The sequence below is a fragment of the Panthera pardus genome, unplaced genomic scaffold (assembly GCF_024362965.1).
Source record: "Panthera pardus isolate Hobbes unplaced genomic scaffold, ASM2436296v1 HiC_scaffold_20, whole genome shotgun sequence".
Taxonomy (NCBI): Eukaryota; Metazoa; Chordata; class Mammalia; order Carnivora; family Felidae; genus Panthera; species Panthera pardus.
In genome coordinates, this window is record NW_026526766.1 from 92,956,385 (window position 1) to 93,017,332 (window position 60,948).

The window sequence follows — 60,948 nt, forward strand, 5'->3', positions numbered from 1 at the left end:
AATTTGGTCCAGATGTGCACAGAAATCCTTTATACCTTTTCCCCGGTGCCCTAGATGGGCATTTCATTTATTTGTGTTTTGGGTTTTTCTTAAAAGATTCATTTATTCATTTTGAGAGAGAATGTGCAGAAGGGGCAGAGAGAGAGGGAGAGAGAGAGAATCCCAAGCAGGCTGTGCACCATCAGCACCAAGCCCAATGTGGGGCTTGAACACATGAGCCGTGAGATCATGACCTGAGCTGGAAGCGGGACACTTACCACCTGAGCCACCCAGGCGCCCCCATGTCCCCCCCGCTTTACATGCACTTACGTGTCTGTGCGTGTGCACACGTGTGGCTCTCTGTAGTCTTATCACACTCGCAGCCGTGTGTACCACCAACCAAGAAACTCAACCGACCTTCACGAGACGCTCCCGTGCTACCCCTTTCTAGCCACACCCACATGAGTTCTCAGCCTTTGTAATTGTGTTACTTCACAACTGTTGTGTAAACGGATCATGTACAACCTCTCCTTCTGAGATTGGCTTTTACCACTCAGCAACTTCCTTGAAGTTCACCCACATGGTTGAGCGCAGCGATGGCTCCTTCCTTTTATGGCTGAATCGTATTCCAGGGTGTGGGTGAATCTACTCTGTTCGGTTAATCACCTAGAGAAAGACACTTTTGTGTAGTTTCTAGTTTGGGGCTATTACCAGTAAGGCTGTTATGGACACATGTTCCTGCATGAAAACGTCTTCGCTGTCCTGGGATAAATGCCCAAGAAAGCAATCGCTGGCAAGTGTGAAGTCTGCAGGGCAGGGTAGCTGGCTGGAGACTCAAGGGAGGGTCAGTGTTGCAGTCTTGAGTCCAAAGAGCGTCTCCAGATGCAGAATCTTTTCCTCTTTGCGGGGTCGAAGGCCTTAAACTGATTAGATGTGGCCCACCCACATTATGCAGGGCGATCTGCTTTATGTAAATCCTAAACATATCTAATGCATACCTTCACAGCCACATGTAAATAGGTGTTTGACCAACGGGTGGGCATCATACCCCAGCCAAGTGGACACATAAAATTAACAAACCATCGTATATGGTATTCTATATTATTATTATTATTTGAAAATGAGAGAGGAAGCATGAGTGGGGGAGAGGCAGATGGTGAGGGAGACAGAGACAATCCCAAGCAGGCTCTGTGCTCAGCACAGAGCCCAACGCTGAACTTCACAGCCCTGGGATCACGACCTGAGCTGAAATCAAGAGTCAGACACTCAACCCACTGAGCCAGCCAGGTGCCGCATGTTAATTTTAGTTTTTAAAGGAACTACCAAAGTCTCTTCCGGAGCGGCTATGTCACTTGGCACTCCCACCAATAACATACGAGCGATTATTTCTCCACGTCTTCACCAGCATATGGTGTTATCACTAGTTTTCGTTTGAGCTATTCTGATTGGGGTGTAACAGCTCAGCTCACTGTAGTTGTTTTCTTACTTTATTGTTTAATGTTTAGGAGAGAGAGACAGCAAGACGAAGCATGAGCAGGGGAGGGGCAGAGAGAGGGAGACACAGAATCCGAAGCAGGCTCCGGGCTCCGAGCTGTCAGCACAGAGCCCGACGCGGGGCTCGAACTCCCGGACCTCGTGATCGTGACCTGAGACAAAGTCAGACGCCCGACCGACTGAGCCACCCAGACGCCCTCACTGTAGTTGTTTTAATCTGCATGCGTCTCATGGCTATTTGCAGTGAACATCTTCTTATGTACTTACATGCCATCTGCAGATCTTGAATGAGATGTCTGAATCTTTTGTAGTTCACATGGTTTGAAGCCGTCACTGAGTGACTGTAAGTGTAGGATTGTTCTATTTCCCTGGTGATTTAAGCTTTTTATTATTTTTAATTTTTTAACGTGTATTTATTTTTTTGAGACAGAGAGAGACAGAGCATGAACGGGGGAGGGTCAGAGAGAGGGCGACACAGAATCCGAAACAGGCTCCGGGCTCTGAGCTGTCGGCACAGGGCCCGACGTGGGGCTCGAACTCACGGACCGCGAGATCGTGACCTGAGCTAAAGTCAGACGCTCAACCGACTGAGCCACCCAGGTGCCCCAAGCTTTTTATCATTAGTTACTCTCTTCATCACTAGCAATGTCTTTTGCTTTAAAATATGTTTTGTTTTATATTAACACAACCACTCAAGCTTTTCTTTTTTCTTTTTTTTTTTTACACCATATTTTAGGTCTGTCTCTTAAAACAGCTATCCGAGTTCGTAAAAGTGCAATCTGACAATTAGAGTTTAATCCATCCACCTATGTTGTAATTACCGATGTAGCTCTATCGCCTTATTGTGTTTTGGGGTTTTTTGCTTTTTCTTAAAGATCGAACTTTTGTTTCCTCTTCTCACCCTGTCCGCCTGCGCCTCCCTTCTTGGGAAGGTGTCGTCCCTGGCTCTCCCAGTTATTTCAAGACACGCTAAATAAAATTTAGAGCGGTGTCTTGTCCCTTCTTACGAACAACTCAAGCACTGTCGAATGCGCACAGATTATCTGATTCTCTTTCCTTGAAAAGGTGGTGCCTGATTCCCCTCCCGCCCCTTTGAGAAAGGACCGGACTGAGGACGGGCTTCTAGCGAACAAAGTGAAGTGAAGCGAGGGTGTGACTCAGGACTCCGGAGCCCAGGTCCTCACGGGCACGTGGCTCCCTCACTGTTGCTTCTCTTGGGTCTCCGCTCCGGTGCAGCTGCAGCGATGTGAGGGCGCTGGAGGCGACGAGCCCGGAGGTGCGCCGCCAACAGCCCACGAGGGCGCCTTCTTGGAAGCGGGCCCGTCGGAGACGGCGGCCCAGAAGGCTCCAAGCCAGAACTGGCCAGTGCAACTGCTCCTGAGCCCCTCACCCACAGAAACGGCAAGAAAGGAACTATAGATTTGGGGGCGTCAGTTAAGAGTCCGACTCGTGGTTTCAGCTCAGGTCACGATCTCACGGTTCATCGTGAGTTCAAGCCCCGCGTCGGGCTGTGCGCTGGCAGTGCGGGGCCTGCTTGGGCTTCTCTCTCTCTCTCCCCCCTTCTCCTCTCCTGCTAAGCAAACATTTAGAAAATGACAATAACTATTGCTTTAAACCACTGAGCTTGAAGCTAATTTGTTCTGCGGCAGGAGAGAACTCATCCTTATTTAGGGTTCCTTCTTGACTTCTGCCTTTTTTCTGAAGTCCTTCCTCCAGATTGCCCTTTAGTGAAGTCCTATCGGTGGTAAACTTTCAACTATTCCTGAAGTGTTTTTATTTTGCCCTCATCCTTGAGTTTCTCTGGGTCTGGCCTTGGAGGGCAGCGAGTCTACGTCTTGGCCATCAAAGCCGCCACCCTCCAACTCTGATGGCACTTCCCCTGGAGGCCACTGGTTTCGTCTCGGCTCCTTCGTGATCCTGTAAGAGGAAATGTGCGTTTCTTCCCATCAGCCTGGCTGGCAGTTGTTGGGATTTCTGGACCTGAGGATTGAGGTTTTCAGACAACTCTGGGAAACTTTAAGCTAGTATATCTTCATATACGTGCCTCCTTCCTCGTCCTCTCTTAGGAAACGCAACCAGATGGGTGACCCTCTCCCTCTGCCCTCCAGGACGCCCCCTCTCATTTGTGCTTCCGGTCTGAGTCTCTGGGCTGCGTTCTGGATCATTTCCTAAGCTCGTTTTTCACTAGCATTTTCATCTCAAGTTTAGTCCACTTGAGTTTTAAATTTCAATTTTTATTTCTTTTTTTAGGCTTTACTGCTCACCTTTATAGACTATACTTTCACAGAATAAGAAAGTATGAGGACTCTTTCTTGTTCATATTTTCAAGAATCCTTTTTATTTCTTTCTTTAGACGAATAAAAATTATCTTATATTCTCTGATCGCTCCACTGTCTGACCGTCTGCAGAATCGGTGGTTTCTGCTGGCTCGTCGTGGACGCTCCTCACAGTGTTTGCAAAAAAATCTAACTTGGAGATGCTCATTTTCCTTGGAACTTGACCTCCGTGAACCCCTTAAGACCAAGTGAAGTTATGGTCTCCTCTGGGACAGGATCCTCAAGCAGGGACAGCGTCTCTGCCGCCACCACGCCTTGGCACGTCTTGAGATATTTTGGTTGTCAGAACCGAGTGCGTGGACAGCAGTCGGGGCGGTCAGCGTCACACAGGAGGGGACAGCCCCTCCCCCGTCAACACTTACTTGGCCCCAAATGTCACCGGCGCTTTGCCGAGCAGGGTTTGGCTTCTGCCAGCAGACTAGGACCGCTTAAAATTCTCCCCTGAGGCCTCTAGCGCCCCACAGGTACCCTGACTTCAGACTGCAGAGAGGACACGTTTGTTCACCCCACACCGAGCCCTAAGGACGAGGGGTTTCTATCCGAGTTGCCTGCCGACTCCACATCTCCCTCAGCTGGAGGGGCACGCTCTGTGGAAGGTCTCCCAGTAGAAGACGCCTGGGGCGGACGCCGCGCCACCTCCTGCCCCCCGAGTCACGTGAAGGCAGCACAGGGAACGCAGAACCCCCGGGCGTGGCGGACGCCCCAGAGGTCACCGCTGCCGAGCCCACCCCCCCAGAGGCTGCCACCTTCACTGTTCCGGCCTCTGGGCAGTCCTTCACTCCATCCTGGAGGGCTGGGTAGGAGCAAGCCCGGTGAAGCAGGGGGAGGGTGTTCCAGGAGACAGAGGAGCATTTGCAAAGACCGGAGGTGGGAGCTGACTGTCCAGCCCCGAATCATGTGGGGTAGGTCCTGGTGGGGGCGCTTGGCCGATGAGGAACCCTGGGGCACATCCGGGAGGCCCATGCGGACATCACTCCTGGGGACAGGGCCCTCCCCGGGACAGGAGCACACCAGAGCAACCCTGGTGACCACGTCCTGCCCTGGCTGGGGTGTCTGGCGGGCCCAAGGCCCTGAGCCTGGGTCACAGGTTGCTCCGTGGGGCCTAGTTTTGGCAAGGAGGAGTGACAGCTGACCCGAGTTGTTTTAGGGTCTGGGATCTGTGAGGAGGGGCAAGCAGGCCAGCCTCGGCCCGGGCATGAACTCTGATCACTCTCCCCCAAAACCAGACACAGGCAGACCCCACTACTAGAAACCACCCCTTTTCTCCTCCACGTGCTCCCGGCTGAAGGACAGCCAGCCCCTAGACCTGGGGCTCCTGCGCCCAATCACCCGTTAGGCCCCCAGGTGTTCCAGCCCCCCTCGGGGACCCTGACTCAGACCCGGGAGGAAACCCCCAGCGGCGGCTCCGAGGCAGCTCTTGGCTACTGTGTGTGAGGCCCCTCTGCTGGCTGTGGTCGGAAGTGCAGCCCAGGGGAAACCACTATCTTTTCCCGAGACCCCGGGTCAGAGAGGACAGGCCTGCCACAAAGCCGGGCTGCCCAGGGCTGCCGGAGACCTGGGAAACACGAGGAGTCGTCCCCCGCTGACCACTGACAGCCGCTGGAACAGCTTCAGGCTGTGACAGCACAATGAAGTCCCGCCCCGGTTTAGCCCCCCAGGCCGGGACCGAGTCCGTATCTGGAGCCACAAGGCATTCCGGGGCACAGCCTGCCTGCTGGCCCCACCTGGGCTGGGGGGGGGGGGGGCGCTCTGGGGGAGCCCCGACTGGAAGAGAGGAAGAAACCCGTGTCCAGGCCAGTCAGGTGATCTTTAGCCTAAGTGGGGCTCAAGGAGGCACCTGCCCAGGCTGACTGCCGGGCCAGGTCCTAAGAGCCCCGCGCCCGCGCCCGCGCCCCTGGCCGGCTAGATGAAGGTGGAGTCCAAGGGCCCAGCATCCTGCTGGCCGAGGGCGCGCGCCTCAAACAGCTGCTTGATGAGGGCAGATTTCTCCTGCTCCAGCTGCGTGATGCGCTCACTCTTGTCGGTCACCTCCTGGACGGGCGGGAGGTCGGTCAGGGCACCCCGGGCCTCCAGCCCCCACCCTGCACCCCTCCCCGCACCTCACCTGCGTGAGGAGCCGGTTCTGCTCTTTCAGCATGAGGATGGTCTGCTGCTGCCAGCCTGGGGCTGACGGTGAGGTGGGGGCCAGGGCTGGGCACGGGGCCCCCGAGGACAATGAGGGCAGAGCCTACGGGAGGGCACAGTCAGGCAGGCCTAGCCTCCAGGACAAGGGTGAGGGGTGGCACCAAGATGGGCACGGGCCCTAGGTGGGCGCTGGGTGGTCTGGGGGGGGCGCACTCACCCTGCCAGCACAGGCTGCGGCCAACAGTTCCCCCAGGCACCGGGCTACCTCCTGGACCTTGGGCAGCAGCCGGCCCAGCGGGAGGGGGTTCCCCTCAGTCCCAAGGTCCTGAGAGGAGAGCAGAAAAGGGGAAGGTCAGAGAGCAGGACCAGCCACCGTGCCTCGAGAAGAGCCCTCACAGGTGGCACTCTTGTCTCCCCAAATTACTGCTTGAGCCGAGAGGGAGCCTACGGGTGTTGCCGGTGGGGGACATCACGGTGTGTGTGTGTGTGTGTGTGTGTGTGTGTGTGTGTGTGTGTGTGTGTCGGGGGTGGGGGTCCCAGCACCCTGGGAGGAGGGACGGCCGATGTGTCCCGGAATAGGGCATCCCGTGCCTACCTGGGGGTGCCTGGGGTTAGGTGGGTGGTTCCTGCAGGTGCAGGGGGGGTCACCCTGCCTGGGGACGGGGACAGCCCGGTCCCGGGCGGCGTTACTCACGGTGCTGGCCCTGCTCCGGCCCAGGTGGCGCTGGCGCTCCTGCACGCGCTGCAGCTGTTGCTGGTACCAGTCGCGGCCCCGGGCCATCATCTCCAGACCCTGGAGCAGCACCTCCTTTTCCTGCTCCAGCTCCTTCAGCTGCTTCAGCTGCATGTGCGCCAACGCACACGTGTGAATGGGGCGCGCGCGCAGCGCGCGCGCGCGCACACACACACACACACACACACACACACACACACACACACACACACACACGCACCGCGCGCGCCCCGCAACTCGGACGCGCGCCCCGCGCAGGCCAGCGGCGCCAGCACAGATCTGCCGGCGCACGCGCCTGTACGTGAGTCCTACGCGCCCGTGTTGGGAAGCACCGCCCCGTTTGTCCCCCTGCGGGCGGGCTGTCCTCTCCCAGCCCCTCCACGCAGGCTTCCCCCACAGGAACGCAGGCGACACCCCCGAGCTCAGCAGCTTCCTTTGGAGCAAATGGCGAGCACGCAGCGGGGGAGCCGGGCTCAGTTTTGGCAAAGGACAGCCTCGTGAAGCCGGCTGGTGCAGGGGCAGTTCTGGGGAGGGGCCGTGCCCACTGCATGGTGCACGGAGGCTGCTTTCTCCCTAAACGACTTCTTCGTGTGGTCTAGAGCCACGTCTCCAGTGGATTCAAACCCAGACACGGGGACAGATGTATGTAATTAACTCACATTCCAGCCATAGGTCCCCCAGAACCCCGGCCTGACTGCCACCTCCCAGGCAGAGGGGTGGTCCAGGAGACCAAGCGTGGGGGCCAAGTCCTATCCCAGGCAAGGTGGAGAATCCCCCAGAGCCCTCACTCACCAGGTCACAGTCCACGCCGTTGGTGATGGTGTGCCTCCGACGTTCCCCTCGGGCACGGGGGGCCCGATGGGCATCGCCCATGCCTAGCTCCCGGGCCCTGCAGGCCACTGCACCTGCCGCAGAGGGGCAAGGACCTGGGTCACTTCCAGGCCTGCCTAGTGAAGCTCAACGTCCCCCACCCCAAGCCTGGCGGTGCACAGCTGGGTGTCCAGGCCTACGTCTCTCTGGGGTCATGGGCAACTCAGAGCCTCTGCACGGGCCCTCCCCATCTCAACCCATCCTGGGGGGCATGGGCAACGGCCCAGCGCAGCACACACCTTGCCTCTGTGCCTGGCTGGCGGCTGGCTCCCCACCCCATCCCCACCAGCTCCCCTCACCCCTCCCTTGGTAAGGGCCGTGTGACCGCTGAGGCTGCATGTCTGTACACACAACACAAACGTGCGCGCCCACACACATGTCCCAGCACGAGCGCCCTGGGGCAGGGGCTTTACCCGGTTCTTCTCAGCACTCCCGCTGCCCAGGGTGCTTCGAGTACACTGCAGGGGCTCATGGGCTGCTAAGTACAGGGGGAGGGAGCAGGCCTCTGGCCGGCCCTGCTTCTCCCTCCTGGTCTGCCGGGGCCTTCAGGGGTGACGGGAGTCCGTGCGGGTGAAGTGTGTGCAGCTGAGTGTGCTTGGGGCTGAAAAGCCATCGGGGCCAGCTGCCTTCCCCGGGGGATGGGGAGCGCGTGCCGGGCAACCCGCGAGGCAGAGTAGGGTGCGGGTGTGGAGAAGGTCACCCTCCTGGCTCCCGGGCCCTATTCCCCCACACCAGGCTCAGCCTCACAGGCTCTGCCCCCTGCACTGGGGGCGGTGGTGCAAGGAGGGAACACGTCCACGGGGCTGGCACCAGGTCTCTGCAGGCCTCCAGCCGGCCCTGGCAGACAGGCTCCGAGCCAGCCCAGAGTTCACGTCCCAACCTGCCCATGTTGCATGGCTGGCACAGAAGATACAGCAGAGGGAGGCTAGAGAGCATGGAACCTCAGAACCCCCGGGCTCGGTGTGGGGGCAGCTCCCAGATTCCCAGATGACAGCACGCTGGATGTTCAGAGGGACCAGCAGGCGGACGCAGCCCTGTCTGTCCCCATCTGGGCCTGAGCTAGCGGCTTGCACCACGGGGGCCAGGGCAGGCCTGGGTGCACTGAGCTCCAGCAGGGGATAGGGAAGGGGCCCCTGGATCTCTGGAGCGGGGGGCTCTGGGAGTAGGAGGGCTTTCTCTTCCTGGAAATCTGGGGGGGCTTGGAGTGCCAAAACATGCCATGCCTCTCGTCTGGGTCCCTGCCTGGAAAAGGGGACAGTGAGAGCCTGGCCTGAGACTAAAGCTGCTCTGTGGTGTCAGGCACCAGGACAGAGCAGGACTGCAGGTCTGAGGCCTCCAAACCCCAGTCCCATGGCTGATTTTCAACTACATGCAGCCACAGGGACGGCACTAGCCCTGCACTCAGAAGTGCCCCCTGCCTGCCCACACCACAGGGACAGAGTGGCTGGGCAGTGAGGAGCAGGGGGAGCCCCCAGCCTGGGGTGGGCTTCTGGACGGCTGCACCAAGGAGGCCAGGAGCCACTGTGGCTCCAAGCACCAGTCATGGGGCTGGGGGACATGGGCAAGGCTGGGGTGGAGGTCCAATGAAGCTGGCAGAGCAGTGAAGGCATAGAAAGGGCTGGCAGCGGCCATGGGGTTGGGGGGGGGGGGCGGAAGGCCTGCACCAGGTGGTGCACAGGTGCAGGCTGAATGGGCTGAGGGGTCTGGACCCTGCCCCCAGCCATAATGCAGGTGCTATTTCCAGGGAAGACACTGGGGGGGAGGGGCGCACAGGGGAGCCATTCAGCCATCTCCCAGCACTGCCAACTGGACCGGAAGCTAGGCAAGCAGCCCGCCGTCCATCCACAGTGGCTGCGCCTGGGTCTCTCCCTGGTGTCGCCCCTGCAGGCTTGAAGATTGGGCTGGAGACTCACCCACCGCCTCGTTCTTCCTGGCAACCAGGCCAGGTCCTTCGGGGCCACCTCGGCGGACCCTGGCCTCAGTGGTGGAGGCAGCAAGGCCAGCCGTCTGAGCGGAGCTGCCGGACTGAGAACCCAAAAAGGCAGCGAGGGCCCCGCCCAGCCTGGGCCCCTCTCTCCTCTGCACTAGAGGAAAACTCTGCCTAGGCAGTTACCACGGATACGACTGAGGGTCTAAGTGTCCCCAGGTGTGGGGCAGGGGTCCTCAGTGCTCAGCTCAGGCCTGTACAGCGGCTTCCTGGTGGAGTTGGCGGCGTCCTCCACCAGCCCCCGGGCCCTACGATAGCCTCCCGCTGTGGAGGGGGAGGGGCTGGCCCCTGAGCACACCGGGAACCCAGGAGGCCGCTTTCCCTCCAGGCGCTTACCGGCCCCCGCGGTAGGAGAAGCGCCGCAGCGCCTCTGCGGCTCTGGCCTGAGGCGCCGGTCGCGGGGGTTCGGCGGGGGGCGGCTACGAGGCGGGGCTGGGGGCCGCCCCGCACTCACCAGCGTCCGCGCTCGGGCTCCGCTCCAGCGCCGCGCCCTGGGGCCGCTCGGGCTCCGCGGGACCGGGCGCTGCCTCTGCGGGTCCGCACAGCTTCTCTAGGCTCCGGGCCGCGCCGCCGGGGACGGCTGGCGGGGGCCGCGCGCCCAGGGGCAGGGGCTTCCTCTCCAGGACCGTCCGCGGCTCGTCGGCCGGCGCGAACACCAGGCGCGGCGGCGGCGGCGGCTGGCCCCCGGGCCGCGCCGGGCAGCCTCCCCGGGCCGGGGCGCGCGCCTGGCCCCGCGGGCCGCCGTCGGCGCTCAGCAGCGAGGTGCGCAGGCCGGCCACGAAGCGCTCGAAGGTCAGGTAGCCGCTGGCCGGGGCCACCTGGCGCAGGCCCTCGAGCACGCCGCGGGGCAGCTCGCGCGCGTCGGCGCCCTGCCAGCGGGACTCGATCTCGCGCAGGTGCACGCAGCCGCGCCGCCGGTCGTCCAGGATGTCGAACAGCGTGCGCAGGCTCTGCAGGAAGGCGCGCGGCAGCCCCTCAGTGCCGGGCGCGGGCGCGGCGGGCGGCCCGTGGCCCGGCTCGGCCATCGCGGCTCCGGCCATGGGCTGCCGCCGCCGGGCTCCGTCCCGGGCTCGGTCCCCGCGGCGTCCGCGCTCCGTCCCCCCGGGGCCCGACGGCGGGGCCCGGCCGGCGCGCGCAACCCGGCGCGACAATAGCTGCGACTTTTTGAATGGACCCTTCCCGTGGCGTCAGCGCTCATTAGCATTCGCGGCAGCCATTGGCCGAAGCTGGCCCGTCTGCTCCCGGATTGGCTAAGAGGCCGCCAGCCCGGTTTGATTTTTTCCGCCGAGGGCCCCGCCCCGCCCCGCGCGCTCCCGCCGCCGTGCGGGGAGGGGCCGGGGGTGCGCCGAGACACGGGTACTAGCCTGGGGGCGGGGTCCCGACTCGGCCTCCTCCGGGCCTCGCGGGTGGCGGGCGGAGCCCCGAGCGGACCCCTTTCTCCTCCCCCTCCCCCTCTCGCGGCGGCTCAGCCCTCTCGGAGGGGCGGGGCCTGGCGCCCTACGAAAACCTGTCCCCAGGTGGCCTCGTGGGGTAAGGATGGGGAGCACACCTCCTCTGGGAGTCACCTTCCCTGTCTGACTCCCCTGGGGACTCTTCGCTGAGGGTCCCCGGGCCCAGGCACCTCGACTCTGGGGCCCATTTGCCCGGAGAGTCCCAAGAGGACTGGGCTCCAGCCAGCAGGACGCTTCCCCTTACAGAGGCCTGTCTGTCCACACTGCTGCCGGCTCCTCCCCTTGTCCCTGGGGATAGCCTGCCCTTTCCTGCCTACTGCAGGACAAAGCCACTTTTTCCTGTGTCCCCAGATCCCCATCTGGTGACCAGCTCTCCTCTGCTCCAGCCTCTTCCCCTGGCTGGACCCTTCCTCCAGCGGTTCCCCAGGCGCTCCGGGCCAGGCAGCCCTGTGTCCCCAGCGGCCCCTGCTTCATTTCCAGCCAGCATCCAGTCATTCTGTCTGGTCAGTCTGGGAGGGGGCCGGGGCTTAGCCTGCGGTCTCATCCAGAAGAGAACTTCGTCTTGCTAGGGCGGTAAGGTGACTTTCTTCCTGCCCAGGACGTGCGGTCCGCTGGGACAGGTGCCCTGTTCATGAGAGCCCCCCTGTCAGGGCTTCCTGACTCCGTTGTAAATGTGGCCTTCCTTTATTACCTTTCACACGCCCCAGAGTTGAGGCTCCTTTATGGTAAGGAATTTTGGAAGCACCTAGAAAGCTGTGAGCCTGGAGTTTCCCCGTGGAGCCTAGCTCATCCCAGCCTTCCCCTTCAGGGACAGGACTAGCCAGAGTCCCAGAACAGCATTCAGGCCGCTTTTCCTGTAGTTCGCCTCTCCCTCCTCCTCTCCTTCCAGCACACCCTGCCCCATCCCCCATCCTTAGGGTGCCCAGCGTTCTCTCACCTCTGGGCCCTTGCACATGGTAGCTGTCCCGCCAGGAACATGTTTCCCTGTCTGCTCCTGGCCAATCACTGTGCATCTTTTGAAACCCCACTCAGGTACCTGACCCGCCCTTGGAAGTCTGGTTAGATGTCCTGACCTTCAAAGCATAAGTCTGCTTTCTCCTAGCTCTTGTGTTTCTCTCCCCATGGGTCCTTCCCTGTGCTTTCTGGAAGCAGGACAGGTCCACCCCAAGGCCGGGCTTCAGCCTGGCCCACAGTGGAGGCTTAGTGGGTGACCAGCACATGGGAAGCCTCATCCTGGAGGTCACAGTGGAAACGCCACCCTTGGGTGGGATGGGGAGGCCCAGGGACAGCTCCGTGGTGGTGGTGGTGGGGGGGTGTTGTGTGGGTGTGGAGGCCAGCGGCCAGCGGCAGCAAGCGATGCTGCTACACCTCAGGACAGCAGGACAGCGTGGCCAGCAGCACCCAGGCCAGGGCCACTGTGAGCCTGAGTCCACCGTGCAGAGAAAGCAAGGCCTGCTCAGCGTATCAGGAGCCATGGAGGAGGAAGTCCCCACTGGCCTTTGGCCTGCCGGCCTCCCGGTGGGCTTCTCTGGCTAGGCACTGGAGGAAGGTACAGAGAAAACTGGAGTCTGTCCCAGCTCTGGGTGTGGGACTAAGGCGTGGCCCTCGTGTACTTCCTGTCCTGAATTCTGACCGCTTCCTCCTCTCTAGCCTGGCCCGACACTTTCCTAGCTCTGTACCTTTCAGTGTTGCTATCTCCCCCGGAGGGCTTCCCAGAGCCCCGAGCCAGGCGGGTCCCCTGTGGCCCCTGTACTTTTTGAGGGGCCCATCCCCGTTGTGATTATGTTCTCACTGTGCCAGCTTGAAGCTCCTTGGAGGTGGACAGGGGGACTGGGCCCCTTTGTCCCCTGCCTAATGCAGCATGGAGTCAAGGACAGGTAGCTGCCCAGTTCTGGCGATTCTCTGGTCTCTATTCCTGCAGTAACCACCAGGGACCTCGGCCAAAAGCCTGCCTTTGGCAGGTGGTCCAGGAGGCTGTACACCCCTGCCTCGCTGGCACTCCCACCTGTCTGCCCGGGTGGGTCAGCTCTCCTTCTTCTGGCGCTTTAGGTGCCTCTGGCTACACAGCCTCAATTGTCCAAACCCTCCCGATCTCAGCCCCACCCCCACCTTGAAGTGAGATTTGGGGGTCACTCTGACTGAGATGAGCCCTGAGTTCACGTGACACTGCCTTCAAGGGCACATGTGCAGGGGGTAAGGGTTCCCCTAGACTCTGGCCTGGGGTGTGGGACCTACTCTGCTCCTTGGTTCCTTACCTCCCATGCACACCTCCAACATCTGCCCCAAACTGCCCTTCAACTGCCACAAACTATTGGAGCAGACCATTCATTCATTCATTCATTCATTCATTCATTCAGAGAGCACTCCCTGAACACTTGCTGTGGCCCAGTCACTGTGCTAGATGTGGGATTCAACACTCATTCACCCAACAAACATTTCTTGAGTTCCTCCTGTGTGCTGGGCATTCATCTAGAGTGAGGGGGCACAGCAGTGAACCAAACTACATCCAGCTGTTGTGGAGTTTCCTTTCTGAGGGGAGTCGGGCAGCAAAGAACACAGAAAGGCAGGAAGGAACAGAGATGGATGGGAAGGTGCTGTCTGAGCCAACATGAGCTGGGATGGTCTCCCCAAGGAGGTGACACAGGAGCAGAGACCTGGCAGAGTGTGGCAGGAAGTCTCTGGGAAAGAGTGGTCCAGGTAGGAGGAACAGCGAGTGCAAAGGTCCTGAGGCAGGCCTAAGGCCATCCTTGAAAAGTCCACCAGAATTTAGAGTGCACCCCCAGGGGGCTGTGAAGCTCTCCTTCCTAACCCAAGAAAGGAACATGTGGGAGTTTCTATGTACAGAACCTGCCTGCACGGAGACACAATTGCCTTGTAAGGGTTAAATTGTAGTGTAGGGCTAACTCTTAGCTTGAAAAATAACAGCCTCATACTCTTGTAAATTAGGCTTCACCAATTAAGGAAACAAAAGTTCAAAGAAAAGAGCATCAGAGGCAGGGTCAAGGAGATCCACTGGTTGCAACTTAGAGGCAGAAAGTCTAAAATAAACACCTCATTAGGCAACTGTTTCTAACTCATCTGAAAATTGTTTCTTTGTTCTGTTCCCAGGTAATGATAAAACGATGTGATAGGCTATAAAAACTCTGTACCCCCGCCGTTCCCGGCGCACTCTTATCAAGAGTGTTGGGGGGCGCCTGGGTGGCTTGGTCGGTTAAGCGTCCGACTTCAGCTCAGGTCATGATCTCATGGTCCGTGAGTTCGAGCCCCGCATCGGGCTCTGTGCTGACAGCTCAGAGCCTGGAGCCTGTTTCCAATTCTGTGTCTCCCTCTCTCTCTGCCCCTCCCCTGTTCATGCTCTGTCTCTCTCTGTCTCAAAAATAAATAAACGTTAAAAAAAAAAATTAAAAAAAAAAAAAAAAAAAGAGTGTTGGTCCAGATCCGTCGGCCTTGCCTCTCATTGTAATAAACTTTGCTGTGACTGTCACTGGTGCCCGTAGCATTCTGTTTCAGGAGTCGTGTGGATGTAACAGCCTTAACAGGGGTTAGCTGGGGCAGGTCTGGAGGAGAGGTCACTTCTCATTTCGGGTCCCCAAATGCCATTTGAATTTGTTTTACTTTAAAATTTAATAAAAACTTTTTTTCTGGAAGCTTTGTCCCCAAATGGCCCAAGCTACTCTCATTATTATTTTTCACAAGGGAGTTTATAGACATCAAGATCTCTATTTTAATAATAGGAAAATATTTTATTTTATTTATTTATTTATTTATTTATTTATTTATTTATTTATTTATTTTAATAGGAAAATATTTTAAAGTCATAGTTAAGATAATACGGCAGGGGGAAGGGCGAACCTGAGCGGTTCTGGTTACGTGGCAATGCGAAGGACGAAGGGCGTGAAGGAGGAAGCCCCCCGCGGGTGCTGGGTGGCCCTCTTGGGAGGCCTTGGCGGCATCCGGACAGCCGACCCTACAGACGATCCGACTCTATCCTCCCCAGCCCAGACGCCAGGGGTCTTGGTCAAGGCGAACACAGTCTCCACGTCGGGTGCCCTGACCCTCAGGGCTGTGGGGTCCAGAGGGGGGTACGTTAGAACTGAAGTCCGCCCTCACGCGCCGGGGATCAGGGGTTTCCCGACTCGGGGGCCCCCGGGCCCCCACGCCGCGGGCGTCGCTAGCCCTCTGACTCGGCCCCTCAGCGTCCGGCGCCGAGCGGATAGGGGCGGAGTCAGGCGGGAGAGGGAAGGCGGCCCCTGGAGGAGGGGCGGGGCCGGAGGAGGGAGGGGGCACTCGGAGGCGGGGTCGGGGGCGTGGCGCCCTGGCCCCCGCCCCTCCGGGGGTCGCCACCGCCCGCCGGGTCCCGTGACGCCGGTAGGAGCGCGCGAGTCACGAGTGCCGACGCGGCCGACCGCGGCGACATGGCTTCGGAGCGGGACGTGCGCGCCCGGCTGCAGCGCGCGGGCCAGGAACACCTGCTGCGCTTCTGCGCCGAGCTGGCTCCGGGGCCGCGCGCCGCGCTCCTGGCCGAGCTGGAGGCGCTGGAGCCCGAGGCGCTGCGCGAGCACTGCCGGCGCGCGGCTGCGGCCCGCGCGTGCCCCCCGGGCCCGGAGCCCGGCCTGGCCGCGCGCCTGCGGCCCCTGCCCCCTGAGCGCGTGGGCAGCGCGAGCCGGTGCGACCCTGAGACGCGGCGGCTCTGGGAGGAGGAAGGTAGGCGGGGCGGGGCGGGGCGGGGGTCCCCGGTCGGGGTGGGCCTGGCCGGCGCAGGGGGCCTTGCCCAAAGTGGGGTGACAGGAGAGCTTGTACTTGGAGGAGTTTGGCGCGCCTCGTTCCTTTGTGGGGTCTCCGTTCGCACACCAGCTCGCGACTCAGGTGTAGGGCTCCAAAAGCTGCGAAGGGGGCAGCCGCCCTCAGGCGGCTTCCCCCTCGAGCGAGTGCTTTGTGCAGGCGCACACCTGGATGGTCAGCTGCCCGGGCCACAAGCGTACTGACAGCAGGGAACCCCTTGCACATTTGTACACGCTCCGTTTCACAACCGCGCTGGCCCCGGGTGCACTCTTGGCTTCTTGGCCTTACTGGCGAGGCAGGTGCTCCTGGAGGGAAGCCTGCCCAGGGCCCCCACCAGACTGCTCTGACCAGTCTGACCTGGTGTTCCCTCTGAAGGACCCAGGCTGGGAATAAGCCCTGGAGGACATCATCAGGACCTCTGATGGGTCTGGACAAGGTCAGATTTGGATGGGGCCCTGGCCCACGTGAAGTCGGAACGTTATTTGGAGATCTCTGTTCTGTGGCTCTCAGAAGTTTTAGAGCCCTGGGCACACGTCTGGCTTGCTCTGAAGTGAGGGGGTGGTTATATGGCAGGTCCCAGGAGTCCCCTCACGGCACCCTCTGCCCCCAGGTTTCCACCAGATCGCCCTGAGCAAGGTGGCTGTGCTGCTGCTGGCTGGTGGGCAGGGCACGCGCCTAGGCGTGACCTACCCCAAGGGCATGTATCAGGTGGGGCTGCCCAGCCGGAAGAGCCTGTACCAGCTGCAGGCAGAACGGATTCGGCGGGTGGAGCAGCTGGCCGGCGAGCGCAGCGGGACCCAGTGCGCCATACCCTGGTGTGCCTTTCCCTCCTCGCCTTCTCCCCAGAATGATCCCCCTGCCCACGCAGCATCAGCCCTGCCCCACACCAAGACTCGAGTCCCAACCCCCAACGCCCAGCCCCAGCCGGGACTCCGACGCCAGCCCCTACGGGAGCCCTGGATCCCCGAGCGGCCGGGCCCTTCCAAGGGCCTGCTCAGCCCTGCCTCTCCTCGCAGGTACATCATGACAAGTGAGTTCACGCTGGAGCCCACCGCCAGGTTCTTCAAGGAGCACGACTTCTTCCACCTGGACCCCAACAACGTGATCATGTTTGAGCAGCGCATGCTGCCTGCTGTGACCTTTGATGGCAGGGCCATCCTGGAGAAGAAAGACAAGGTTGCCATGGCCCCAGGTATGCCCCGCCCCTGAGTCAGGGAAGCGCTGCCTGCTCTAGAACAAGGAGCTAATCGGAGGTCAGGAGGTCTGCGGGCGGCCAGGCCAGAACGTTATGCTAGAAGGCTGTGTGGTCCTGGGCGACTGGCCTCCTCTCTCTGGGCCTTGATTCCCATGTGTCGCATGACACAGCCATAGGGCTACTTGGATAGTGACACAGAGCTGCCTCAGGTACAAGGTCCAGCCCCAGGGGCCTCTCCTGCCTCCAGCAGGCTCTGGACTGGATGGCTGAAGCCCCGGGGACTGGTCCCTTTCTCCCTTGGCAGATGGCAACGGAGGGCTGTACCGCGCACTGTCGGACCACCAGATTCTAGAGGACATGGAGCGTCGGGGAGTGGAGTTTGTGCACGTGTACTGTGTGGACAACATTCTCGTGCGGCTGGCTGACCCTGTCTTCATCGGCTTTTGCGTGCTGCGCGGCGCAGACTGTGGGGCCAAGGTGAGCCTCCCCGCCCACTGCCCGGCTGCCTGCCTCGCCCCGCCCCGGCCCCGCCCCCGCCAGCCTTTCCTGTCTCTGCCTCGGCTGCAGGTGGTGGCAAAGGCGTCCCCGGAGGAGCCCGTGGGGGTGGTGTGCCAGGTGGACGGAGTCCCTCAGGTGGTGGAGTACAGCGAGATCAGCCCCGAGACCGCACGGCTTCGCGGGCCCGATGGGAGCCTCCTCTACCACCTGGGCAACATCTGCAACCACTTTTTCACTCGAGGCTTCCTCCGGGCTGTCGTCAGGTGTGCTCAGCAGGTGGCCAAGGGTGCTGGCCAGGGAGGCTGGCCTGAGCCCAGTGGGGCTGCGGTCAGGGGCCAGCCTGGGTTGGGGTGCATTTAAGTCGGCCAATGCCACCAGACCTCTAGCAGCTGGTATGAGGCTCTGGGGCCCGGTTGGCCTGCTCTTCCTCCCCACACGGTGGCTGTGGCCCCAGGCCCCACCTCTGCCCTGCGACTTGCCAGCTGCCATTTCACCTGGGGGGGATGTGGCCAGTGGTGCCAGTCTCTCTCGCGGGCTGGGGAGCGTAAGAGGGTGCCTGTGTCCTTCCAGAGACAGGGCTCACTCCCGGGGCTCCTGTGCCCTGCGGTGTCCGTCTGTCGGCCCATCCTGCCTGGCCAGGTGTGCAGAGAGGTGGGGAGGGGGCTCCCAGGGGTGTCCCGTCTGAACCGTGTCTTTCCTTCTTTTGTTCTCCTGTCTCCCCCCCACCCCCAAGTGAGTTTGAGCCCTTGCTGAAGCCACACGTGGCTGTGAAGAAGGTCCCGTACGTGGATGAGGAGGGAAATCTGGTAAAGCCGCTAAAACCAAATGGGATAAAGATGGAGAAGTTTGTGTTTGATGTGTTCCCGTTCGCTAAGTTAGTGGCAAAAGTCGTTCATTTTTTTCTTTCTCTCCTCTCCTTGTTTTGGTGGTGGGTTCTGAGACCTAGTTGGGCTGGGAAGTGGAGGCTTGTGGGGGACAGTGGGGGTGCACCTTTGCAGTGGGGGGCTAGGGGCTGTAGGCGGGCTCCAGGAGAAGGGGGCAGGAGAAGGGGGCTCACACTGCCCCTGCAGTGTGAGCATGGTGACCTCTGGAGCGGTTGCAGTCTTGGGGCTGTGCTTTGGGGGCCCCCCTGCCACTCCTGAGCCTTCCGTCTGCTCCTGGCCGGGGTTAGGAGGCTGTTCCTGGGCCGGTGGCTGGGGGACTCCCAGGGGACTTGGCCCTCAATCTGGGGTCTCAGGGTCTGTGGGTTTGGCCGGTGGGAATGGGGTGGGGGGGGGGGGATCAGGCAGCTCCAGGGATCTCAGAAACAAAGACACACGCAGTGACTGTGGGGCCTCCTGCGTGGAACAGACCACCATTCAGTCATTGTGAGCCCGGTGCAGGCTTTGCCTGCCCAGGACCAGGGCCTCTGGGTCAGGACATCTGGTCACCAGCTGTCGTCCGCACAGGAACTTCGTGGCCTTCGAAGTGTCTCGGGAGGAGGAGTTTTCTCCTCTGAAGAACGCTGCCTCGGCTGCTAGCGACAACCCCACCACGACTCGGTGCGCCCTGCTCCTGCAGCATTACCGCTGGGCCCTGCAGGCAGGGGCCCACTTTCTGGACGCGTGTGGGGCGCGGCTCCCTGAGCTGCCCAGGTGAGTGTGCCCGTCAGCATGCTCCTCAAAGGACAAGGGTGTCAGGGTCCAGCTCCCCACCCCAGGCCCTTGCCGGCTCCGCTGCTGTCTGAGCTGCGCTGGGAGCTTGGGCTCCAGCACCACGCGGAGTATGGGTGGCCACGCACCCGGCCCAGCCATACAGTGACTGCCTGCAGCTTTGAGCCCAACTCCTCAAGGTCTGCTCAGGGCCTCGGGGAAGGTGAGTGGCTGCCAGCCTTCCTGACTCATCTGTAAGCTCTGAATCCAAGAGCTAGGCATGATGTGTAGAAAACAGCAATGCAGGTCACGTTCCGGGACTGGAAAAGGAAACGACAGAGCCACCACCTAAATCGCGCTGCCCAGGGGGACCTGTGCGGGGTACCTGCAGGGCTGAGGGGTGTCTTCCAGCCCAGATCAGAGCTGATCACTCAAGTCGGGGGCAGTTTGCCGAGGGCTCTGGGGGTGCCGTGGAAGGGAGTGGTGCTGAGAAAAGATCTATGGGAGCTGGGCCAGGCAAGGCCAGCCCCAGGGCACACACCCTGGAGCAGGTGCTGACACATGGGCTCCCACAGCTTGCCCAGCAGCGGAGAGCCTCCTGCCATCTGTGAGATCTCGCCTTTGGTATCCTACTCTGGAGAGGTGAGAGTTGACTGGCTCGTTCAGGTCTTTTCTGGGGTAGGGATGCATGATCGGGAGGAGGGCTGGGGAGTGGTGGATGCTGGGGCGGAAAGTCACAGCTCTGCCTGACGTTACCGATGAGACAAACAGTTCTTCAGATACAGAGGACCTTCTAGGACGAAGGGTGGGTGAGGCATCAGGAGGCCTCCAAGGACCAGGAGAGGCCAGGAGGATATCAGGTGAGGCCAGAGGCTAGGGTTCCAGCCAGGCTTTGTGGGAGCCTTGCAAGGAAGGAATGCTGGCGTGGACCCTTTGAGACGATCTGGGCTCAAGAGGGCCTGGGTCTGCAAGTGGCATCCGACCCTTAGTGCCGGGAGCGAGTCTGGCCCTACCCCACACGGGCTCAAGGCAGAATATGGACCCCACCTGGGGACAGAGGTGAACGTGTGGACATAATGACGTCCTTGTTTCCAGGCTCTGGAGGTGTATCTGCAAGGCCGGGAGTTCCCATCCCCGCTGATCCTGGATGAGAACCGGGCCAGGGCTCTGCAGCCCTGACTTGCTCTCTGGCCTGCCAACCCCGGGGTCCTGAGGGGTGGCACTGGTCCCGTCATCATTCCCGGGGATACAAGTGACCAAACAGGGCTCTTTGGCCGTGCTCCTGGCTGTGAGGTCTGGGCGAGAGGCAGAGGTGCGGCGTCCTCGGGGAGGGCAGCAGGCCTGCCTCTGTCGCAATGGAGACGTACGTGAGGACGGCGGCACCTCAAGCCCTACGCGCAGATCCGCCCGGCGGGGAGCGCCGGCCACCCCGGCTTTTCTGCAGACCCACGGACGGACGAGGCGAGAGGAGGGGACGGTGTCCGTCCCCCGCAGGGTGACCTACCAAAGGTGCTGCTCCCTCCCTCTCTTGCAGCTGACCAAGTACCTGGCATGGGGGGGGGAGGGGGTGTCGCGGCCTAGCCCTCCAGCCCCCCAGTGCCCACCACCTACCCTCACCCACCCCCACCCCGCACAGCCTGCACACCTAAAACTGAATTCTCTCAATCTCCCTTGGAGGCCTTGGCTCCTCGGCCAGGGCTGCGGTTGGTTCAGGCTGCTGAATTTTAGGTCTTTTCCCCAACAACCAGTGGGACCAATTCCGGTGGCCGCACGTGGTGGCTAATTAGTCTGAAATATAAGCAGGCGGGGAGCACCGTCCCCCAACCAGCTTGCCAGTAGCTTCCGACAGATCGTGGTGCTCACGGACCTCCCGCGCTCTCTGGAGGGAGACACAGACTCCACGTACGGGGCCACGGTCCCCACGCTGCACCCCTGCGGCCCCACCGAGGCTGGGGAAGACCCGCTGGCCCTGGCCCCTAGCCCTGCTGCTCTCCCCTCCGGAAAGCAGCACGGGGGCACCTCCCCGCCCGCTGACGCGAAGGGCGGCGTGGAATGCAGCCTGCCGTCCCGCCAGGCCGCCTGCTCCCACGCCCTCACACTGCGGCGACACCGCCACGGAAGCCGGTTTCCCCAGGGCAAGGATGTCACCTGGGCGGTGGGTTCAGAGGCTGCTGACTCCTCCAGTGGCTTGTAGTGGACCAGCGGAGGGTGGACGTGTGTCCCCGCACCCGGACCTGGGCGTGGCGGCGGGGTCGGGGCCAGGCCCAAAGCCCGGAGGAGGACTCTGCTCCCACCCGCGCTGTGCCAGTCCTTCGCAGACCTCAGAGCTGAACCGCGTGCCTTACGACGCTTCTCCCAGCTGCTCCGCTGGCAAGCAAAGGGCCTGGGAAGAGGAGGGCCAGCCAAGGCGGGGGCCCAGGTCCGGGGTCCTGCCCACAGCTGCTGCTCCTCACTGCCACAGCCCAACGACCGTGCAGCCTCTTTCCTACACCAGCTGGGGAAGCTACTGAAATGGCCTGTTTTTAAAGACCCCGTTTATTGTACAAGAATTACAGCTGCGCGTAAAGTTTCAAACACGGCCCAGAGAGCCGGGGGCACAAGAGCCTTCAGAAAGGCTTTTCCACAGGGTTTGCAGCTTACAGGATTGAAGCACGTCCCCAAACCAGGAACACGGGTGGAGCCCTAGGTCACCGCTCACAGGTGCGCGCTGCTGTGCACACTGCACTCAAGAGGCAGGACGGGCCCCTCAGCACAAAACTGTCCCTCCCCAGACAACCGATAAGGAAGCCACGGACTTCTGAGAGGCTGCCAAACTCTTTGATTTCCCACAGAACGTGGCGGATTCCCAATAAACGCAAGATGCCGTGATTGATCCCTGGCCTGGCGAGCGCAGTTTCTGACCGGCACGGGTGCTGGGAACGGCAACCAGGGGTTCCCAGCTCCGTGCATCCAAGAGAGCAAGAGTCCACACGCTGAGCCCGCACCTGCTCTGGGCGGCCCAGGAGGCCCCTCGAGCTCCCACCCAGCTCTTCGCCAGGATCTCAGGGAGGCCAGGGACCACCTAGTGAGTCTGACACGCTGGGCGGGGGGGGGGGGGGGGGGGCAGAACCACCCCACCCCACCCCGGCTAGGTCTCCAGGGGTGGGCTCCCGCGCCCTCAGCTGGAGAGCCCTGTGATCCACCCTCCAGATACCACCTTCTCCCTGCTGTCGGCATGTGCAGGGACGGACGCACGAGGGCACCGCTGGCACTACCGGCAGAGCCCTGTGTGGGGGAAAGACCCGCAGGGGCCTCGGGGATGACCCCCGCTAGGGAAGGGGGGGGGGACGGAGAGCAGGAGGCGCTTTCTAGGGCAGCTTCAGACAAGCCAGGGAGGCGCACACGCCGGGGAGCCCGCCACACACCCCTAAGTGCGGCGGCCAGGACTGCGGGAGGCGGCGGGCTCACCCGAGGGGGCCGGCAAGGAGCGGGGACGGCCCTCGGCGCTGCGGGGCTCGCTGCGCCCTGCTGCGTGTCTACTGAGGGGAAACGCGCGCACACGTCGCCGCGGCGGTCGTCCGCGCGCCCCCAAGCCCATCGGCTCCAAAGAGCGGACACCGACAGCCGCCCCGCCTCGACTCGGGCTCGCACCGGACCCGCTGTCCTCTCGCTGAGCTGCGGCCCCCACTAGCTCTGGGCCGGGAAGTCCGCCCGGGGCCGGGAGTCGAGCCCCGGAGCGGGGGCGCGGGGCGCCGGACGTCCTGCCAACGCCACGGAGCCGGCCGGTCCCGGGGACGCGGCGCCCGGCCGAGTCCCAGGCTCTGCGCCGGCGGGCTGCGCGCAGGCGCGGGCGGGCAAGCGCGTCGCGGCGCAGGTGCGGCCGTGCGCCGACGCGGCGGGACGTAAACACGCACGCTGGGGGCCACGAGGGCGGGCGCAGGCGCGGTGGGGAATAGGAGGGCGCGGCGCAGGCGCATTGGCCGCGCGCGCGATGGGCGGGGTGTGGACGGCGCTGCGATGGCTGCCCGCGGGTGTCGGACCAGCGAAGCCCCCGGCGCCTCTCAGAGCCCGGCCTCCTGACGCCGCCAGTGGGCGGGGTCGCCCGGGCCGCCGCCACCGCTGTCATGTATCCGCCGCCGCCGCCGGCGCCACATCGGGACTTCATCTCGGTGACGCTGAGCCTTGGCCAGAGCTACGACGGCAGCAAAAGCTGGCGGCGGCGCTCGTGCTGGAGGGTGAGGGTCGGCGCCGGGCCGGGGTCCCGCGGCCCGCCCGCCGCCCCCTGCCTGGAGCTCAGGCGCTCGTCCGGGCCCGGGGAGCGGTGGTCGCCGGCCGCAGGCCGTCTTTACAGCCCGCGCTCGGCGGGGCGGGGTCGGGGAGGAGGAAAGCTGTAGGCTGCCCCTCGGTGCGGTGGGTCAGGAGCCCCGCGGTCTCGGGCTGCAGGGCATCGACACTCCCACATCTGGGCAGATGCGGGGTCCCGCCGGCTGCCTGAGACGGAGCACGCGCGTGGCGCGAGCCTTTCCTCACTGCCCCTGCGATAGGACACGTATGGTTTCTGCGTCTGTTGTTTATTTCCGTTCCCCTATACCGTCTGGAACATCCCCGCGGCTCGTCAGTCTCTGCCGCCGGGGCGCTTCCCCCGGTTCAGAAACCGGACCTTGGGAGTTACCCACTGTGCTCCCTGAATTTGCAACGGTTGCACGGGTCCCAGCTGTGTTGTTTTCCGTCCCGTAGAAATGGAAGCAGCTGTCGAGATTACAGCGCAACGTGATCCTTTTCTTCCTCACGTTTCTCGTGCTCTGCGGGCTCCTGTCCTACATCAGCGTGGCTGACCAGTGGAGAGGTACCGGCTGCGCGTGTGCCTCAACCCCGTGCGTGTGCGTCACTGACTGCGGGTGGCTGGGCAGAAGCGGTCTGGCCGCGCGCCTTAAGCGCCTGGAGCGTGTGCGAGTTGGCGAGAAGCGCAGATGAAAAGGAGCGGAGAGTGTCTTTAGCCACCCTGCTAGAACGTGGCTCGAGTTCGTGTGATGTTGCCCGACTGCTTCCTGGGTGTCCGGTGTGAGGGCCGGCCTCTCCGTTCTCTGTGCCTCACGGGGGAGACGTCGGGTCCTGAGGTCGCGTGCCCCGTCCAGACACGCTCCCTGAACTCCCTCACACGTGTTACCCTGTGTTCCGAGCGGCCCGGGCAGTCTGGGTGAGGGCGTAGGGAACCCCTGTGGGGGAGGAAAGCTCAGGAGCTGCTGCAGGTGGCTGGAGACAGCTGCACCTAGGCCGGCTTCCGCGCTTCCTGGAAGGGAAGCCGCTGAGGGGAGGTCCGTGTGGGCTGGGCTGCAGGACGGAAGCTGCCAAGTGCTGTGAGGAAGGGTTGGTTACCCTTGGCCGTTCTTGAGTTGGTTTAAAGGACCTTCCCCAGGTCTCACGGTGTCCTCTCGTGGTGAGGAGTGCCCGCCTAGACGTGCTCCTCCACGCGCTCGCTCGGGCTCTCCTTGGGGCTGTGCGGCACGTTTGGGATAAAATCTGTTCTCTCGTTTAGCCGTGGATGGCAGGTCAGCGGAAGAGCGGAAGGTGAGACCGGCAGATCCGCCCGTCTTGCCGGCTCCTCGGAAGGCAGATGCTAATCCAGAAAACTCGCCGGGGCTTTTACCCCAGGTACGTTCAGTGAACTACACGTGGGGTTGCGACCGGGATCGGTCCCACGGGCGTTTCAGAACCGCGCGTGATGTTCCACACGGACGGGGGAGCAGTTCTTTCCCTTGTTGTTTGTCTGATGTGCGCGCCCTGCGCCCCTTATCCTGAGCCAGTAGGATGACGCCTGGGGCAAGGAGGAGGAATATTCTCTCCTTCCTTCCTTCCCCTTGGACACCTGCTGGTGAGCGAAACAGACCCGCCCCTTGTCTGGAGGAGCTGCAGGCCGGCGGGAGCAGGCCGGTGGCCCGTGGTGTCCATCCCGGGAGGAAAATAGCAGTCGCCTCCAGGGATGAGGCTGGGGACGGGACGCTGAACTGCGGTGTGAGACTGGGGAGCCGCCGGTCCTGGGTAGAGTCGGGAGAGCAGGGCTTGAGTCCAGTGACGTTGCCCGAGGCAGGGGGAGCTGGGCTTGTTCGGGGAGCTGCAGTTTCAGAGGGCGTGGGCGGGGAAGGGGGCCGGGGTCGGGCCCCACGGGGAGCGGCCAGGAGGCCTCTCTGCAACCCGTCTTACTCGGAGGCTGTGCGTCAAACAGCTCACGTCCTCCCTCGTGGAGCCGACACGCACGTCTCTCGCTCCTCTTGGCCGCTCTCGTGCACCTGGGCTCTCGTGACGGCGATGGGAGCAGAGCCCGCCTGCACGGCTGCCCGCCGAAAGACACGTTTCCGTTGCTCGGGAGGCCCGCGCTCCCGTCTGTGGTGGCGGCCGGGGTCGGTGTGCACGGCTCCCCGGGTCCGGGCCTTGGGGCGCGGGGCGGGGCCCCTTGTGGCGGGGCCGCTGGGACCTTTTCTGCTGCTCAGACTCCGGCACTTGTGCCCCAGGCCTGGGTCAGCCCCGGTGCTTTGTGTGCGGCCAGATCCCGTTCTCTTGGCCACGGGCGTCCCGGCTCCGTGGCACTTGTGTCTTTACGACGAGGACCTCTTCACGGGTCCTGTGGGTACCGAGCGGCAGAGATGTTTTCGATCCCTGAGTCGGCCTCCTTGCTGTGTCCTGCGGAGGAGGGGCCTCCTCCTGCCCTCTGCTGACGACGGGCTACGCCTGGGCCCCTGCGCTCCGTCCCTGGACCCGGTGCCCCGGCCACCCGGTTCTGAGGACAAAGGGTGGGAGTCCTGGGGCACAGGCCCGGGACAGCGTTCTTTGCGCCTCCGTCCACGGGGACGTGGCTCTGACCCTTTATTGCTATCTTTAGGGTCTGTGACGGCCTGGAACCCTTCCGGGCCAGGATTCTAACCCACTGTCCGGGGCTGCGCCAGCCCGCTGGCACAGTCTCCGTCCCGGTTGGTCAGGGCCCGGAGATCGTGAGAAAGGATCTTCTGGCCAAATCTGCACGTTGCCGTGGGAGCGGGAAGGCATCTGCTCCGGGGGCCGTGCGCCACCAGCCATTCCACGCGGTCCGTGGGGTTGGGTCTGATAGGGAGAGCATCCCAGGTGGAAACAGAGTGGCAGCTCCTGGGCCGTTGAACTGTTTTCACGAGTGGCTCTTGTTTTGATCTAGAAGCCTCAGAGGCATTTCCGACGGGGACCGCCCAACCTGCAGATTAGAGCCCCCGACAAAGACTCCAAGGACCGGAGGCAGGATGACACGAGGCGGAGGGACGAGGTGGTGGGCGACGCTCGTCAGGAAGAGAGCACCCAGAGAACGGTGGTCAGGTACAGGGAGCGTCAGAGACGAGGCAGCACGGGTCGCTAGATACGCAGAGGCCGGTCCGTTTGACGTTTCCTGAAAAACAAAGGGATAGGATGGGCGCGCTGTCTGAAGCGGCTTCTCCTCTCAGAGCAGACAGTGGAGAGAGCGGGACCCCGGTGGGGGCGGGGCCCTGCCTTCTCCGCGTCGTGCCGCATGGAGCGGAGGGCCGCCACGAGCCCAGCCAGGCTGTGACCGCGGGCGTTTGCATCTCTGCCCTCAAGCCGGCTGACTCCTCTTCCTCCTCTCCCTGAAGCTGGAGGGGTGCAGTGATCGAGCCGGAGCAGGGCACCGAACCCCCTTCGAGAAAGGCAGAGGGCCCCCCCACCAAGCCTTCCTCACAGGCCCCCGGGATTCAGAACCAACCAGGTAAGGCCCCGCCTGCGCCCCGTCGGGCCTCACCCGGACATGGTGACGGAGAAGGCGCGTGGACACCCAGCTGGGCACCCGGGCGGGCCCCAGCTCTCTGTAGAGCCTTGGAGAGGACACGGGGCTCCACGGCGGCCCGCGGTCCCAGGCCCATCGCGGCAGCCACAGGCCGCCTGTGCGGGAACTGCCCGCGTCCGTGCCAGCGCGGGGCCTGGGGAGAGTGGAGACACGGCCCCGGCTCGGTGGGGTCCTGGGGTCCTGCGTTCTGGCACCTGTAGTTGAGGGCCCTCGGGGCACTGGCGCTTTGTACACTCCGTGCGGCCTGTCTGCTTCGGTTCTCGTGGCGGCCTTTGAGGTCATCGGTCTGTCGTAGGCCCGTTCCACGGACGGGAGACCTGAGGTTAGGCCGGCAGCGGCCACGGCCACTTGCCTCCCGGAGCGGGGGCTCGCGCCAGGTCAGCTGAGCCTGGGGCCCAGGCTGTGACCCTCCAGTCCTGTCGCTGTTGCCACTGAGGGGAGGAGGAAGAAGGAGCCCAGAGCCGGGACGGGCGGCCCGGGCGTGTGGGGGGAGGCAGAGCGGTCGCGGGGCTCTGAGGACCGATGTCAAAGCCGCAGATACCAACACGACTGGGCCTCGGGCCACACCGAGAGGACACGTGTCGCGAAGCCGTCGACGCTCACGTTTCTGTCCGCCTGGTGGCCCTGTAACTTGTGCCTGGTCCTCCGACGTGTGGAGGGGAGAAACCTTCTCGGTCGGTGTCGAGGCCACCCTGGAAGGGCCCCAGGGCGGCCTTGGGTGTGTCCGCCACACGCTGTTCCCTCCCCGAAAACACCCGGAGCTGCTGAGGCACGACGTGGGCACCTGTGAGATGAGGCGCTCTCGTGGAGGTCACCGGGGCCCGCCCGCCACGTCTGACGCTCCCCCGGCCTGATTGCACAGCGCGGCTGCCGTGGCGGAGCGGCAGGCACCGGTCTGCTGCCTCAAACACCTCCGCCCACCGCGTGTTCCCCGCAGCTCCAGAGGGTCGTGCCCGCCGGGCGTCTGGTGGAGGCGGACGGGCGCAGGCCAGGCGGATGAGAGGCCGAGCCGTCGCGTGTGGGCCCTGGAGGCCTCGCCACCTTGGCAGCCGCGTCCAGCCGTGCGGCTCCAAGCCCAGCGGCGCCGCGCCCCGACCTTCGGGGTCGTCCGCTGCTGACCTGCGGCCCCGGACGGTGTCCCCCCCCCCACCCCCCCACCGAGCGCCCCGCAGCTTGGGGCTGCAGAGGGGCGGTGTCTGAACCCTGGGCGGTTCCGGTCCCCACGACCCGCCGTCTTCCTCCCAGCCTCCCCGAACGAGCGTCAGAGGGCCGTGATAGACGCCTTCCGCCACGCGTGGACCGGCTACCGCAAGTTCGCCTGGGGCCACGACGAGCTGAAACCCGTGTCCAGGTCCTTCAGCGAGTGGTTTGGCCTGGGACTTACGCTGATTGACGCCCTGGACACCATGTGGATTTTGGGTCTGAAAAAAGGTACCTGCTCGTCCCCGAGCACGCGGCCAGGTTCCCCTGGTAGAACGCTTGGGCGCGCGAGTGAGCGAGCCGTGCCCTGGAGGGTGTAGACGCCACTGTTTCCGTCTGAGGAGCTCTCCCTTCCCCTGGGTGGCAGGCAGTCGCTTTGTCCCTTGATGTCAGGCGTCCCGGGGACGCTCAGGGCAGTCGCCCCCTCGGCTCCCGGCCGAAGGCCTGGGCTGGCGCCCAGGGGCAGTTCCAGCCCGTGCTCCTGTGCTAGCCGGAAAGGGGCTCCCTGGTGGGAGGCGGCACGTGATCCGATAAGGCCATCGGCGTCCCGGGTCTCTCCGTCACACCCTTCTCAGGCCACGTGGACGGGGTGTGGTTGAGGCTACGGGTCTTTGGGTACTTCCGAATCGGTCTCTCGGAGTCCGTTTCCGGTGTTCCGTAGAGGCCAGAGGCTCCCCCCGAGTTACTCACGTGGCCCTTTGGGCCGTGGCCTTTACCCGTCAGCGTTGGTGCTCACGACGGCACGCTGGCTCCCCGTCCTCCGGGTGCAGGGGGCTCCGCGGTGTGTCCCCTTGCCGTGGGAAGGGAGAGAGAGAGAGCTCGGGAGAGAGAGACACGAGGACGCACGTGGCCCCAGAGCCGGCGAGCGGTCACGGGGGCGCCGGGACCTGTAACCTATTCCTGCTCCCACCCCGTCTCCTGTCGCAGAGTTTGAGGAAGCCCGCAAGTGGGTGTCTAAGAAGCTCCGGTTTCAGAAAGACGTGGACGTCAACCTGTTCGAGAGCACGATCCGGATCCTGGGCGGCCTTCTGAGCGCCTACCACCTGTCCGGGGACGACCTCTTCCTGAGGAAGGCCGTGAGTGTCCGGGCGCCGGCGGAGGTTCCGCGGCTCGAGGGGCCCCCGGGGGTGGGGGCGGGGGTCTGTTCCGGGTCTCGCTCCCGCGCACGTGCGTGGGAAGGTCCCTGTCACCGTCGCGACCCGTGGGGAAGTGCTCTCGGGGCTCCTCGGTCTCGCCGCAGTTGAGCGCCGAGGCCACGTGAAGCCAGTGAGGTCCCGTGTCCACTCACGGGGGTGAGCACGGGTGGCGGGGTGGCGGGGGTGGCGGAGGTGGGGCGGGAGGGTGGGCGTCGTGGAACGGAGCCGAGGCTGCCGTGTGACGGGACACCTCGGTCCTCGTCGTGTCGCGTCATCAGGAAGACTTTGGGAATCGGCTGCTGCCTGCGTTCCAGACGCCCTCCAGGATCCCATACTCGGACGTGAACATCGGCACCGGAGCCGCCCACCCGCCCCGCTGGACCTCGGACAGCACGGTGGCCGAGGTCACGAGCATTCAGCTGGAGTTCCGAGAGCTCTCCCGCCTCACGGGGAGTAAGAAGTTTCAGGTACGGGGGGGCCGGCCTGCCGGCCGGGGGCGTCTCGCCAAGCGGAGGCGTGCGTGGACTTGACCCCGGGCCGCAGGACCACCGTCCTTTGTGCTTTCCGGTCCCTCGTCCCTCGCCTTTCCTCAGCTGCGCGGGCGGGAAGCGCGTCGACTGGGGGCTGAGTCCGAGCGCGGGCCCGTGTCCGTGGGGTCCCAACTGCCCCCTGCCTCGTGCTGTGGTGGCCCCCGGGGGTGGTCCGTGCCGGGAGCGAGGCAGGGGCCCACAGTCGTGGGTCTCGGCCTTGCTAGCCCGTCGCTGACGGTCCTTATGGACCTCGCTCCTGGCCCTCGCCCCGACCCCTTTGGCCGTGGTCCCTCTCCTCGTGGGTGAGTCTCCAGCACGCGGCGGACCCTCTGGACTTGGCGCTCTGCCTTGTCACCCTTCCTCTGCCTTAAAAACCTGAGCTGCGATTTGAACGTCAGGAAGTTTTGCCTCTTGGCTTGAACGTCGCGCCGCAGTCCCACGTGGGCAGCGGCTGCCACCGTCTGATTCCAGAACCAGGTCCTCACCCCAGGAAGTAGGCCAGCGCACCCTAGCGCTCCCACCCGGGGCCCCCTGCCTCGGTGGCCGCAAATCCACTCGTCGTGCGTGGCTTTCTCTGTGTGGAACGCTCGGCGTGAGCGAGGTCCTACGTACGGCGTGGGCCGTCCGTGGCCGGTTCTGTCGCCACGCGTGACGTCTTCGTCCGCGCTGGAAGCGTCCGGGAGAGGCGCACCCGTGTCGTAGCACGTGTCCAAAGCATCGCTTTTCGTGGCCCGGTGGTCTGCCATCGTGCGGTCGGACCACGTGCTGTCCGGGCTCTGGTGCGTTGAGGAGCAGCTGGGTTGTTTCCCACGCGGGGGTGGTAAGAGCGGCGCTCCCGGGAGAAGGTTCCAGGCGCACACAGGGCTCTGGCTTTTCCGCGGCAGCCCGCGCTTGTCCTCCGGTCTTTCTCGGTAGCCTTCGCGGTGGGCACGCGAGGGTGCCTCCTCTGGGCTGTGGATTTTGTCCTGATGACGTGTGGCGTTTTCCAAACGCCCACGGGCCCCGTGTTCATCTCCCGGGTGGAGGCGGGCGTCCGGGTGCCTGTCTGCTTGTCGGCGGATTAGCGGCTTTCCTGTCGTTGGCTCGTACTCCGGAAGCTCAGCGTCTCTCTGTCTGCTCTGAGACGTCGGCCGGGCGCCGTCGCGATGCCGGATCTCTGTAGCTGCTGGAGACCCAAGGGAAACCGAAGCCGCCCCTGCCTCAGAGCACTTTGTAAAAGGGGGCGGGCGTACGTGGCGGGTGGAGGCCAGGAAGTCACTCCCCAGGCGGGGTCCCGAGCACCGTGAGCAAACGCGCACAGGGCCATGGAGCACAGATGCGTGGCGCTGCCTGGGAGGAGCTGAGGTTGGTTGGGTCTCGAAGGATGAGCAGGATCAGCGGGCGGGTGTGCCGCGACCGCGGGCTCGGAAGCAGACGCGCCTGCCTTCCCTCCAGCGAGCGGGAGCAGCCGGCCACGCCTGGGCAGGAGGTCCCGGGGACCGCGGCTGTGGCCTTCAGACACGGTCCCCTGCCAGGAGGAGGAGCTCAGCCCCGTGTTCGGGGCCCTCGGCATCCGCCCGCTCATCGAGGCAGCCGCGTGTGAGGGTGGGGACCTGGTTGCCGTGTGGCTGGGGCCACCCTCAGAAGCCCTTGCCCGGTGCAGCCGGGCAGGGGAGCGCCGTGGGCCGGGACGCCGGCCTCTTCCGTCCTCTTCCGTCCTCCGCTGGGAACGGGCCCGCCTGTCACGGAGGAGGGGTGAGCCGACGAGGCCCGCCTTCCTCGGCTGGCCCGAGGTCCAGCAGCCCCGTCCCCCTGGCTCACCCGCGCTCTCCCCTTGTGTGTGTGTGTGTGTCCCAGGAGGCCGCGGAGGAGGTGACGAGGCGTGTGCACTCCCTGTCGGGGAAGAAGGACGGGCTGGTGCCCATGTTCATCAACACGCACAGCGGCCTCTTCACTCACATGGGAGTGTTCACTCTGGGCGCCAGGGCCGACAGCTACTACGAGTACCTGTTGAAGCAGTGGATCCAGGGCGGAAAGAAGGAGACGCAGTGAGGCCTGTTCCTGCTGCCTCGGGGACGGGGTCCCCGAGGCTCCCCTTGTCCCGAGTTCTCGGTCAGGAGGCAGCGGCCGTGCCGGACCCGGACTCGGCCCCTCCGCGGGGGACGTGTCTCTTCCCGGCACGGCCTTCGTGCCAGAGAGGACGCCTGGCTGGTCACGGAGGTCCCCGGCCCCTCTGCGCCAGGCGGGGCCTGGGGTCTGGGCCCGGCCGAGGGGCCCCCGGCTCACCGGCCGAGCTGTCGTCCTCGGGGTTGTGGAGGCGGCTCTGCTTGTCCGCTCCCCAGCAGAAGGTGGCCAGGGGCCCCTGGGCCTCCCCACGCTGCCTGCTTGACGCTTCAGACGTGCGCTTTCCCAGACAGCAGTGCCTCGGGGAGCCTCGTCGTGCGGTCGGGAAAACACAGGTCACTCTAGTGAAGGAACTGGAAATCCTTGAAGTCTCACGCCAGAGGGTGACCACGACCTAGGACCGCTGGGGGGGTGGGGGGGGGGGCAGCTCCGGGCCGACCCCTACGGGCAGAGATCAGGGCATCCCGCCTGGGGAGCCGGAGTTCCCCACGCCTGAACGTGGGGACGTTGAGAGAACCCTGGTGGGCACGTGGGGTCCCGGGTGGTCCACGGGGGCCGGCTGAGAGGAACGACCCTGTTCGGGGGAGCGGCGGGCACAGCCCCGTGTGTGCCCCAGGCCGCTGACTGCCACGAGCCTGCATCTCCGGGCTGGCGTGGTGCCACCCCAGACAGGGCCAGGCCTCTTGGCCACTAGCGTGGGGATGGCAGCTCGTGGCCACGTGCCCGTTCCTGGGTAACCGGGCGGGGGGTCGGGCCGCGCACCCACCTGGCCTGAGCCCACGGGGCCTGCCGGTTCACAGGTTACTGGAAGACTACCTCGAAGCCGTCGAGGGAATCAAAAGGCACCTGCTGCGCAGGTCTGAGCCCAGGAAGCTCACCTTTGTGGGGGAGCTGGCCCACGGCCGCTTCAGCGCCAAGATGGTGAGCACGGTCGTGATGCAGGTGGGGCGTAGGGGGGCGTAGGGGGCCGCACCCACCCACCGGGGCCCCCGGTGGCTCCGCGAGTCTGGACGTTGGAGAGATGGCTCAGATTCTGGTCGTGGGGCGTGAGCCCTCACAGGTCGATGATGGACTGCGCGGCGGTGTGCGGCAAGGGGAGGCTGGGGTCTGTGATGGGTCCCCGGCCCCTCCCCCGGGGTGCCACTCCCGTCCCCCAAGACCCCTCCCCCCATGCCCAAGACCCCACTCCCTCCTCCCTCCCCTCCCCTCTCTCCTCCCTGCCCCCTGCCCCCTGCCCCCTGCCCTGGGTCTAGTTACTTGTCCCCTGCCCCTGGTACTCCATCAGTGTTTGTGGGGTCAGGGCCAGACCCGGGTCAGCATCCGCTCCCCTGGCAGGCGGGTGTCCGTCCGCCACCCTCCCCCCTGCCCATGTGGAGCTCCAGGGGCCGCGCCCGTAGTGGCGTCGCTTTCCACGTTCCTGCCCTTGTGGGCCCTGAGGAGTCCCCGCTCAGGCCCGTCGACCCCTGGGGATGCGGGGGGCCTGAGGTAGCGCTGGACCCTGCACCCGGTGTGGCCCCCGCCCCTGCCCCACGTGGCCACCGACTCACAGTGGTGAGGAAACCGCTCTGGTTTCAGGACCACCTGGTGTGCTTCCTGCCAGGGACGCTGGCTCTGGGCGCCCACCACGGCCTGCCCGCCGACCACATGGAGCTGGCCCGGGCGCTCATGGACACCTGCTACCAGATGAACCGCCAGATGGAGACGGGGCTGAGCCCCGAAATCGTGCACTTCAACCTGTACCCCCAGAGCGACCGCAAGGACGTGCAGGTCAAGGTGAGCCGGGCCGGGGTCTGGGCGTGGGGGCGCCCTGCGGGCTCGGCCTAGCTCCGGCCTAGCTGCTCCCGGGTCCCCCCACCCCCCACCCCCCACCCCAGCCGGCCGAGCTCAGCCCGTGTTGTGTCCCCCATCCCTCCCTGCCCCCCTCCCCCGCCCAGCCGGCCGACAGGCACAACTTGCTGCGGCCCGAGACGGTGGAGAGTCTGTTCTACCTGCACCGCCTCACGGGAGAGCGCAAGTACCAGGACTGGGGCTGGGAGATCCTGCAGAGCTTCAACAAGTACACGCGGGTGAGCGCCCGCCCCGCCCCGCCCCGCCCCGCCCCGCCCCTAGTCCCTGCTCCCCTAGGGCAGGGCTCCCCTGGGCAGCCAGAGGGGGGCGGGGGCGGTGCAGGCTCGCCGCCGTGGCCTCGGGAGTTCGGCGCCATGTGCCCCAGGGTCTCGGGGACCAGGCTCTGTGGCCCGGTGTGCACAGGGCGACTCTCCTCCTGGATCCTCCGTGTGGCCCCGGGCGGCCCTTTCCCACCCCAGACGGCACCGTGACCGTGGCCCCGACACCCGTCTCGCGGTCTGGGCCGTGGCTCGGAGGTCACGCCGTGTCCGGGGCCTGCCACCCACCCCGGCAGAGAGAGAGCGCCAAAACCCGACCCGCGTAGGCCCCCTCCGGGTTCCGGAGCGCGGGCTGCACGTCGGGTCACGTGAGGGCGGCTGGCGTCTCTGAGGGGCCGTCTGGAGGAGCTGCGGCTGAGCTCCGGGGGGCCGGTCCCCCCGGTGGACCTTGGGGTCGTCTGCCTCAGACCCTGCCCTCGGCCACGGGTGCCGCGGTGAGGCGCAGAGGCCCCGGCCGGGGGCCTTGCGGCCGCCGGCGCCCCCGAGGGCTGAGGCCGGCGTGGGGAGCTGGCTGGGCCTGCGGCCGTGGTGACGCCGCGGTCTCCGCTCTCGGGCAGGTCCCCTCGGGTGGCTATTCTTCCATCAGCAACGTCCAGGATCCCCTCAATCCCCAGCCCCGGGACAAGATGGAGAGCTTCTTTCTGGGGGAGACGCTCAAGTACCTGTACCTGCTCTTCTCCGACGACCCGGCCCTGCTCAGCCTGGACGCCTACGTGTTCAACACTGAGGCTCACCCCTTGCCCATCTGGGCCCCGCCTAGGGTGGGGTGACCCCCCTGTGGGCACTGCCCGGGGGCCTCACACGTCTTGCGTTTGTGGGTACCTGTCCTCGGAACCCTGGCCTTGGGTAGGTTCGCTCTCCTGACCTTGGCCGCGGCGTGTCCCCTCGGCCGACTGTCCGTGCTCCAGGGTCAGGCTGATGACATTCCCCGGGGGGTTACCGAGCCTGACCTCTCAGGGCCTCAGAGGTGGTCAGGGCAGCTGGGCGCCCGGTGCTTTGCCGCTGGCTTTGCACTTCTGGCTTGTGGTTCTCATGACGTCGGATGGTGTCGTGAGGTCAGCGCTGTGAATCCCCGAGGCCCCACCTGCTGGGGACCTTCCTGCTTGAATCATGACTTACATTCCTGATCCCCAAACGTCTTCTGTGTGGCCCCAGTGTCTCTGCTTGTCCCCTGGGGCCGCTCTGGGTCTCCTGGACCCACACATGTTCTGAGATGAGCTGAAGGGACAGCCCGACATGCGGTTCAGCCCGGGCTCTCCGAGTCTGTGAATGTGCCCTGACCCGGGAGTCCTGGGGGGGGGGGGCACTTGTGACCTCCTGCGAATCCGGGCACCTGGCCGGCTGTGGTGTTTACATGTTGGACTCAGGGATCCTCCCCCGGCCCTGCAGGGGCGGGGAGGGGCGGGTGGACGAGTTCATCCTGCTCCTGGACCACCCGACAGAACGGACTTTCCAGGCAGCATAAACGTGGATTTGCCCCGACTGGTGTCTCCCGTGTCTGTGATGGAACCTGTGTTCCTTGAGCCATGGGCGGGGCATGCGTCACACTCCCACCGTCACCATCAGGCTGGAGAGCTGGTAGGAGGCGGTGTGGACACGGAGTCCAGGTTCCCGTGGGAGCTGATGCCCTGCACCTGCTCCTCCTCCAGCAGCTGCTGTTTCCCTCCTTGAGCACGGACTCAGGGCGCTTTTCCAGAAACAAACCTCAGCTTCTGCTTGGGATCCTGCCTCCTGGAACCAGGTGGCCCCGTGGGACAGGCCCAGCTCCTCTCTATGTGATACTCTTTCCGGAAGGTCCTCTTTGCCTGAAAAGCTTGAGTCTCTCTGCGTTTGCAGAGACCAAGGCTCCCAGTGCTGGGCAGGACCTCAGTTCTCAGACACTCTATACTCCTGTCGCTCCAGCAGCCCTGGGGGCCGGTGGCCGCTCTTGGGGCTGCCTTCTGCTCTTGGCCCCTAGTCCCGTGTGTTTTGTGCCTGGAACAGGGCTCTGTACCCCCTCATGGCTGTTGGCTGCTCCTCTGCACCCAGGGGCCTGGTTGGCAGCTGCCCACCCAGGGGTGCAGCCGCGGTGGCAGTCGTGGGCAGAGCTTTGCGGCCCCCCTCTCCAGTGGGCCACCCGGAAGGACGCCTGGGCCGGCCACAGGGGGCCCCAGCGCCCACCCCTTGCCCTGAGACCACACACAGGTTGAGGGCTTTGTTTTATTAAACATGAGGCTGGTTTGAGAGGTGTGGCAGTGTGCCCGGTCACCCCATGAGGACCACAGACACCATGCTTTGCGCTGTGCTGTGCACAGCCAGGCCACCAGATGCTTCTTTGGCCCCTCCCTTGGCCTTAGCCCCTCACCCCCAGCGCCCTGAGCTGCTCCCCAGCGGGCCTGTCCGGTCCCGAGTCGGGGAGCGCTCCTCAGCCCCCCCCGAGTCCCCCACGCTGGGCCAGCTGCAGCCGCTGTTCTTTTCTGGCTGCGGCCACCCACTCGCCGATGAGCCTGGCCTCGAGCCTGCGAGCCTCCCGGACAGACGTGGGGTCTTGTGGGTGAGACGCTCTAAGGAGAAGGCGCGGGGGCCTCAGCCGGGCAGCAGGCCCGAGCCTCGCCTCACCCCACCTCGGCCCACACCCGGCCACGGCCTGGGGCCCCACGTCGCTCCCCTGCCGGGGCGGGACTGCACCTGAGGTCTAGGTGGTGGGCTCCCCCCCGGATGGTGACAGCGAGGACGGAGGTGCTGAGGTTTCTCTGTATCTGTGTCGGTCGAAGGACATTCCGTCGGCTACTCGCCGTGCTCTGGGCCACGGCCGACCCCACCTTCGCCCGCCCGGTGCCACCTGCTCCAGGGCCTCGTGTCCCAGCCCGTGGGGCACAGCCGAGGCCATGACTTAAAGACACTACGTGGCCGTGACGGCCTCATTGAAAGGGGGAGACGGAGATGAACGAGCCAGATGTCAGTTCACGTAAAGAAGTCAGGGAAAAAAGCAAAGGAGAGGAGGGGATAAAGCGGGAACAAGAGCAAAGGCGGCACCGAACCCACAGAACCACGTGTGCAGCCTGGCGAGGGCAGAGCCGGTTCTTGAGCGGAGTCTGGCGAACCCAGGGAGACTCACCCCGCCCCCTGCCCAGGGGTCCAGGTCACCGTTGGAGAAGATGATGTTGCTGGCAGCTTTGAGGTCTGAAAGCACAGATGTGGGGGGTGGAGAGCGGGCCCAGCCCCCCAGCTCTGAGCCACGGAGATCGGGGGAGTGGGGGGAGGGGGGGGAGTCAGCTCAGCACAGAGGGAAGGAGGCCACCATCTCGAGCCTCACCTCCCGCCCCGAAGCTGATCCGCAGCCAGTCCCTCCGGGGCCACACGCCCCACGTGTCCAGGCAGTACTGCTGGCGGAGGCCCTCCGTGAACGGCAGGTCGGGGAAGAGGTCGGTCACGTTGTTGCTGGAAAAGGTCAGGTTGATCTCGGTGCAGGCCTGTGGGACGCCACACACCGAGGTCAGCCCGGCGGGGCGGGCGACCTCACCCCGCACCCCCGCGCGGCACCCCCGGACCTGGTAATCCCAGGCCTTGGCGTCAGGGCCCGAGCCGCAGCCTGTGGGGTCCGCGCAGGCCTGGTACTGTCGGTAGATGTCATAGCAGGGCTCCGTGCCCGAGGAGTTGTACACCAGCCCTGGTGAGAGGGGCGCTGGGGCCGGGGGCCTGCACGGCCACCCCGCCCCCTCGGTGGGGGACACGTGCCCGTGAGGCGTGGGGCTCCTGGGGGCGGGGCTCTCAGCTGCCGCTCCGGCTGCTGAGGGTGGCCAGGCGGTGGCCGGGCCGGAACTCGTCGGAGACCCCGTGGAGCAGAGCCTCCCCCACCGACCCCCGCCGGGCTAGGGACTGCACGGGGGCAGCTGTGCTCCTGGCCTCCACGTGACCCTTGCCCCCAAGCCACACCCACCCCCCCACGCTCAGCACCAGGCCCAGGGCCGAGGGGCAGACGCACCAGCCAGCGCTCGGAGCCCCTTGATCCTCCGGGTCTCGCTCAGGAGCCGGTCGCAGCCAACCTAGGGGTGCCAACCAAAGACCCACGCTCGGCCTTCGCTGGTCCCAGGCCCCAGAGTGGCTTCAGGGCGCTCGGGCTGGCCACCGCTGGCCACCCCGGGGCGGCCGGGCCCCTCTCCGTCCACAGATCCCAGCCGGAGTCCCCTTGCCTTGACCGGGTTGGCAGGAAGGTGCCCTATGAAGTCAGTGGGATACGGGTAGTCCATCATGGCCAGCACCGTGAAGGCGTTGCGGGCAAACCCGAAGAGCTGGGTCAGGTCCTTCTGGCCGGAGAGGGGCTGGCAGGTGCCGAACTCCTGGCTGACCGTGTCATAAGCTGCCAGAAGAAGGCGGGACGGTGGCCTTCGGAGGCTGCTGTTGGGCGAGGATTGGGGGGAAGGAAGGAGGCGAGGGGCGGTCAGTGGGTTGTGGGGGGGACTGCTCACCTCCCCGTATGAACAAGTCCTTGATCTGCCGGAATGCGTCCCGCACGCCCTGGGCACACTTGGGACTCTGGCCTTCAAAGTCCTGGAGAAAGGAGGATCGTGGCAGCTGCCACCATAGCCTGGTCCGGCCCGTGGGCCCCAGAACCTTCACTCACCGCCGAGACATCCCGGAAGAACTGGTAGGAGTCACCGAGGCCGGCCACAGCCACAACGGGCGCACTGGCTGCCAGCGCCCCAGCCACGAGGTGCGGGTACTTGATCCTCATGTAGGCGCTGAGCATCCCCCCGTAGCTGCGCGGGGACACAGAGCGCCTGGGGCCACAGCCTCCCCAACGCCCCTCTCCGCTCTCCCTTGTTGGAGCCCACGGTGCCCCCAGGAGGACCCGAGACTTCCGCGTCTCCCAGAAATTCTGGCCCTGGGGCCGCCCACGTGTTTGTGCCTCAGGGAGAAATGAGACGGGCGAGAACCCACCTGCCACCGAACACGATGGCGGGGGTGTCCTGGGCCCCAAGGTCCCGCCGCAGCGCGCTGAGCAGCCTCGCGAAGTCGGCCAGGGCCTGTTCCACGGTCAGCAACTCCGTGTGCCCGCGCTGTGTGGACCGCTCTCCGAAAGGGAGCGACTTCCCGTAGTACCGCTGCAGGTGGCCGACGAGACGCTGAGCCCGGGCCCCGCCCGCCCTCGCCCGCCCTCCCCTGCCACGAGTGCGTGTACCCACGTGCTCCGCGAAGACGACCAGGGCCCCCTGCTGTGCCGCCAGCTCCAGGATGAACCCCGAGTTGTTGGCGAAGGACCACACGTTGCCCTCATTGCCCGTGTAGAAGAATATGGGCCCCTCGCCCTTTTTCCAGAACTTCTCTGTCGGGCGGAGGCGGGAGGGGGCGGGTGAGGCACAGGGCGGGACCTCAGGGCCCCGGGACCCCCAGGGCCACCTCACCTGACACCAGGAACCGCTGGAGGAAGGTCTTGTTGCCGAACCTCTCGAAGTTGAAGTGGTCCAGAAGCTGCTCAAAGTAGCCCTCCTGGAAGTCACACTGGGGGACTCTGTGGGCTGGAGGGGCGTGGTGCTCAGCGCATGGGGACACTGGGCACGGCGGCGGGGGGCGCCCACGGGCCCGCACTCACCCCCAGCCTCCGGGCTGCACAGCCCCAGCGTCAGCAGCAGGGTCAGGGCCCGGGGGAGGGCCGGCTGGAGCTGGGTCCCCATCTCCGCTCTGCCGCGGGCTGCGGTCACATGACCGGCGTGCCACCCTCACGTGACAGCCCGGGCGGGGCTGGACTCTGGGCTCGACCTCCCCCGCCCCGCCGGGCTCCTGATGCCTTTTCTCCGGGTCCTCCAGGTTCCTGCCACCCACCGTGTCGCTACGGAGACGGTCACCTTGGAGACACAGGAAGCGGGAGAGGGCTCCAGGGCGTGGTGTCGGGGCAGGGGACGTGCACCCAGCCACCTGTCCTCTAGGGGCCACTGCTGAGTCATGGGGAGGTGGGAGAGACCTGCCAGTGTCCCAGCTGCCCCCCCCGCCCCCCCCCCCCGCCCAGCCGGGACACACCCAGGCCTCTCCCAGCCTCTGGGCCGCTGGGTGATGCCCTGGGCCGCGTTGCGCCCCTAGTGACGGCCCACAACGGAGGGCGGGCTCTTGAGGGCAGGGCTGCGAAGGCCACGTGGGCTGACCCCCGAGGAGAAGTGGGGGAGCCTCGGCAAGATGGGGTGGCGGCAGCAAGGAGGGGGCTCACGCAGAAGGCCAGCGGCTCTGAGGAAGGGGCTTGTCCAAGCGAGAGTGTGAGGCCTTGTGGCAGCAGCAGGGGCCTCGGAGCCCAGGCGGGGGCTCGGACGGTGCAGACACGCAGCTGCCGAGAGCCCAGGTCGGGAGGCGGCGGCCCCAGGCCCCTGCTGGGAGTTGGGACCCTGACCCCAGCCCCTCAGGCTATTCCCTCCACTGGCCCCTCAGGGCCAGGGGCTGCGGCAGGTACCCAGTGCCCAGACACCAGGGGGGCCACCTCTCCCTTGGCATCCGGTCCTGGGCACGCGTGAGGGTCCAGATCAGCAGAGCCACCCCCTGCCCAAGGCCACAAAGGGAAGGTGAGTCACCTGTCCCCGTGCCAAGACTGTCCCTGGCCAGCACGACCCCAGTCTCTGCCCAGGTCCGGCCTGTCTAGTGCTGGGACAGGCCAAGGCTGGGGTCCTGCGCTCTGGCTGCAGCCTGAGAACCCGGGGCCCCAAGCCAGGCTGATTGGGGAGCAGCCAGTTAGCTGCCCCACACACTGTCCCAGGACTGTCACTGTGGCAACCAGCATGGTGACAATGACAGTTGATCATGTCATACCACCCCAGGGGTGTGGTCACCCCATGGTCACCGAATGCCACACCACAATCATTGCACAGTCCCTGTCCCCATCCCCACATCCCTGTGTCCCTGTCCCCGTGCCCCCATCCCCATGTCCTGTCCTTGTCCCGTGCCCCGCTCCTTGTGGTCCTGCGTTCCCACATCCCCGTGTCCCTCTGTCCCTATACCCCTGTGTCCCCATCCCTGTGTCTCTGTCCCTCTTTCCCTGTGTCCCTCATGTCCCCGTGTCCCTAGCCCTATTTGCCCACCATTGTTTCCCTGTCCCCATCCCTGTGGCCCCATCCCCTGTCCCCGCCCCTGGGTCCCTGGGACCCCATGTCCCCGTCCCTGTGTCCCCACGTCCCCGTGTCGTGTCCCTACTTGCCCATCATTGTGCCCCTGTCCCCGTGTCCCTATCCCATGTCCCAGTCCCTGTGTCCCTGTGCCATGTCCCTCTCCCTGTGTCCCCCTGTCCCCATCCTGTGTCTATACCCCCAAGCTCCCATGTCCCCGTCTCCCCGTCTCCCTGTTCCTGTGTCCCGGGACCCGCACCCAGGGCTGCCTGTCCTGCGTTGAGTAGAGAGCTGCCCTCGCAGGGTCTCCATGGCCTCTGCAGGGTAGAAGCCAGGACAGGACAGAAGGGCTCACAGCTCCTTCCCCCTGGATGGCAGCCTCGCCCCAGGCAGGCCCTCCTCTCATCCTCTCCTCTCAGCTCGGCTGCCTGACCCTCATACCCCAGCTGCAGACCCAGCATATCCTTCCCTCCAAACCCTCCCGGCAGCACCGGGAAGGCCCAGAAGGTGATTCCGATTCTCTCTGACTGTCCTGCCACACCTGGTGGCCCTGAGCTTGCGGGTACGTCTGGGGGTCCAGAAGCCCTTCTTCCAACTCCCTGGGGAGGGGGGACAGTGACTTTGGGGCCAAAGCTGGGTCTTGATTCCCCCCTCCACAGCCCATAGATCTGGGGAGACAGGCCCTGTCTCCCCCCACCAGCTCTGCCCTTTCGGCCCTCAAAGCTGCAAGCAACAGAGCAGCGGGTGTGGACGACAGGAAACCCCACACGGGTCCCCACAATCTGGGCTCTGATCGAGCTGCACGTGAGGTCGGGGCCACATTTGTGTGCACTCTCAGTTATACACGCTATGTGCTGAGCCCCCTTTCATGTCATGAAAGGTGCTTTTATCTGTTGTTGAGCATTACTTTTTTATTGTTCTGGACATTTAAAAAAACATATTCTAGATATAAATTCCTTATCAGATATGTTGTTTGCAAAGACTTTCTCCCATTCTGTGGGCTTTGGTTCTGTGCACTCCGCATCCTTCGATGCACAGGTTTCGACGAAGTCCTACTTGCCTGGTGCTTGTGCTTCTGGATTGTGGCGTGAGAAGCCCTGTGAGGCCCGCTGGGTGCAGACCTGTCTCCGTATTGCTGTTGCTGCTGTTTCTAGGCGCCGGATGGTTTCGCTCTTTGGGTTGCTGATCGATTTTTAGTTGATGTTTTGTATGTGGCGGGAAGTAAGGTCCAGCTCCATTCTTTGCATGTGGAAATCCAGTTTTCCCATCACCATTTGTTGAGGACAAGGTTCTTTTCCCCACTGAGTAAACCTACATACCCTCGCAGAACATCAGTCGGCCATCCACGTATGTGTTCATTTCTGGGCTCTCCCTTCAGTTACAACCACGTGTCTGTCACTACACCAGCACCACACTGCTCGGAGTACCATGCCTTCGTCGCAAGTTTTTAAATCGGGCAGTCCGTGTCGTCCAACTTTGTTCTTTTTCAAGAATATCTTGCTATTTGCGGCTCCTTGCAATTCCACATTAATTTGAGAATTCATTTTCCATTTTGGCAAAAAAGGCTGTTGGAATTCTAAGACGGATGGTACTGAACCTGTAGATCATTTTTGTCTAGCATTGACGTCTTAAAATTAAGTATTCCTGGGGCGCCTGGGGGGCTCAGTTGGTTAAGTGTCCGACTTCGGCTTAGGTCATGATCTCACGGTTTGTGAGTTCGAGCCCCGCGTTGGGCTGTGCTGACAGCTCAGGGCCCAGAGCCTGCTTCGGATTCTGTGTCTCCCTCTCTCTATGCCCCTCCCCTGCTCATGCTCTGTCTTTCTCTAAAATAAACATTGAAAAAATAAAAAATAAAAAAAGTATTCCTATGCATGAACAAAGGATGTTTCCACTTATGTAGATCTTCTTTATTTTAGCAATGTTTTATACTTTTTGGTGTACATTACATCCTTAAATTTATCCCTATTTATTCTTTTAGATGGTGTTTTTATTTTAAAGTAAGCTCTGTGCCCAACGTGGGGCTGGAACTCACAACCCCAAGATCAAGAGCCAAATGCTCCACAGACTGAGGCAGCCAAGCGTCCCAGCCCTAATGTTATTTTCAATGGAAGTGCTTTCTTAATTTCCTTTCAGATTGTTCACTGAAGGTGCACAGGAACATAACGTTTTGATTGCTGATCTAGCGCCTTGCAACTTTCCTGAATTTATTAGCTCTAGTCATGTTCTTGTGAATTCTTTGGGATTTTCTATACACAGGATCATATCATGTGCAAATAGAGTTTTACTTCTTCAATTCCAGTCCGAATGCCTTTTATTTCTAGTGGCGGTGGAAGCAGGTAGTCCTGTCTTATATCCGGTCTTAGAGGAAAAGCTTCGTCTTTCACTGTTGAGTGTGATGTTGGTTGTGCGTTTTTCCATGATTACCCTTTATTGTGTTGAGGAAGTTCCCTCCTACCTACGGTTTCATGAGTGTTTCTACCATAAAAGAGTGTTGGCTTTTGTCACGTGCTCTATGTCAATTGCAGTTATCGTGTATTTTCTCCACTGTGCTCTATCAATGGAGTGTATTATTGTTTCTTTTTCCTCCTGGCGTGTGCCTTCTTTCATTCAGCACGATGTCCTTGAGGTCCATGCAAGTTGTTGCTTGTATCCACAGCTCATTCCTGTGTATTGTGTTGTGTGGATGACTGATCTCCTTATATTGAAACACCTTGATCATGGTGTAGAATCTTTAAACATACTGCCAGATTTGTCAGTATCTTGCTAAGGATTTTTGCATTAATATTCACAAGGAATATTGGCCTGTAGTCTTTTACTGAAATGTCTGTATCTGGTTTTGATATCAAGGTAATTTTGGGTTTACAGAATGATTTAGAAAGTTTTCCCTCCTCTCAATTTTCTGAGACTTTGAGAAGGACTGGGGTTAACTCTTAAAATGTGTGTGTGTGTGTGTGTGTGTGTGTGTGTGTGTGTGTGTTTTAAGATTTAAGTGATCTCTACACTCAATGTGGGGCTCGAACTCAACCCCAAGATCAAGAGTTGCACGCTCCACAGACTGAGCCAGCAAAGTGCCCCAACTTTGAAAATGTTTGGCTGAATTCCCCAGAAGCCACATGACCCCAGGCTTCTCTTTGTTGGGAGGGTTTTGTTGTTGTTGTCTCTTTGTTTACCATTGGATCCATCTATTTGTTCTAGGTCTGTCGAAAATTTATAGATCATCTTGAGTTTAGATCATTCTTGCATGTCTGGGAACTTGCCATCTTAAAAAGACCGTCAGATTTGATGGTGTGAAATTTTTCTGTAAGACCACTGGTGACGCCCCCACTTCTGTTTCTGGTTCTAGCTATTGGACATTCACCTTGTTAGTGTAGCTTGGAGATTCAGTTTTGTTGATGCTTTCGAAGAACCAACTTTTGGTTTTGTGGACCGTCTCTGGTGTTTTTCTATTCTCTATTTTACTTATCTCCATTCTACACATTTCCTTCACACTGCAAGCTTTGGGTTTAGTCTGCTCTTCCTTTCCTAGTTCTTCAAGGTGCATAGTTAGCTACTAACTGGAGATCTTTCTTCCTTTTATATTATTTTTATTTTTAAAAAATTTTTAATGTTTATTTTTTGAGAGAGAGAAACAGAGTGTGAGCGGGGAAGGGGCAGGGAGAGGAGACACAGAATCTGAAGCAGGCTCCAGGCTCTGAGCTGTCACTACAGAGCCCGACGCGGGGCTTGAACCCACAAACCGCAAGACCATGACCTGAGCCGAAATCAGGTGCCCAACCGACTGAGCCCTCCAGGCGCCTCTATATTATTATTTTTAAAGTAGGCTCTACACCCAACATAGGGCTCGAACTCACGGCCCTGATAAGGAGCTGTGTGTTCTACCGACTAAGCCAGCCGGGCGCCTCGTACATTTTTAATTTTTTTTAATGTAGGCATTCAAAGCTATGGATTTTGATCTGAGCACAGCCTTCCGTGCATCCCATAAATTGTGTACTTTGTGCTTTCAATTTCATAGGTCTCAAAAGTGTTTAACTTCCTTTCTGACTTCTCCACTGACCCATTGATTGTGTTTATTTATATTTGGGAGACAGCATGAGCAGGGGAGGGGCGGAGAGAGAGGGAGACACAGAGTCGGAAGCAGGCTCCAGGCTCTGAGCTGTCAGCACAGAGCCCGATGAGGGGATCGAACCCATGAGCAGTGAGATCTTGACCTGAGCTGAAGTCAGACGCTCAACCGACTGAGCCAGCCAGCCCCCCCCCTCTTTCAATCATTTAAAATACACTGGGGTGCCCGACTCAGTTGATGGAATGTGCAAGTCTGGATCCTGGGGTTGTGGGTTCGAGCCCCATGTGGGGTATAAAGTTTACATAAAAGTAAAATCTTTAGGGGCACCTGGGGGGCTCAGTCAGTTGAGTGTCTATTTGAGCTCAGGACATGATCTCACGGTTGTGGGATTGAGCCCAGTGTCAGGCTCTACACTGTGCATGCACCCTGCTGAAGATTCTTTCCTTCTCCTTCTGCCCCTCTCCCCAGCTTGTGCTTGCTCTCAAAAAAAAAAAACAAAAACAAAAACAAAAACAAAACAAATAAAATGCATTAATGCTTGTTTTGTGGCCTAATGCAGACAATGGAGAATGCTCCATGTGCCCTTGAGGAGCAGGGACACTCTGTTGTTGGGGGCGCTCTCGTCTGTTGGGTCTGCCACCTTTGTAGCCCTGTTCGTGTCCTCGGTTTCCTCGCTGGTCTTCCCCTAGCGGGTCTGTGCATCTTGAAGGCGGCTAACGAAGTCTCCACCTGCCACTGAGACCCGGCTGTTTCATTTGACTCTGCTGTTCGATGCATTTGTACCTGTTCTACCTCCTTTGTAACCCTGTCTTTTCTTCCCCATGGAAAAATCCTGTTTTGACCGAATACAAAGTAAGCTGCATCCACGTTGACCTCTTAAAAGTTTTTTAATTTATATTTGAAAGACACCGTGTGCAAGCAACGGAGAGGGCAGAGAGGTAGAAAGAGAATCCCAGCAGGCACTATGCTCGGCGTGGGGCCCGATGCAGGACTCCACCCCACGACCCTGGGATCGTGACCTGAGACGAAATCAAGAGTTGGGTGCTCGACCCACTGAGCCACCCAGGCACCCCCCGTGTTTGAATTAAAGCCTATTTCGTCTGGCGTTCGCAAAGCCACCCCAGCTCTCTTTGGGTCACTGTTCCCATGGGGTGTCTCCCCCCATGCTTTTGCCTTCAATCTATCTGTATCTTTGAAAGCATGGTCTCTGCTAGACAGTATGTACTTGGGTCACTGTGTTTTAGTCCATTCTGCCAAGCTCTGGTTTTGATCGAAGAGTTTCATCCATTTTATTTTACGTAATTACCAATAAGACTTCTTTCTACCAGTTTGCGCGTGTTTTCTATACGTTAATCCTTTTTCGTCCCTCATTTCTTCTGAGGACTTTTTTTTTTAAAAACTTTAGTGAACCATTCTCACTCTCTTCTCCTTTCCACCCACGTGTAGCTTTTTGATGATTTCATCGTGGCCATCATGGGTGACATCCCGAATTTCTAACAATCTGGTCCACACATACAGCAACTCTGTTCACTAACATACACGACCTATCTCTGAGGCGGCTCAGACCAGTCTGCTTCTGTAGCTACTCTCAAAACTCACGCTGCACACCGTGGGCCCCAAAACATAAACTTGTAATTATCTCCCACGAACAGCTTTTAAATCCTGGAGAATAAAAACAGGAGTGGCAGCCAAACACGTAACTGATTTGACGCATCCCAGCCGCGTCTTAACAGAGCCCCGGTTCCCATCCGGCAGGAGTTCCGCCCAGAGTCCTTGGAGCATTTCACGCACGTCAGGCCGCCTGGCGACAAGCCATCCGGCTTTCCCCTGGAAATACCTAGAATCCTCCATGTCTGAGTCAGTTTTGCCGTACATGGAACTCCGGGGTGACAACTTCTCTCATCAAAGCGTCATTCCGTTCCCATCTTCTGGCCTTTTTGCTCCCTCACTGGGCGGCTGGCCTTGCCACGGGTCTGCACATCACAGGTCACCGCTCACGGCGGTCAAGACTCTCCCACCACTTATGCCAGGTCGTCTTGTGCTGATTCTACTAGGAAGTGTCTCACCTTCTTGAACTTGTAATTTACATCTTAGAACATCACATTTGGAAAGCGTTCAGCACTGTTTCAAATCCCCTTTTGCCCCTGACACCCCAACTCTAACAGACTTGTGGGGCCTGCGGAGGGTGGGACCTGTCCCTCGGGCTCTGTCCACGGCTCACGTTCTGTGGTCTCCTCACTGCTGTGGCTACTGAACTCTGCTGATGAATCTCTCAATCGCTGCACATTTCAATGGAAGATGATTTTTAATAATTATTCCTTCTGGTAATTTCTCTGGTCGTCTCAGTGTGCTCGTAGTATTTCCCCAATGTCCCCTACTTCCATGTGTGTGTTCAAGTTGAGAACGTTTAGTTTTATCAGTCCTTTTCTAATAATTCTCAAGGCTGGACTGTCTCTAGCGACACTTTTTAGCAACTAATTTTGTTCCTTTCATGGAGACACACTTCCTTTTTTCCTCATGGTTCATTGGCTGTTGTCAAAACGGACCGCGACGGTTCTACTGCTGTTTTGTCTCTGGGGAGAACGGGAGGTGGATGTTGCCGCTCTGCCTCGCTACGGAAATCTTTTCTGTACGCTGACCTTCCCAAGGTATCCGATTTTGCATTTTGTGAACTTCTGTCTTTCACGAAATGCACAGAAGCTGATGAAACAACTTGGGTGTGGCGCTCGCTGGCTCTGTTTGCTGTGGGTCTGTGTTCGGGACAGGCCGCGAAGCACACCTTCCGCTCCCACCCCGTGGTGCGTTATCTCGTCCAACGACAGGTAAGGTGCGCATGTGCTAACTTATGTATGGAGGACGGCATGATTATCGGGCTGGAAACTGGACACCCCTGTGCACTGCAGTCAGAAGCGCCCCAAACCGACGATGGCTTTCTCTCAAACTACGCAAAGACGTTTCACAGTAAAGGACCCACCTACCAACACAGGAAACAATCCACGTTTATGCTGCCTGGAAAGTCCGTTCTGTCGGGTGGTCCAGGAGCAGGATGAACTCGTCCACCCGCCCCTCCCCGCCCCTGCAGGGCCGGGGGAGGATCCCTGAGTCCAACATGTAAACACCACAGCCGGCCAGGTGCCCGGATTCGCAGGAGGTCACAAGTGCCCCCCCCCCAGGACTCCCGGGTCAGGGCACATTCACAGACTCGGAGAGCCCGGGCTGAACCGCATGTCGGGCTGTCCCTTCAGCTCATCTCAGAACATGTGTGGGTCCAGGAGACCCAGAGCGGCCCCAGGGGACAAGCAGAGACACTGGGGCCACACAGAAGACGTTTGGGGATCAGGAATGTAAGTCATGATTCAAGCAGGAAGGTCCCCAGCAGGTGGGGCCTCGGGGATTCACAGCGCTGACCTCACGACACCATCCGACGTCATGAGAACCACAAGCCAGAAGTGCAAAGCCAGCGGCAAAGCACCGGGCGCCCAGCTGCCCTGACCACCTCTGAGGCCCTGAGAGGTCAGGCTCGGTAACCCCCCGGGGAATGTCATCAGCCTGACCCTGGAGCACGGACAGTCGGCCGAGGGGACACGCCGCGGCCAAGGTCAGGAGAGCGAACCTACCCAAGGCCAGGGTTCCGAGGACAGGTACCCACAAACGCAAGACGTGTGAGGCCCCCGGGCAGTGCCCACAGGGGGGTCACCCCACCCTAGGCGGGGCCCAGATGGGCAAGGGGTGAGCCTCAGTGTTGAACACGTAGGCGTCCAGGCTGAGCAGGGCCGGGTCGTCGGAGAAGAGCAGGTACAGGTACTTGAGCGTCTCCCCCAGAAAGAAGCTCTCCATCTTGTCCCGGGGCTGGGGATTGAGGGGATCCTGGACGTTGCTGATGGAAGAATAGCCACCCGAGGGGACCTGCCCGAGAGCGGAGACCGCGGCGTCACCACGGCCGCAGGCCCAGCCAGCTCCCCACGCCGGCCTCAGCCCTCGGGGGCGCCGGCGGCCGCAAGGCCCCCGGCCGGGGCCTCTGCGCCTCACCGCGGCACCCGTGGCCGAGGGCAGGGTCTGAGGCAGACGACCCCAAGGTCCACCGGGGGGACCGGCCCCCCGGAGCTCAGCCGCAGCTCCTCCAGACGGCCCCTCAGAGACGCCAGCCGCCCTCACGTGACCCGACGTGCAGCCCGCGCTCCGGAACCCGGAGGGGGCCTACGCGGGTCGGGTTTTGGCGCTCTCTCTCTGCCGGGGTGGGTGGCAGGCCCCGGACACGGCGTGACCTCCGAGCCACGGCCCAGACCGCGAGACGGGTGTCGGGGCCACGGTCACGGTGCCGTCTGGGGTGGGAAAGGGCCGCCCGGGGCCACACGGAGGATCCAGGAGGAGAGTCGCCCTGTGCACACCGGGCCACAGAGCCTGGTCCCCGAGACCCTGGGGCACATGGCGCCGAACTCCCGAGGCCACGGCGGCGAGCCTGCACCGCCCCCGCCCCCCTCTGGCTGCCCAGGGGAGCCCTGCCCTAGGGGAGCAGGGACTAGGGGCGGGGCGGGGCGGGGCGGGGCGGGGCGGGCGCTCACCCGCGTGTACTTGTTGAAGCTCTGCAGGATCTCCCAGCCCCAGTCCTGGTACTTGCGCTCTCCCGTGAGGCGGTGCAGGTAGAACAGACTCTCCACCGTCTCGGGCCGCAGCAAGTTGTGCCTGTCGGCCGGCTGGGCGGGGGAGGGGGGCAGGGAGGGATGGGGGACACAACACGGGCTGAGCTCGGCCGGCTGGGGTGGGGGGTGGGGGGTGGGGGGACCCGGGAGCAGCTAGGCCGGAGCTAGGCCGAGCCCGCAGGGCGCCCCCACGCCCAGACCCCGGCCCGGCTCACCTTGACCTGCACGTCCTTGCGGTCGCTCTGGGGGTACAGGTTGAAGTGCACGATTTCGGGGCTCAGCCCCGTCTCCATCTGGCGGTTCATCTGGTAGCAGGTGTCCATGAGCGCCCGGGCCAGCTCCATGTGGTCGGCGGGCAGGCCGTGGTGGGCGCCCAGAGCCAGCGTCCCTGGCAGGAAGCACACCAGGTGGTCCTGAAACCAGAGCGGTTTCCTCACCACTGTGAGTCGGTGGCCACGTGGGGCAGGGGCGGGGGCCACACCGGGTGCAGGGTCCAGCGCTACCTCAGGCCCCCCGCATCCCCAGGGGTCGACGGGCCTGAGCGGGGACTCCTCAGGGCCCACAAGGGCAGGAACGTGGAAAGCGACGCCACTACGGGCGCGGCCCCTGGAGCTCCACATGGGCAGGGGGGAGGGTGGCGGACGGACACCCGCCTGCCAGGGGAGCGGATGCTGACCCGGGTCTGGCCCTGACCCCACAAACACTGATGGAGTACCAGGGGCAGGGGACAAGTAACTAGACCCAGGGCAGGGGGCAGGGGGCAGGGGGCAGGGAGGAGAGAGGGGAGGGGAGGGAGGAGGGAGTGGGGTCTTGGGCATGGGGGGAGGGGTCTTGGGGGACGGGAGTGGCACCCCGGGGGAGGGGCCGGGGACCCATCACAGACCCCAGCCTCCCCTTGCCGCACACCGCCGCGCAGTCCATCATCGACCTGTGAGGGCTCACGCCCCACGACCAGAATCTGAGCCATCTCTCCAACGTCCAGACTCGCGGAGCCACCGGGGGCCCCGGTGGGTGGGTGCGGCCCCCTACGCCCCCCTACGCCCCACCTGCATCACGACCGTGCTCACCATCTTGGCGCTGAAGCGGCCGTGGGCCAGCTCCCCCACAAAGGTGAGCTTCCTGGGCTCAGACCTGCGCAGCAGGTGCCTTTTGATTCCCTCGACGGCTTCGAGGTAGTCTTCCAGTAACCTGTGAACCGGCAGGCCCCGTGGGCTCAGGCCAGGTGGGTGCGCGGCCCGACCCCCCGCCCGGTTACCCAGGAACGGGCACGTGGCCACGAGCTGCCATCCCCACGCTAGTGGCCAAGAGGCCTGGCCCTGTCTGGGGTGGCACCACGCCAGCCCGGAGATGCAGGCTCGTGGCAGTCAGCGGCCTGGGGCACACACGGGGCTGTGCCCGCCGCTCCCCCGAACAGGGTCGTTCCTCTCAGCCGGCCCCCGTGGACCACCCGGGACCCCACGTGCCCACCAGGGTTCTCTCAACGTCCCCACGTTCAGGCGTGGGGAACTCCGGCTCCCCAGGCGGGATGCCCTGATCTCTGCCCGTAGGGGTCGGCCCGGAGCTGCCCCCCCCCCCCACCCCCCCAGCGGTCCTAGGTCGTGGTCACCCTCTGGCGTGAGACTTCAAGGATTTCCAGTTCCTTCACTAGAGTGACCTGTGTTTTCCCGACCGCACGACGAGGCTCCCCGAGGCACTGCTGTCTGGGAAAGCGCACGTCTGAAGCGTCAAGCAGGCAGCGTGGGGAGGCCCAGGGGCCCCTGGCCACCTTCTGCTGGGGAGCGGACAAGCAGAGCCGCCTCCACAACCCCGAGGACGACAGCTCGGCCGGTGAGCCGGGGGCCCCTCGGCCGGGCCCAGACCCCAGGCCCCGCCTGGCGCAGAGGGGCCGGGGACCTCCGTGACCAGCCAGGCGTCCTCTCTGGCACGAAGGCCGTGCCGGGAAGAGACACGTCCCCCGCGGAGGGGCCGAGTCCGGGTCCGGCACGGCCGCTGCCTCCTGACCGAGAACTCGGGACAAGGGGAGCCTCGGGGACCCCGTCCCCGAGGCAGCAGGAACAGGCCTCACTGCGTCTCCTTCTTTCCGCCCTGGATCCACTGCTTCAACAGGTACTCGTAGTAGCTGTCGGCCCTGGCGCCCAGAGTGAACACTCCCATGTGAGTGAAGAGGCCGCTGTGCGTGTTGATGAACATGGGCACCAGCCCGTCCTTCTTCCCCGACAGGGAGTGCACACGCCTCGTCACCTCCTCCGCGGCCTCCTGGGACACACACACACACACAAGGGGAGAGCGCGGGTGAGCCAGGGGGACGGGGCTGCTGGACCTCGGGCCAGCCGAGGAAGGCGGGCCTCGTCGGCTCACCCCTCCTCCGTGACAGGCGGGCCCGTTCCCAGCGGAGGACGGAAGAGGACGGAAGAGGCCGGCGTCCCGGCCCACGGCGCTCCCCTGCCCGGCTGCACCGGGCAAGGGCTTCTGAGGGTGGCCCCAGCCACACGGCAACCAGGTCCCCACCCTCACACGCGGCTGCCTCGATGAGCGGGCGGATGCCGAGGGCCCCGAACACGGGGCTGAGCTCCTCCTCCTGGCAGGGGACCGTGTCTGAAGGCCACAGCCGCGGTCCCCGGGACCTCCTGCCCAGGCGTGGCCGGCTGCTCCCGCTCGCTGGAGGGAAGGCAGGCGCGTCTGCTTCCGAGCCCGCGGTCGCGGCACACCCGCCCGCTGATCCTGCTCATCCTTCGAGACCCAACCAACCTCAGCTCCTCCCAGGCAGCGCCACGCATCTGTGCTCCATGGCCCTGTGCGCGTTTGCTCACGGTGCTCGGGACCCCGCCTGGGGAGTGACTTCCTGGCCTCCACCCGCCACGTACGCCCGCCCCCTTTTACAAAGTGCTCTGAGGCAGGGGCGGCTTCGGTTTCCCTTGGGTCTCCAGCAGCTACAGAGATCCGGCATCGCGACGGCGCCCGGCCGACGTCTCAGAGCAGACAGAGAGACGCTGAGCTTCCGGAGTACGAGCCAACGACAGGAAAGCCGCTAATCCGCCGACAAGCAGACAGGCACCCGGACGCCCGCCTCCACCCGGGAGATGAACACGGGGCCCGTGGGCGTTTGGAAAACGCCACACGTCATCAGGACAAAATCCACAGCCCAGAGGAGGCACCCTCGCGTGCCCACCGCGAAGGCTACCGAGAAAGACCGGAGGACAAGCGCGGGCTGCCGCGGAAAAGCCAGAGCCCTGTGTGCGCCTGGAACCTTCTCCCGGGAGCGCCGCTCTTACCACCCCCGCGTGGGAAACAACCCAGCTGCTCCTCAACGCACCAGAGCCCGGACAGCACGTGGTCCGACCGCACGATGGCAGACCACCGGGCCACGAAAAGCGATGCTTTGGACACGTGCTACGACACGGGTGCGCCTCTCCCGGACGCTTCCAGCGCGGACGAAGACGTCACGCGTGGCGACAGAACCGGCCACGGACGGCCCACGCCGTACGTAGGACCTCGCTCACGCCGAGCGTTCCACACAGAGAAAGCCACGCACGACGAGTGGATTTGCGGCCACCGAGGCAGGGGGCCCCGGGTGGGAGCGCTAGGGTGCGCTGGCCTACTTCCTGGGGTGAGGACCTGGTTCTGGAATCAGACGGTGGCAGCCGCTGCCCACGTGGGACTGCGGCGCGACGTTCAAGCCAAGAGGCAAAACTTCCTGACGTTCAAATCGCAGCTCAGGTTTTTAAGGCAGAGGAAGGGTGACAAGGCAGAGCGCCAAGTCCAGAGGGTCCGCCGCGTGCTGGAGACTCACCCACGAGGAGAGGGACCACGGCCAAAGGGGTCGGGGCGAGGGCCAGGAGCGAGGTCCATAAGGACCGTCAGCGACGGGCTAGCAAGGCCGAGACCCACGACTGTGGGCCCCTGCCTCGCTCCCGGCACGGACCACCCCCGGGGGCCACCACAGCACGAGGCAGGGGGCAGTTGGGACCCCACGGACACGGGCCCGCGCTCGGACTCAGCCCCCAGTCGACGCGCTTCCCGCCCGCGCAGCTGAGGAAAGGCGAGGGACGAGGGACCGGAAAGCACAAAGGACGGTGGTCCTGCGGCCCGGGGTCAAGTCCACGCACGCCTCCGCTTGGCGAGACGCCCCCGGCCGGCAGGCCGGCCCCCCCGTACCTGAAACTTCTTACTCCCCGTGAGGCGGGAGAGCTCTCGGAACTCCAGCTGAATGCTCGTGACCTCGGCCACCGTGCTGTCCGAGGTCCAGCGGGGCGGGTGGGCGGCTCCGGTGCCGATGTTCACGTCCGAGTATGGGATCCTGGAGGGCGTCTGGAACGCAGGCAGCAGCCGATTCCCAAAGTCTTCCTGATGACGCGACACGACGAGGACCGAGGTGTCCCGTCACACGGCAGCCTCGGCTCCGTTCCACGACGCCCACCCTCCCGCCCCACCTCCGCCACCCCCGCCACCCCGCCACCCGTGCTCACCCCCGTGAGTGGACACGGGACCTCACTGGCTTCACGTGGCCTCGGCGCTCAACTGCGGCGAGACCGAGGAGCCCCGAGAGCACTTCCCCACGGGTCGCGACGGTGACAGGGACCTTCCCACGCACGTGCGCGGGAGCGAGACCCGGAACAGACCCCCGCCCCCACCCCCGGGGGCCCCTCGAGCCGCGGAACCTCCGCCGGCGCCCGGACACTCACGGCCTTCCTCAGGAAGAGGTCGTCCCCGGACAGGTGGTAGGCGCTCAGAAGGCCGCCCAGGATCCGGATCGTGCTCTCGAACAGGTTGACGTCCACGTCTTTCTGAAACCGGAGCTTCTTAGACACCCACTTGCGGGCTTCCTCAAACTCTGCGACAGGAGACGGGGTGGGAGCAGGAATAGGTTACAGGTCCCGGCGCCCCCGTGACCGCTCGCCGGCTCTGGGGCCACGTGCGTCCTCGTGTCTCTCTCTCCCGAGCTCTCTCTCTCTCCCTTCCCACGGCAAGGGGACACACCGCGGAGCCCCCTGCACCCGGAGGACGGGGAGCCAGCGTGCCGTCGTGAGCACCAACGCTGACGGGTAAAGGCCACGGCCCAAAGGGCCACGTGAGTAACTCGGGGGGAGCCTCTGGCCTCTACGGAACACCGGAAACGGACTCCGAGAGACCGATTCGGAAGTACCCAAAGACCCGTAGCCTCAACCACACCCCGTCCACGTGGCCTGAGAAGGGTGTGACGGAGAGACCCGGGACGCCGATGGCCTTATCGGATCACGTGCCGCCTCCCACCAGGGAGCCCCTTTCCGGCTAGCACAGGAGCACGGGCTGGAACTGCCCCTGGGCGCCAGCCCAGGCCTTCGGCCGGGAGCCGAGGGGGCGACTGCCCTGAGCGTCCCCGGGACGCCTGACATCAAGGGACAAAGCGACTGCCTGCCACCCAGGGGAAGGGAGAGCTCCTCAGACGGAAACAGTGGCGTCTACACCCTCCAGGGCACGGCTCGCTCACTCGCGCGCCCAAGCGTTCTACCAGGGGAACCTGGCCGCGTGCTCGGGGACGAGCAGGTACCTTTTTTCAGACCCAAAATCCACATGGTGTCCAGGGCGTCAATCAGCGTAAGTCCCAGGCCAAACCACTCGCTGAAGGACCTGGACACGGGTTTCAGCTCGTCGTGGCCCCAGGCGAACTTGCGGTAGCCGGTCCACGCGTGGCGGAAGGCGTCTATCACGGCCCTCTGACGCTCGTTCGGGGAGGCTGGGAGGAAGACGGCGGGTCGTGGGGACCGGAACCGCCCAGGGTTCAGACACCGCCCCTCTGCAGCCCCAAGCTGCGGGGCGCTCGGTGGGGGGGTGGGGGGGGGGGACACCGTCCGGGGCCGCAGGTCAGCAGCGGACGACCCCGAAGGTCGGGGCGCGGCGCCGCTGGGCTTGGAGCCGCACGGCTGGACGCGGCTGCCAAGGTGGCGAGGCCTCCAGGGCCCACACGCGACAGCTCGGCCTCTCATCCGCCTGGCCTGCGCCCGTCCGCCTCCACCAGACGCCCGGCGGGCACGACCCTCTGGAGCTGCGGGGAACACGCGGTGGGCGGAGGTGTTTGAGGCAGCAGACCGGTGCCTGCCGCTCCGCCACGGCAGCCGCGCTGTGCAATCAGGCCGGGGGAGCGTCAGACGTGGCGGGCGGGCCCCGGTGACCTCCACGAGAGCGCCTCATCTCACAGGTGCCCACGTCGTGCCTCAGCAGCTCCGGGTGTTTTCGGGGAGGGAACAGCGTGTGGCGGACACACCCAAGGCCGCCCTGGGGCCCTTCCAGGGTGGCCTCGACACCGACCGAGAAGGTTTCTCCCCTCCACACGTCGGAGGACCAGGCACAAGTTACAGGGCCACCAGGCGGACAGAAACGTGAGCGTCGACGGCTTCGCGACACGTGTCCTCTCGGTGTGGCCCGAGGCCCAGTCGTGTTGGTATCTGCGGCTTTGACATCGGTCCTCAGAGCCCCGCGACCGCTCTGCCTCCCCCCACACGCCCGGGCCGCCCGTCCCGGCTCTGGGCTCCTTCTTCCTCCTCCCCTCAGTGGCAACAGCGACAGGACTGGAGGGTCACAGCCTGGGCCCCAGGCTCAGCTGACCTGGCGCGAGCCCCCGCTCCGGGAGGCAAGTGGCCGTGGCCGCTGCCGGCCTAACCTCAGGTCTCCCGTCCGTGGAACGGGCCTACGACAGACCGATGACCTCAAAGGCCGCCACGAGAACCGAAGCAGACAGGCCGCACGGAGTGTACAAAGCGCCAGTGCCCCGAGGGCCCTCAACTACAGGTGCCAGAACGCAGGACCCCAGGACCCCACCGAGCCGGGGCCGTGTCTCCACTCTCCCCAGGCCCCGCGCTGGCACGGACGCGGGCAGTTCCCGCACAGGCGGCCTGTGGCTGCCGCGATGGGCCTGGGACCGCGGGCCGCCGTGGAGCCCCGTGTCCTCTCCAAGGCTCTACAGAGAGCTGGGGCCCGCCCGGGTGCCCAGCTGGGTGTCCACGCGCCTTCTCCGTCACCATGTCCGGGTGAGGCCCGACGGGGCGCAGGCGGGGCCTTACCTGGTTGGTTCTGAATCCCGGGGGCCTGTGAGGAAGGCTTGGTGGGGGGGCCCTCTGCCTTTCTCGAAGGGGGTTCGGTGCCCTGCTCCGGCTCGATCACTGCACCCCTCCAGCTTCAGGGAGAGGAGGAAGAGGAGTCAGCCGGCTTGAGGGCAGAGATGCAAACGCCCGCGGTCACAGCCTGGCTGGGCTCGTGGCGGCCCTCCGCTCCATGCGGCACGACGCGGAGAAGGCAGGGCCCCGCCCCCACCGGGGTCCCGCTCTCTCCACTGTCTGCTCTGAGAGGAGAAGCCGCTTCAGACAGCGCGCCCATCCTATCCCTTTGTTTTTCAGGAAACGTCAAACGGACCGGCCTCTGCGTATCTAGCGACCCGTGCTGCCTCGTCTCTGACGCTCCCTGTACCTGACCACCGTTCTCTGGGTGCTCTCTTCCTGACGAGCGTCGCCCACCACCTCGTCCCTCCGCCTCGTGTCATCCTGCCTCCGGTCCTTGGAGTCTTTGTCGGGGGCTCTAATCTGCAGGTTGGGCGGTCCCCGTCGGAAATGCCTCTGAGGCTTCTAGATCAAAACAAGAGCCACTCGTGAAAACAGTTCAACGGCCCAGGAGCTGCCACTCTGTTTCCACCTGGGATGCTCTCCCTATCAGACCCAACCCCACGGACCGCGTGGAATGGCTGGTGGCGCACGGCCCCCGGAGCAGATGCCTTCCCGCTCCCACGGCAACGTGCAGATTTGGCCAGAAGATCCTTTCTCACGATCTCCGGGCCCTGACCAACCGGGACGGAGACTGTGCCAGCGGGCTGGCGCAGCCCCGGACAGTGGGTTAGAATCCTGGCCCGGAAGGGTTCCAGGCCGTCACAGACCCTAAAGATAGCAATAAAGGGTCAGAGCCACGTCCCCGTGGACGGAGGCGCAAAGAACGCTGTCCCGGGCCTGTGCCCCAGGACTCCCACCCTTTGTCCTCAGAACCGGGTGGCCGGGGCACCGGGTCCAGGGACGGAGCGCAGGGGCCCAGGCGTAGCCCGTCGTCAGCAGAGGGCAGGAGGAGGCCCCTCCTCCGCAGGACACAGCAAGGAGGCCGACTCAGGGATCGAAAACATCTCTGCCGCTCGGTACCCACAGGACCCGTGAAGAGGTCCTCGTCGTAAAGACACAAGTGCCACGGAGCCGGGACGCCCGTGGCCAAGAGAACGGGATCTGGCCGCACACAAAGCACCGGGGCTGACCCAGGCCTGGGGCACAAGTGCCGGAGTCTGAGCAGCAGAAAAGGTCCCAGCGGCCCCGCCACAAGGGGCCCCGCCCCGCGCCCCAAGGCCCGGACCCGGGGAGCCGTGCACACCGACCCCGGCCGCCACCACAGACGGGAGCGCGGGCCTCCCGAGCAACGGAAACGTGTCTTTCGGCGGGCAGCCGTGCAGGCGGGCTCTGCTCCCATCGCCGTCACGAGAGCCCAGGTGCACGAGAGCGGCCAAGAGGAGCGAGAGACGTGCGTGTCGGCTCCACGAGGGAGGACGTGAGCTGTTTGACGCACAGCCTCCGAGTAAGACGGGTTGCAGAGAGGCCTCCTGGCCGCTCCCCGTGGGGCCCGACCCCGGCCCCCTTCCCCGCCCACGCCCTCTGAAACTGCAGCTCCCCGAACAAGCCCAGCTCCCCCTGCCTCGGGCAACGTCACTGGACTCAAGCCCTGCTCTCCCGACTCTACCCAGGACCGGCGGCTCCCCAGTCTCACACCGCAGTTCAGCGTCCCGTCCCCAGCCTCATCCCTGGAGGCGACTGCTATTTTCCTCCCGGGATGGACACCACGGGCCACCGCCCTGCTCCCGCCGGCCTGCAGCTCCTCCAGACAAGGGGCGGGTCTGTTTCGCTCACCAGCAGGTGTCCAAGGGGAAGGAAGGAAGGAGAGAATATTCCTCCTCCTTGCCCCAGGAGTCATCCTACTGGCTCAGGATAAGGGGCGCAGGGCGCGCACATCAGACAAACAACAAGGGAAAGAACTGCTCCCCCGTCCGTGTGGAACATCACGCGCGGTTCTGAAACGCCCGTGGGACCGATCCCGGTCGCAACCCCACGTGTAGTTCACTGAACGTACCTGGGGTAAAAGCCCCGGCGAGTTTTCTGGATTAGCATCTGCCTTCCGAGGAGCCGGCAAGACGGGCGGATCTGCCGGTCTCACCTTCCGCTCTTCCGCTGACCTGCCATCCACGGCTAAACGAGAGAACAGATTTTATCCCAAACGTGCCGCACAGCCCCAAGGAGAGCCCGAGCGAGCGCGTGGAGGAGCACGTCTAGGCGGGCACTCCTCACCACGAGAGGACACCGTGAGACCTGGGGAAGGTCCTTTAAACCAACTCAAGAACGGCCAAGGGTAACCAACCCTTCCTCACAGCACTTGGCAGCTTCCGTCCTGCAGCCCAGCCCACACGGACCTCCCCTCAGCGGCTTCCCTTCCAGGAAGCGCGGAAGCCGGCCTAGGTGCAGCTGTCTCCAGCCACCTGCAGCAGCTCCTGAGCTTTCCTCCCCCACAGGGGTTCCCTACGCCCTCACCCAGACTGCCCGGGCCGCTCGGAACACAGGGTAACACGTGTGAGGGAGTTCAGGGAGCGTGTCTGGACGGGGCACGCGACCTCAGGACCCGACGTCTCCCCCGTGAGGCACAGAGAACGGAGAGGCCGGCCCTCACACCGGACACCCAGGAAGCAGTCGGGCAACATCACACGAACTCGAGCCACGTTCTAGCAGGGTGGCTAAAGACACTCTCCGCTCCTTTTCATCTGCGCTTCTCGCCAACTCGCACACGCTCCAGGCGCTTAAGGCGCGCGGCCAGACCGCTTCTGCCCAGCCACCCGCAGTCAGTGACGCACACGCACGGGGTTGAGGCACACGCGCAGCCGGTACCTCTCCACTGGTCAGCCACGCTGATGTAGGACAGGAGCCCGCAGAGCACGAGAAACGTGAGGAAGAAAAGGATCACGTTGCGCTGTAATCTCGACAGCTGCTTCCATTTCTACGGGACGGAAAACAACACAGCTGGGACCCGTGCAACCGTTGCAAATTCAGGGAGCACAGTGGGTAACTCCCAAGGTCCGGTTTCTGAACCGGGGGAAGCGCCCCGGCGGCAGAGACTGACGAGCCGCGGGGATGTTCCAGACGGTATAGGGGAACGGAAATAAACAACAGACGCAGAAACCATACGTGTCCTATCGCAGGGGCAGTGAGGAAAGGCTCGCGCCACGCGCGTGCTCCGTCTCAGGCAGCCGGCGGGACCCCGCATCTGCCCAGATGTGGGAGTGTCGATGCCCTGCAGCCCGAGACCGCGGGGCTCCTGACCCACCGCACCGAGGGGCAGCCTACAGCTTTCCTCCTCCCCGACCCCGCCCCGCCGAGCGCGGGCTGTAAAGACGGCCTGCGGCCGGCGACCACCGCTCCCCGGGCCCGGACGAGCGCCTGAGCTCCAGGCAGGGGGCGGCGGGCGGGCCGCGGGACCCCGGCCCGGCGCCGACCCTCACCCTCCAGCACGAGCGCCGCCGCCAGCTTTTGCTGCCGTCGTAGCTCTGGCCAAGGCTCAGCGTCACCGAGATGAAGTCCCGATGTGGCGCCGGCGGCGGCGGCGGATACATGACAGCGGTGGCGGCGGCCCGGGCGACCCCGCCCACTGGCGGCGTCAGGAGGCCGGGCTCTGAGAGGCGCCGGGGGCTTCGCTGGTCCGACACCCGCGGGCAGCCATCGCAGCGCCGTCCACACCCCGCCCATCGCGCGCGCGGCCAATGCGCCTGCGCCGCGCCCTCCTATTCCCCACCGCGCCTGCGCCCGCCCTCGTGGCCCCCAGCGTGCGTGTTTACGTCCCGCCGCGTCGGCGCACGGCCGCACCTGCGCCGCGACGCGCTTGCCCGCCCGCGCCTGCGCGCAGCCCGCCGGCGCAGAGCCTGGGACTCGGCCGGGCGCCGCGTCCCCGGGACCGGCCGGCTCCGTGGCGTTGGCAGGACGTCCGGCGCCCCGCGCCCCCGCTCCGGGGCTCGACTCCCGGCCCCGGGCGGACTTCCCGGCCCAGAGCTAGTGGGGGCCGCAGCTCAGCGAGAGGACAGCGGGTCCGGTGCGAGCCCGAGTCGAGGCGGGGCGGCTGTCGGTGTCCGCT

The 60,948-nt window shown here is 63.5% G+C and overlaps 5 protein-coding genes across 6 annotated transcripts; 2 read left to right on the forward strand and 3 right to left on the reverse strand.

The window, feature by feature from the left end:
- Positions 1-3,792: 3,792 nt before the first annotated feature.
- On the reverse strand, positions 3,793-10,690 carry SAPCD2 (suppressor APC domain containing 2). Its single transcript, XM_053908586.1, has 6 exons — positions 9,978-10,690; positions 7,459-7,571; positions 6,628-6,774; positions 6,151-6,258; positions 5,914-6,036; positions 3,793-5,840 (listed from the first exon to the last, which is right to left on the reverse strand). The coding sequence occupies exons 1-6, from the start codon at positions 10,561-10,563 to the stop codon at positions 5,712-5,714; spliced, it is 1,206 nt and encodes a 401-aa protein (XP_053764561.1). The 5' UTR covers positions 10,564-10,690; the 3' UTR covers positions 3,793-5,711.
- Positions 10,691-15,326: 4,636 nt separating this feature from the next.
- UAP1L1 (UDP-N-acetylglucosamine pyrophosphorylase 1 like 1) lies at positions 15,327-21,952 on the forward strand. The gene is made up of 9 exons (XM_019435981.2): positions 15,327-15,678; positions 16,367-16,571; positions 16,773-16,948; positions 17,256-17,428; positions 17,519-17,712; positions 18,183-18,323; positions 18,898-19,083; positions 19,656-19,722; positions 20,176-21,952. The coding sequence occupies exons 1-9, from the start codon at positions 15,390-15,392 to the stop codon at positions 20,257-20,259; spliced, it is 1,515 nt and encodes a 504-aa protein (XP_019291526.1). The 5' UTR covers positions 15,327-15,389; the 3' UTR covers positions 20,260-21,952.
- A 1,093-nt stretch (positions 21,953-23,045) lies between these two features.
- On the forward strand, positions 23,046-35,494 carry MAN1B1 (mannosidase alpha class 1B member 1). The gene is made up of 13 exons (XM_053908588.1): positions 23,046-23,294; positions 23,797-23,905; positions 24,596-24,711; positions 26,243-26,397; positions 26,688-26,800; positions 28,124-28,309; positions 29,006-29,154; positions 29,493-29,681; positions 31,581-31,771; positions 32,648-32,768; positions 33,423-33,620; positions 33,782-33,913; positions 34,570-35,494. Exons 1-13 carry the CDS (start codon positions 23,184-23,186, stop codon positions 34,780-34,782), a joined length of 1,983 nt encoding a protein of 660 aa, XP_053764563.1. The 5' UTR covers positions 23,046-23,183; the 3' UTR covers positions 34,783-35,494.
- Positions 35,495-36,197: 703 nt separating this feature from the next.
- On the reverse strand, positions 36,198-39,902 carry DPP7 (dipeptidyl peptidase 7). 2 transcript variants are annotated; one of them, XM_019438402.2, is made up of 13 exons: positions 39,585-39,886; positions 39,397-39,510; positions 39,178-39,317; positions 38,933-39,096; positions 38,616-38,751; positions 38,461-38,542; positions 38,185-38,351; positions 37,977-38,037; positions 37,543-37,661; positions 37,308-37,464; positions 37,110-37,174; positions 36,680-36,750; positions 36,198-36,555 (listed from the first exon to the last, which is right to left on the reverse strand). In XM_019438402.2, exons 1-13 carry the CDS (start codon positions 39,664-39,666, stop codon positions 36,417-36,419), a joined length of 1,497 nt encoding a protein of 498 aa, XP_019293947.2. In that variant the 5' UTR covers positions 39,667-39,886; the 3' UTR covers positions 36,198-36,416. The 2 variants fall into 2 exon arrangements, 1 of the variants encoding a protein (XP_019293947.2); XR_002076926.2 differs by having other exon boundaries at positions 36,512-36,555; positions 37,308-37,432; positions 39,585-39,902.
- Positions 39,903-44,060: 4,158 nt separating this feature from the next.
- On the reverse strand, positions 44,061-60,572 carry LOC109260237 (endoplasmic reticulum mannosyl-oligosaccharide 1,2-alpha-mannosidase). The gene is made up of 13 exons (XM_053908589.1): positions 60,323-60,572; positions 59,712-59,820; positions 58,906-59,021; positions 57,220-57,374; positions 56,817-56,929; positions 55,307-55,492; positions 54,462-54,610; positions 53,935-54,123; positions 51,845-52,035; positions 50,847-50,967; positions 49,995-50,192; positions 49,702-49,833; positions 44,061-49,045 (listed from the first exon to the last, which is right to left on the reverse strand). The coding sequence occupies exons 1-13, from the start codon at positions 60,431-60,433 to the stop codon at positions 48,833-48,835; spliced, it is 1,983 nt and encodes a 660-aa protein (XP_053764564.1). The 5' UTR covers positions 60,434-60,572; the 3' UTR covers positions 44,061-48,832.
- Positions 60,573-60,948: the final 376 nt, after the last annotated feature.

What these genes read in the sequence shown, in the direction of transcription:
- DPP7 (XM_019438402.2), bottom strand. Translation starts at nt 39,666, where the DNA reads ATGGGGACCCAGCTCCAGCCGGCCCTCCCCCGGGCCCTGACCCTGCTG. An exon ending in CCAGCGGTTCCTGGTGTCAG is followed by an intron (nt 39,318 to 39,396) that starts GTGAGGTGGCCC and finishes TCCGCCCGACAG; the next exon opens with AGAAGTTCTGGAAAAAGGGC. An exon ending in GGGGCTCCGAGCGCTGGCTG is followed by an intron (nt 37,662 to 37,976) that starts GTGCGTCTGCCC and finishes CCCTCTCACCAG; the next exon opens with GGCTGGTGTACAACTCCTCG.
- SAPCD2 (XM_053908586.1), bottom strand. Translation starts at nt 10,563, where the DNA reads ATGGCCGGAGCCGCGATGGCCGAGCCGGGCCACGGGCCGCCCGCCGCG. An exon ending in GAGCCCGAGCGCGGACGCTG is followed by an intron (nt 7,572 to 9,977) that starts GTGAGTGCGGGG and finishes CCTCTGCGGCAG; the next exon opens with GTGCAGTGGCCTGCAGGGCC. An exon ending in ACGGCGTGGACTGTGACCTG is followed by an intron (nt 6,775 to 7,458) that starts GTGAGTGAGGGC and finishes GCGCACATGCAG; the next exon opens with CTGAAGCAGCTGAAGGAGCT.
- MAN1B1 (XM_053908588.1), top strand. Translation starts at nt 23,184, where the DNA reads ATGTATCCGCCGCCGCCGCCGGCGCCACATCGGGACTTCATCTCGGTG. An exon ending in GGCGGAAAGAAGGAGACGCA is followed by an intron (nt 31,772 to 32,647) that starts GTGAGGCCTGTT and finishes GCCGGTTCACAG; the next exon opens with GTTACTGGAAGACTACCTCG. An exon ending in GCTTCAACAAGTACACGCGG is followed by an intron (nt 33,914 to 34,569) that starts GTGAGCGCCCGC and finishes GCTCTCGGGCAG; the next exon opens with GTCCCCTCGGGTGGCTATTC.
- UAP1L1 (XM_019435981.2), top strand. Translation starts at nt 15,390, where the DNA reads ATGGCTTCGGAGCGGGACGTGCGCGCCCGGCTGCAGCGCGCGGGCCAG. An exon ending in GCGGCTCTGGGAGGAGGAAG is followed by an intron (nt 15,679 to 16,366) that starts GTAGGCGGGGCG and finishes CTCTGCCCCCAG; the next exon opens with GTTTCCACCAGATCGCCCTG. An exon ending in CAAGGTTGCCATGGCCCCAG is followed by an intron (nt 16,949 to 17,255) that starts GTATGCCCCGCC and finishes CTCCCTTGGCAG; the next exon opens with ATGGCAACGGAGGGCTGTAC.
- LOC109260237 (XM_053908589.1), bottom strand. Translation starts at nt 60,433, where the DNA reads ATGTATCCGCCGCCGCCGCCGGCGCCACATCGGGACTTCATCTCGGTG. An exon ending in CGCCGGGGCTTTTACCCCAG is followed by an intron (nt 57,375 to 58,905) that starts GTACGTTCAGTG and finishes GTTTTGATCTAG; the next exon opens with AAGCCTCAGAGGCATTTCCG. An exon ending in CGGGGAGTAAGAAGTTTCAG is followed by an intron (nt 52,036 to 53,934) that starts GTACGGGGGGGC and finishes TGTGTGTCCCAG; the next exon opens with GAGGCCGCGGAGGAGGTGAC.